Consider the following 67,648-nt stretch of genomic DNA (forward strand, 5'->3'; position numbering starts at 1 on the left):
TGAGGGGGGGGGGGGTTCCTTGCCTTGTGCTGTGAAAAACAGCTGAGATTTTCTGGCCGGAGTTAAATGACTCAGCCTTGGTTGACTCTTCCCCTCCGTTCGCAGCCAAAAAAAAAACCTGCAAACTTCAAAGAAGGCTCTTACCGACTGGGTCTCTCTCTGCTTTTTTCTTGCCTGAAGAAAGAGATATCTACTGGATATTAAGTAGATAACGAACCAGAAATCTGGGGGCAGCTCAATTAAGCTGCCGGCAACGGCAGTCCCTCCCCGGAAGTCTACCTTTCTCAATTTTAAAAGATTCTGTTAAACTCCCATTGACTATAATTTGTGCTGTTTGTTCCTGATATATTACGTTGATTGATTATAGAAAATACTCTCCAATTTGCATCTTTTGCATTGTTTTCATTAAAAATTGCCAATTAACTCAATCAAATGCTTTCTCTGCGTCTAGAAATATAAGCGCTGTGGGGACTTGGTTATTCTTTCCCAACTACACCAATATATTAACAATTTGTCTTACATTACTTCTCATTTGTCTCCTTTGTATAAAGTCAGTTTGATCATTGTGAATCAGTTGCTGAGTAACCAAAATCAACCTATTTACTATTATTTTAGCAAAAAATTTATAATCTGTGTTGAGTAATGATTTCCTGAAGGCCTTCCCTTGTGAAAGCTAGCCTGCCGCCGCTGCCCACCAGCTTTCGGCCATGTGGGCAGCGGTGGTGGCAGGCTAGCTTTCATGGCTTTTGCTAGGCCTGAAGGCCTTCCCTCACGAAAACCATGAGCTGGCATATGCCATGTGGCCAAAAGCCCCTGTCCCCCCTCTCCAGCCTCACCTGGCTGGCTAAGCCTGCTAGGCGGTGTGCCTAGCTAACCAACAACCCTTGTCCTTCCAGTCCAGTAAGTTTACCATCCTGCTGCCTCGTTTCCTGCCTCCTCCCTCCTACATCCATCACATTGGAGAGTTGCTGATTCTGCCTGCTGGTAAGTGACCCAGTTTTTTTCTTTTATTTTTTAATGTTTTTTTAAATAATATTTTATTTATTGTGCATAGAATATTTTCAATCATTTTAATTAAAAGTTTTGAATATAGAATATTTTTAAATGATTTACTTCAATTTATTTTGTGTGGATTCTTTTTTAAATTGTCTTAGACCATTTAAAAAAAGATTCTATCGAAAATAAATTAAAATAAACCATTTTTAAAAATTCTATACTCAATACTTTAAAATGTAATGTGTATACAATTTTTTAAAATCATTTTATTTAAAAATATTGAGTATAGAATATTTTTAAATGGTTTACTTCAATTTATTGTGGATAGAATACCTTGCAATGGTTATAGTATAAATTATTGCTGGTACAATATCTTGCAATGGTTACAGTATAAATTATTGCTGGTACAATATCTTGCAATGGTTACAGTATTGCTGGTACAATACCTTGAAATGGTTACAGTATAGATTATTGCTGATGAAATACTTTGAAATGGTTACAGTATAAATTATGGTGTGTGGAATACTTAACAATGGTTTTTAAGGATTTTTTATTTATATGATATCTTTTTAAAATTATTTTTAGGGGAGTTTTATTTTTTAATTGTTTATAAAATATATTTACTACAAGAAATGTTATTCCTTTTTGCAAATGTTTTGTTTGTGATGCAATTAGTTGCTTTTAAGTGTTCAGACCAGGTTTATCTGTCTCAAAGTGGCTATTTTTCTATGGGCAGGGCAGGTTGGTGCAAGGCAGTTTTGCCAGATTTAGTGTGTTTCACCCTCTTGGTTAGGTAATTCTGAGGTGTTTTATGGTTCTGTGAGCTTCCTGGCACTGTTGTTTATAATTTCCCACAATGCCTTGATGGTTTTTATTCCAACGGCTTTGTCTTTCCTGTCCTTAGGGTTAGGGAAGAAAAACTGGTTTCATTTGTAGTCTTGGGGAAGGGATTCTTATTTTTTGGTGTTTTCCTGGTACTGTCATAGTTTGTGGGTGTGTGGGTGTGTAATGTCCCACAGTTATCTACGCATTAGTAATGATCTAATAATATTTCCTTATACATTTTAGTGACATTTCCTTTCATAATTGGAGTTTTCTTTCATACTTTTGGCTTTCTAATTTCTGTTTCTGTTAGTTAGCAATTGCCAAAACAAATCCCACGTGAAAAAGTATCCAAAGCCTTCTTGATTTTAATTGTCAATTTATTTATTCCTGCACATAGTAATATTTATTCATTTTCATATCTCTGTCTTTCCACTGTTGTGCAAACACAATTCCAGCAGCTGCTAACATCTGTAAAATTAAATATATATTGTACTCCCTTTCAAATAGCCAACAAAATATTTCTGGGTTTAACTCCACATCTTGCTTTACCATTGCTTCTAACCACTAACTTCTGAATAGCTAATTGGACCAACCTAAGTACTGAACCTAATTCATATATTCCTGTTTTTTTGGAATTGAGAACTACATTTCAGAAAAGGGAATCTGTATTGCTCTGGGAATCCACCTATCACATTCATTCTTGAACTAACTTCTTGGATGAAAGACTATATCTTTCCTGTTTGTTTATATCTTTCCCATTTCTCATCCTTCCTGAAAACACTGTACATTGTTGCTTGAAAGCAGAGATCCATTCTGTTACCTGTAGTCCTCAGCTTATAACCATAATTGAGTCCAATATTGTTTTATTTCTTTGGCAGTTTGCATTATTTAACATAATAAATAACAAAGTTACATGACTGCCAAGCCACTCCCATCTGGTCACATGGTTGGCAAGCCACTCCCACCCAGTCACATGGCCAGCAAGCCACTCCCACCCAGTCACATGGCCGGCAAGCCGCTTCCACAAAGCAGGCCACACCGACAGAGTAGGTTCCAACCCACCACTGATCTGGATGTATAAATTCATTTAGCAATCTCTTCAGTCTTTCACCTCACGTGCCCTGACAAATGGCTCCACGTGCCATCTCTGGCACACGTGCCATAGGTTCTCCATCCCGGGTATATACTGTAAGAGTTGGATTGTCTTTGCAATAGAGCCTCTCTATTATATAGCTTCTGTGTTTCTGTCTTTTGAGTTCAGGTCCCGGCTTCTGTTTCATGGATATTATATACATGTATCATGCCTTGTATTATTGCATATAAATAAGTTTCTTATATAAATGAATCCTGTTGAATTATTTACTTGTATGCTGGATGGATTGCTGCAAACGCTAACACACTTATTAGTAGAAAACGACTTCAAATATACTAATACTATAACTTTTATTTGGGCTGATTAGTGCCTTGCAGTGGCATTGCAGAAGCTCATTATATTTCAAAGAATTGGTGATATATGTGTATTTCTGTCAGAACCTCTCCATTAGGTAATTAGGAAAGAAGACCACGAGACTCCATGAATAGAAATCAAGTGTACTTTTACTAATTATAAATGATTAAAGGCATAGCGAAGCAAAGTCTGATTATTTAGGCACGAAAGCGATTGATATATAGAATAGCCCATTCCCCACCCCTTGGCATCACAGTTAAAGTCCAATCATAATTCACCCAAGTGTCAGGTGTGAGATAACTTCAAAAGGCATCACGAAGATGGAATGTCGGTGCCGTTAGTCCTGGCGGGAACCTCCTACGCATGCGTAGTCCGACAGGCAGCTGAGCTCCAGAAACTTCCTCCAGCACAATTAGTAACCCCTCCCAAATACCATGCCCTCCCACCCCGTTTCATGGCAGTCGACACAACAGCAAAGCAGAGGCTGACAATTTCACTTTCATATTCAAAAAAGTCTAGAAGCTTATACCTCATTTTAAACCTGCTAATCTCTTTCATTCTTGTATTTTAAAAAAGAGGAGGGATGTTCAGACAACTGTGGAGAGCCCTGCTTAATCATACTTTTATTCCCAATCCAAAGTAATCTGATCTGCAATCTTGTGACCAGAGAAATAAGGACAAGAGATACTGGTGTCAGATAAAAGTCCTGAATATTGCTTATTAACTAAAAGTTAAAATGGATTTTTTAAAAACTTACCAAGGAAAATGTAGGAATGTTGGGGGTGGGCAGAAAAGGATTCACCACTAGGTTTTGAATTCAGAAATCTTAGAGCCATTGTGCTACTAATATATTAATGGTAAGAATAGCTCTAAAATAGATTTAAAACCATGATAAGCACTACCTTAGTTGAAGGCGTAATGTACTGCTGAGATTAGCCTACAACAAACTAATGTTATTTGAAATGTACAACCCTATAAATGATATAACATAGAAAGGTTTCTTCAAAAATAAAGCATAAAACGCATCCTAACCTCACTTTCATGGAGAGTGGATTATTCATACAAAGTGATATTTTCTGCTCATATCCTAAAGAAATAAATATTGGTCATTTTGGTTATGGAACAACTGGATAATGAAGATAAACCTATTGGTTTTTGTATTATTCATAAGGATGTTATACATGTAAATCATGTTTGGTTTCTGATGTTGTCCAATAGAAACTTTATAGAAATAATTCAAATTCATAATTCTCACAAGTAATCTGTGATGCTAAATACAGAATACATCAATCAACTCAACTCTTCTGGGTATATCTCCCTGGAATATTTGTATAGATTGAAGATTATAACTTGGGTTATGTTGAAGGGAGACAGAAGCTAAAGAAATGCTCAGTTTGTCACAGACAATTTTTCTTTTCCAGGACAAGACTCTACAATGGAGCAACTCCAAGCAGGTAAAAATTAAAATAAGAAAATTGGAGGCAAAACAGATCATAGATGAATGATAGCTGAATGGATGGATGATTGGATGAATGTGGATGGACCAACCAGAGCGACAGGGAAGCAGGCAGGCAGGCAGGCAGACAGACAGACAGACAGACAGACAGACAGACAGATGGACAGAGAGAGTTAATAATTTGAAATCATGATAATTTGCACTCCTGGAATATAATATAATTTTGTAATATAATTATACAACTGTTTTGATTAAATTTGTCACACTTTTTCACTTTTCCAGGGAATGCAAAGAAAAGCAGCCAAATGAATATAGGTATATTTCAAATATGATTCTTTCTGATAGCTATGTTGTTCACGTTGATAGATGGATGGATGGATGGATGGATGGATGGATGGATGGATGGATGAATAGATGGATGGATGGATGGATGGATGGCAACATTATGGAACTGTCACATAACATGCTCTTAAAATTGAAAATGTGTTCACCAGTTCAAAAGTGAGGGCAAAGTACTGTAGCATGACAGGGAAGAACTTCAGATTAAGAAATATGATAGTATTTATTCTATTTTGTGTACTATTTGATTCTCTATAGGTCCCTGAAACTTTCAAAGGAAGAAATGTTCAATACAAGCACAGTGACTGAATTCCAGCTTCTAGGTTTTTCCGAGATCCAGGAACTTCAAACTGTATATTTTGTTATATTCTTGGCAATTTACCTGGTAGCCCTGATGGGTAATTTTCTAATTATCACTGTCATAGTCCTTAATCCCCACCTTCATACTCCTATGTACTTCTTCTTAGTAAACCTCTCTGTTGCTGACCTTGGTGCCATTTCTGTCACTATTCCCAAATCCATGACTCACACCAGAAAAATTTCCTATACTGGATGTGCTGCTCAAGTGTTTTTTCTCATCTTTTTTATGGCTGTAGATGTCTCTCTCCTCACAGTTATGGCATATGATCGATTTGTTGCTATTTGTGATCCATTACACTACACAATCATGCTGAGCAGGGAATCCTGTGTGAAAATGACAATAATTGCATGGGTCAGTGGTTTTCTCTATGGATTAGTCCATGTTGGTGGCACCTTCTCTATCACCTTTTGCTCCAATGTCATCAACCAGTTCTTTTGTGAGATCCCACAGATACTAAGGCTCTCCTGCTCTGAACTGTATCTCATAGAAATTGGGATTCTAGTTTTCAGTGCCTTTCTGGTTTTCAGTTGTTTTATATTCATAATAATTTCTTATGTGCAAATCTTCAGAGCTGTAATGAAAATACCCTCCATGAAGGGAAGACAGAAAGCATTCTCTACCTGCTTGCCTCATCTAATTGTTGTCTCCTTATTTATCTGCATCTGTGCCTTTGCCTATTTGAAGCCAATCTCAAAATGTCCATCTGACTTTGACCTGGTAGCTACTGTGATTTACTGTTCTGTGCCATTTATGATGAATCCAATTATTTATAGTATAAGGAATAAAGATATCCAAACTGCTCTAGGGAAGTTCTTTAACCATCTCACCCACTGGGTGGTTTAATGTTTTCCTTCATTCACTTTCCTCAGATGTATGAGGAAGAGAGAGAATTGAGTGTAACATTGTATGTAGTGGTGGAAAGCAGGATATTAACTGAACAAACACACACACACAAACACACACACACACACACACACACACACACACACACACACACACACAGTTTATTTCAGTTCAACATTCTACAGTATGTTTTCTCCAGCGTATCTATGGGTAGGCTTTGTCTCATTTTGTGTTAAACTGGTTCAATTTCTGCTGGGTGCTTCTTATACAGAAAGATTCCTGTTCAGGCTATTCCCCTACTGACCACATCTTAATACAGGCATGTTTCTATTAAATATGAACTTAAATGTCTTTCCAGAGAACTTCTATCTATATGTTTTAAATTCTACTCTCTACAAAACACAGTAAGTCTATGTGATGTTAATTTAACCTTTATATGTCATTTTTAGACTAAACATAATTTCAATTTCCTCTGATTGTATCTTTGTACTTTAATATAAATATCACGGAATATTTTTCCTTGTATTTATTTATTAGTTTATAATATGTAATACAAAAATACGAAAGAAAATAATAAAAAAAAATAGGAGAGGGAAAAGGGAAGGGAAAAATGTGAGGCAAGGGGCAGAAGGAAAAGGCACTGACTTTCAACTCCCTTTGGTGCAGTAGAATAAGATAATAACATCAAAAATCAACTTTTTACTTTTACATAATAATATAAACTAGCCATTTCTATAACAACAAACCGAACAAAATGATTATTAAAATCAACATTTACTTTAACATTTACTTTAACATTTATTTTAACATTTATTTTAACATTTACATTAACATTTACAACATTTACTTTAACCTTGTCATACCATAAATATCTTGTGCCAGCCAAATCTTAATTCATGGCCAATCAAGTAACCTCTTATTCTAAAGATTAACCCACTCTTTTAGCCATACCAAACAGCAAGCATCAAAATACAATTTCTCTCTGCCTTCAAATCTTGTAAACTTAAACCTCCTTTTCCTTAGCATCTTGCCATAATGTGTAAAATGTACTGAGCATCTGAGATAAGAAGCAGACTCGGAGTTAAGGCAACTGATTTATTACCAATTAAGTAACAAGTACAAGACAATGTTTTGCGATCTGACAGCTCTTTTAGGCTCCCAGCTGTCAGTGTGTTAACCAATGACAACCCTTCAATTTCCTGCCTGAATACCAAACAAACCTAGTCCAATCATCTTGCGACATGCTTGATTGACAGGCTAGAGTGGGACACATAGGGATGTAACACTCCTTCCACCCAGTTAGTGCAGATATAGTCTTTCAAGTAGGTGGATCTATGATGGCTCCTTCCAGAATGGCTTGGTTCTGCTGCAGCGGCCGGAGACAGTTGTCACTCAGGAACCTCCCCAGGTAGATGGAATTGATGAGTCAAGGCTTCCGGAAGATTCTGCACTTCTCATGCATCTGGAACTTGCAGATGAACTATCCGCCGAGAATGAGGCGGTTGTTGACAGAAGAGTAGTTAGGTCCGGGGTGCATTCTGGTCAGTATGTAGCAGGACAGCTAACAGAGGGATTTGATGGATTCCTTAGCATGACAGGAGGATACAAGTTTGTTAAGTGTTGCCCCAGCTGGTCTACATGGCGCCACCACTGACACTCATCCTTCAACTGGACCCTATAAGAACATGGTCCAGTTACCTCTATAATCTGGCCTGGAACCCATTTAGGATCCCCAATACAGTTCCTTGCAAATACCCCTTTCCCCCAGTTTAAAAATTCATGTACCACCGGAAAGGAGGATTAGAAAATTTTGGTATTAAATATTATAGATGTTTAGCTAGAATAGGATATGAGGATTTAATGTTAATGGGAGATTTTATAAATAAGTAAAAGAAATGCCAGTTTATGGTTATGTATTAAATCTTGGTATATTTTATGATGAAGGTTGTTTAAATAATCATAGTCAAATGAAAGTGGAGGTATGATGATGGTAATATAATAAATATCCGACTTAAGATATTAGAGTTAATATGAATTATATTTGATGACGGTGGAAGAGATGCACAAAAGCCTTTTGTAACCAACTGATACACTTTCTACAGTATGTAAAGAAGGAGGATTTGTATGTTTTGAAAATAAAAATAAATTTTAAAAAAAGTTCGTGTACCACTAAATTGTGGTGGTGTGTCAGATTGGTAGGTGGTATGCAAACGGTCAAGTATGATATGCAGACACTGACCCATAAGAAATTCAAGTGGACTTTTCCCTGAAATAGGGCAAGGTGTGGTATGTTGCAAGAACAAGTATGTATTCAAGTTTTGTTCCCATGGTCCCCCTCCCATATGGCCTAATGCTTCTTTGGCAGATCGTACAGCTCATTCAGCCCAGCCTTTGCTAGCCAGATGATAGGAGGCCAGTAGTGCATGCCTAATACCTAAACTAGCTAGAAAAGATTAGAAAGTAGCAGAGGTCAGCTGTGGGCCATTATCGTGTCTAGTATGCCGTGTGTTGTAAATAAATGTTGCAATGCCCAGATTGTGGATTCTGCTGTGGTGTACTGCATAGAACAGAGTTCAACCCAATTAGCAAAGGCATCAACCACTACTAGAAAAGAGTGGCCCTGGAATGGGCCCGCAAAATCTAAATGGATACAGGTCCAAGGTCCTCTTGGCATGTCTCAGTCCTTTGAAGGAGCTGTCAGTGGAGCTTGCAAGGAAGGCAAACCAGAACTCAGGTTGAGATGTTGGTATCTAATTTGGGCCACCACACATATCCCCAAGCTAAATCATTCATTCTGGCGATGCCAGGGTGACTTAAGTGTAGATGGTGCAATATTGAAGTGCATAATGGAGGTGGTACCACTACTCTAGTACCCCCTAATAAACAGTCTTTAAGTTCAGATAGTTCCATCCATCTTCTAAAATAAGGTAGGAACTCTTAGGGCAGTTGGTCAATGGGCCAACCTGGGTGAATCCATTCTAATACTTTCGATAGAATGGGGTCTTTTTTTGAATGTGCTGCAATGTCAGTTGCAGGCAGAGGCAGCTCCAGGTCATCAATAAATAGTATGGTGCTTGCAGGAGCGGGGCCTTTGGGCAGAACAGGAAGCGGACAACAGCTTAATGTATCCGCATAACCCAATTGCTTTCCAGGTCTGTATTCCACACGGTATGACTATGCCGCAAGGAATTCAATTCACTGCAACATTTATGATGATAGTATAGCAGGTGTAGGTTGGTCATCGACTAAAATACTTAGAAGGGGTTTATGGTCCATTTGTAGAAGGAATAAATGGCCATATAAATAGTGGTGGAATTGTTTGATGGAGGCTAAGATGAATGGCAGGGATTCATTATATTGCATTAGAATGGCAGAAGATGTCAAAAGGGATATGACAGCCATGAACGCATGTTCCTCGCAGCTGTCCCACCTCCATGACGTAAAGCTGTCAAGCAGTCTGTGATGGAAGCTTTATGGGGTAAAAAATAGGATAAAAATTGAGCAAGCCCAGGAACGTTTGTAGTTCAGATCTATTAGTGGGAGCTGGTGCATTCTTTATGCTTTTAATTTAGATTGGGATGGATGAATTCCATGAGCATCAATATGGAAGCCCAGGAATTCCATGGAGATTACTCCAAAATGACATTTAGATTTTTTTTTCTTTAAACCCTTCTCTTTAAAACGCTGAAGAACAGATCTTAACTTATGTAGCAGTTCTTTCTTATTATTATTAGCAGCTTTAAGTACATCATCAAAGTAGGATAAGACCCCAGGAATCCCATGCAGCGTTCTTTCCATAATACTTTGAAAAATTCTGGGCGCAACACAGACTCCAAACTGGAGTCTGCAGCACCAGAATGCCCCACGATGGGTGACGATCATCTGAGCATCAGCCATTGCATCATCCACTGTTTATTACTGATAAGCTTGAGCTAAGTCAAGCTTAGCAAAAAAAATTCCTTGGCCCAGCAATTGCAGCATATGCTGCACCACGGGAACCGGATAAGGGTGTGCTTGCAAGGCTTTATTTATCATCGCCTTATAGTCAGCGCAGATCCTAATGGATCCTTCCAACTTCATTGGTATCACTATAGAGGTTTCCCACCTTGAATAATCTATGGGCTCTAATATCCCTTGTTTTAACAATTTATCAAACTGCATCTATTTTAGCTTGCAAGGCAAAAAGAATTCTTCTCACTTTAAGGCGGATTGGCATGATGCTAGGATCTAAGTCAAAAGAAATAGGAGACCCGTTATATTTACCTAAGGAATCATTAAACACCTCACAGAATTCTTTGGTGAGGTCATTGAATTCTCCTGTATCCAATATTGAGTGAAATCCCGTTATCTCTAACTGCAAAGCCTCGAACAAATCTAACCCTAGTAGAGTGGCTAAGGGGTTTGCCATCATGACCATAGGCAAATTGCCTTTAAATTGGCCATTCTCTACCAAAAATTTACCGCTTCCTTTAAGAGGAATTGGGTTATTTTGGTAATCTTTTAAAATGCAAGGGCATTTCTCCAGGCGCTTTTCTGGGAACGTTGGTACCAGCCACTTGAGGGTGTCTCATGCAATAATGGATTTCACATAACCGGTGTCAATCTTCATTTCACAAGCCCCCCCCCTCAATTCAGACGGTGATGTACTTCTTTCTGCTGCCCATAGTGGCAGACGCAGTGTTGATGGCTTCATCTTCCTCCACAACTGGGTCAATGGCATAGCAGTCATCAGTGGTTCTAGATGCCCGGCGATTAACAGGCTTGCCACCAGCATGGTTAAATTGTTTAACAGCAATATCTGATGGAGGCAGGGTGCCCTACACACATAGTCAAGGTGCATCGTTTTATTGCAGTATCGACAAACCGCTGTCTTGAACTGGCAGGATGACCGTAAGTGGTTTCCTCTGCAACTGAGGCAGCCTGCCTGAAGTAAATTAGCCAGGAGTCTCCTTCTACTTGTGGTACTTAGGTTCAGCTGGCTCACCTCTTCAGGTAGCCAGAAATCTTCATTCCCATCCACCTCTTGTTGATTCACCATAGGAGGTGGAACAGGTGGATTATGGAAAGATTGATATTTCTTAATCTCGGCAGCTGATTGACCAGATTGTTTGGCTGCTCGTGCTTCAGCCATGGCTATGAATAAATGTTTCAATGGGCTAGTAACCGGCATTGTAAAGGAGGGTCTTTCACTCTGCATCCAGATCAGGGAATTCACAGTGAATGGTGGCATTTCTTAAAATTGCCACATATTGGCCCACAGTTTCAGTCTCCCATTGAATACACTGGCAGAAAGCATACCGCCTGGCAAAACGGGAAGGTTTTGGAGTGTAGTGCCCTTTTAGTTTTGCTAATAATGTGTCCCAAGGCACTGTAAAAACTTTAGCTGGGGCGGCTAAAGCTCGGGCTGTAGCAAACATCTCTGGCCTGCATAAGTTAAGAAAGTACCCCCTTTTTCTTCCATCTGAAATATCTTTAAAGTCGTTTGTGAATAGGAAGCATTCGAATCATTCAATAAACGATTCCCAAGATTCTCTCTCAGGCATGAAAGCAGACAACGGGGTTGTAGCTGCCATAGTACTTCAATCAGATATTTAGACTGCTTCTTGAAGTAACACTCTTATTTGAGAGGGACCTTTTCCTCAGGATCCCACCTTCGTCGCCAAGTAAAATGTACTGAGCGTCTGAGATAAGAAGCAGACTTGGGGTTAATGCAACCAATTTATTACCAACTAAGTAACAAGAACAAGACAATGTTTTGCAATCTGTCAGCTCTTTTATATTCCCAGCTATCAGTGCGTTAACCAATTTCCCGCCTGAATGCAAAATGCACCCAGTCCAATCATCTTGCCACATGCTTGATTGACAGGCTAGGGCTGGACATGTAGGGACGTAACAATTTGTATCTGATTCTTGATTTTTTTCTCCCTTGCCATATAAACTTGGAGATATCCATCTGCCATGGATATCAGTTTAAATGGAGTATCAATTCTTCTTCAGTTATTTAATAACATAATGAATGATATATAGCAAGGGAGAGGGATACCTCCAACTTGGAAAGAAGCTAATATCATGTTATTACCAAATACCAGAAAGGACAGTTTCAAGAAGGCTCCATATCCTTTTGCATTATTGAGGTGACCTTGAGGACACAGATAAACCTCCAACTGGTCTTAACAACTCTATAAAAGAATGCAAATGACCAGCTATCTGTAAGAAGTATAAATCCTTCCATTCCCTACCATCTAATAAGAGCTGAAGAAGCTTCTTTTTTAAAGAAAAAACTTTTTTATTTTCCATTTTCACAACATATAATCACATGTATACTATTACATAGCCAATGTCATATTGTACTAATTATTAATTACATCAGTTCATCTTGCCATCAACTCCGGGGGGGGGGGCAAAGAAAAAAAAGGGAAATAAAAAAAATGAAAACCAATTATTGGCTTTTCTGCTCTCCATACACCCTGTTTGTGCCTTATCCACCCCTTTCTTCTGCCTGTCTCCTCTCCCTCCCTACTTCCTTTCTTCCCTCCATCATCCTTTTCTACTCTACTTCCCCTTCCTTTCCCCTCTCTCCTCTCTCCTCTCTCCTCTTTCCACTCCTCATTATTCTCTTCATCTCCCCCCCTTTCCCTCTCTCCTATCCCTCTCTTCCTATCTTTCTTCTCTCCTCTGCTTCCCATTCTTCCTCTCATTCAGTTGGTGTATTTCAGCTTCTGAGCAAACTCCATTCTGTGTTGATGGTATTTATACTTCCATTTCAATATACATGACATATCTTGGTTTTAAAGAGAAAATAAGAGAAAACAGTATACCTGTACAATCATATTATTTTAAAACCTAACACCCCTCCTCAAGCCTTATATGCTTCCCTCCCTCCCACCCTGCCCCCAGCCTCTCCCAACCTTCCCTCCCCTGACTTCCCAGAACCAATAAACGGTATAATTCTTTAACAAAAACAGTTTAAAATATGTTTCAAAAAAGAATAAGAAATTAATAACATCTTTAAATTGAACAGCTTCCCCTTGCTAGGCTAACACTAAACAATTTATATCCTTCCTAATCTTAATCATACGCTATCTGGAATTTCTTAGTCCCATATTTATTTTGAGTATAATCAATCCATTTTTTCCAGTCTCGTTTATATCTCTCGTTTGAGTAGTCCTTAAGAAATGCAGATATTTTAGCCATCTCGGCTAAATTTGTTACTTTCAATGTCCATTCTTGAATAGTAGGCAAATCTTCCTTCTTCCAGTATTGCGCCACCAACAATCTAGCTGCAGTTATTAAGTGCAAAATCAAGTTAATCTCTACAGCTGTACAATCAGTAATTATACCTAACAAAAATAACTGGGGGGTAAACTTTATCCTTTTTTTAAGAACATTTTGTATAATCCACCATATTTTTATCCAAAATGCCTTAACCTTTTTGCAGGTCCACCATATATGAAAATATGTAGTGTCCTTAGAGTCACATCTCCAACACTTAGGTTGTAAATTCAGATACATAGAAGCCAACTTTTTAGGATCTAAATGCCATCTATAAAACATCTTGTAAAAAGTTTTCTCTCAAGTTTTGGGCTTGTGTAAATTTTATGTTTCTTACCCAAATCCTTTCCCATGTATCCAGCATTATTGGTTCTTCAATATTTTGAGCTCACTTTATCATACAGTCTTTAACTAATTCTGTTTCAGAGTCCATCTGTATTAATACATTATATAGTCTTTTTATATCACCGAAATGTTTTATACTGAACTTCATCCTTAACAGTGTTATAATCCTTATAGCTTCTTCCTCAGTTTTAGTGATTAATCCTATGTCATCAGCGAACAATAGCAACAATGAAATCACACCATCACTTTCTTTTTTAAACAAACATGGATCAGCCATTCCAGTTTTGAAACCTATCTTCGTTAACTCTCTAACTATACATTGATTCCATTCATATCCTATTTGCTTCAAGCCATACAGACTCTTTTTCAACCTCCAGCAAACCATTTTTCCAGTGTTTAACCCTAAAGGCTTCTTTAAATATAAAGTATGTTGCAACGGTGCATGGAGATATGTCGTCTCAACATCTAAATGATTCACTACATATCCATTCTTAGCTGCCCAAACTAATGATGCATGTAATGTTATAGCCTTTAAACTAGGTGCAAATACCTCATCATAGTCATTGGCTAACTGATCAAACCCTTGTGCAACTAACCTGGCTTTTTGGGTAACAGTCCCCTCTACATTTATTTTAATCTTGTAGATCCATTTACATCCTATGGCATGTTTACCTGGGGGTAACCTTACATTTTCATATACCTCTAACTTTTGTAAGGATTTCAGTTCCTTTTCCATTGCTGTTTTCCAAACTATCTGTTCCTCCTTAGGATACAGGGTTAATTCATGATAAGTAGCAGGAACTTTATCTACGATATGCAATGGTAGCTTGGTATCTGTCAGGTGGTTGTGTTACACGGGTTGAATGTCTAGGCAACTCAGGGCTCACCAGTGGACTCTCCTATTTCACCTGCTCCCATTCTTCTAGTTCCTCCTGTACCTGTACTTCCTCTTTAATTTCTGGTTTTACTATTTCATCACTAGGGACTACCTGGGTGTTGATAATTACATCATCAGTTGGTTCTAATTTATTCCACCCCACGTGTTCTATAAACTTAACACTAGCACTACAGTGAAACTTAGTTATGCCTTTCTCCCAAAATCTAAACCTTCTATGGTTGGCATCGTAACCTACGAAAAATAACTATGCTAAGCTCTATGTTGCCCTTTCAGTCTCCCTTGTGATGGAATATGTACCTATGCTGGGGCTCCAAATGTATGTAGGTAATTCAAATCTAATTTTCTGCCATGCCACCTGAATGGCAATTCACCGGTTGTTGTATTCACCACATTATTTAAAACATGGTTACTACACATCATAGCTTCACCCCACAGTGTTTCCGGCAAACCTGAATCAGCTATCATAGTTCAAGTCATGGCCTGTAATGTTTGCCCCCTTCATTCTACAAACGAGTTATGTTGTCGCCTTTACGGAGTAGAACGTTTGTGCTCGATTCCAGCTGTTCTTAACATTGTTTGGAATTTATAATTGGTAAACTCCATCCCATTATTAGTAACTACAGTAATAACCTTGGCTTTCATCTTTCTCTCCCCAAACCTCAGTCAATTAAAGAAATGCTGAAATGTTTCTATTTTGTTTTTCATTAAATAACAGAAACTGTATTGGGAATAATGATCCATGATACTCAAAACATAACAGGCACCTCCCAAACTGGGTTTTAAAGGTCCTATTATATCAGCAAAAACAACCTCCAGAGGTTCTTTGTTTTAAAACCATTCAGTCTGTTTGCTGGAGTAACTTTGCTCTTCTCTTGATTGCAAACATTGCAGTTTAAATATTTATTGCATGGTTTTAGTTTTACTCCCTCTGCCAACTTAACAGTTTGTTGCAGCATCTTGAAATTAATGTGCCCCATGCGTCTATGTAGTAAATGTATGCATTCATCATGGGGTTTAACAGTATGATAAGCTGTGTTAGCCATTGGGCCATCCAGTATAACATACCAACCATTTTTTAAAGTAGCAGTAATCCTGTTACCCTCCTTTTCAATGATGTCTTCCCTAAAGGTTACCACATAGCCAATGTTAATCAGAGCCCTAACCGATAGTAAGTTGAATTTCATGTTAGATACATATAACATTGGTAACTGCTCATTTAGGAATGAGCAACATGCATTACCTTCACCAGATGCCTTCACCTTCCATCCATTTGCCAAACATACATGTTCCTTGTTCGTGGTCATTTTTACAAACCTTTTTCTATCTCTAGCAATGCACTGTGATGCTCCACTATCAACAACCCACAAATCATGGTTTATTGGTGCATTGCTAGACATAGCCAAAGTAGACATAGCTGACATTAGCATTTTTTCTAGCTCTCCCGGGATTCTGTTGTTTTGCCTTTTTACAGAATCTATCTATATGTCCCTTAGCCCCACAAGAAAAACATTTCTGAACAGTATAGGCAGTATGTGACTCCTCATGTTGTGATGGTTTCTCTCTCAGTTGTTCCCTCTCCATTCTTCTTCTTGACTCTTCCAACAGTCGTGCAGTAATGTCAGTCAATGTTAGTTCATTCCAGGTTAGGACTTCAAGAGATGACACCAAAACATCACAACTCTCATCCAGTGAGGAGAGTATGATATAAACTTGATGTAGCTCAGAAAAGATTAATTCTTTTTCATGTAGCTCCTGAAAAACCCCTTTCATAAAGTTTAAATGAGCTAACATATCTCCACCTTTCAGAAGATGTGCCCTAAACAGTTTGCGTGTGAGATGTATATGTGCACCTACAGTGTCACGTACATAAATTCTCTACAAATTCTCCCAACATCTTGCAGCAGAATTTTCTCCATGAATGTGTACTAATTGTTGGTCATTCAGTGTTCGACCAATAATACACAACACCCATTCATTGCTTCACTGAAAATCTGCTATCTTCTGGGCATCATTATCGTTATCTAGATTCCAAGCAGTTACATCCAGTGGATTCCGTACAGCACCCATAAACCTTCCATACGCAGGGGTAGATTGCATTTCATAGACCAGGAAACATAGTTTGTTCCATCCAATGGGGTTATCATCGATAGGCTTGTTGATAGATCACTCACCTTCTTCTCCAGGATAGTAACAATCACTACAATAAATAGCTGTCTGTATGCAGTATTGTGTATCAACACCAAATCTCCTTTAGCTACATCTGGTACCACTCTGGGCCCATAATCAGTATTAGGTAAGCTCCCGGTTGGGAGAGTGAGTACGTTCAGCAAAGCATTGTGAGAGTTGTGTTGGAGAACACACAAACCAGCATACAGAGACACTGCAGTTTAAATGGCTTTTACTTTCATGGAAATAGAGGTATCAGAGTCCATCAAACAGTTGAAGTCATACACGGATAAGATAGTCATCAATGTCTTTCAGTTAAGGGATAATCCAAATAACATAGTCCAGTATCATATAAACAGTCCGGTACACAAAGTTTGCTAACAGTTGCAAAACTTATAATAGCTCACGGCACTCAGATCAGATCAGCCCAGTATCTAACAAACAGAGAACTAACAGTGATTCTGGCTCCCTCCTATGGCTGATTGAGGAAAACAGCAACCAATCACATTTTACAGTATGATTTAAAGAAACAGGCATAGCATTGTTACATGATTTATATATTGCCAACCCAACCATTAGATTACATCCCTAAACTATTCCTTTGGCAAGGTGGAGTCTAGAAAACTGTTAACCCTGAATACTTAACTTGTTGAGAAGAAACTACCAGTATCTGAAGAAGAAGGCATTACAAAATACAAAGAGAAACTTGAAGAGTGGAAGAAAGAACAAATGATGTTGATTGAAAGGGAGCAATACACTTGGCAGTAAACAGAGTCTCATTCCATCTTATAACTTATACAGATATGGCCTATCCACAGATTATTTTTTTTGACCAAATGAATTCTGGTTTGGTCAGAACGTCGTTTTGAGTGCTCCGGAGGCTTCAGGGAAGCTCATGAAGCCTTCGGAAGGCCTCCAGGGGGGCGGGGAAGGCTCTTTTCGCTCTCCCCAGGCTTCTATAAAGCCTTTGGAGCCTTGAGAGGGCAGAAAGAGCATTAAAAAATGGGGGCAGCACCTGTAGGGTGTGCATGTGCACTGGGGGGGTCACACATTGCAACCTGCGCTACCCCCACTTATGGCACACGAGCCAAAAAAGGTTCACCATCTCTGGTATATACAAATCAGCCAAGCTAAGCCATGCTGGAGCCTGGGGAAAGTGAAAAATAGCTTCAAAAAATGGCGAATTCAGCTGGCCAGCGCGCGCATGCGCGGTAACCAGCTGACAGGGCAGCGCCTCGCGTGTCCTGACAAATGGCTCCCACGTGCCACCTGTGGCACACATTCCATAGGTTCTCCATCCCGGGTATATACTGTAAGAGTTGTTTTGTCTTTGCAATAGAGCCTTTGTATTATATAGCTTCTGTGTTTCTGTCTTTTGAGTTCAGATCCCGGCTTCTGCTACATGGGTATTATATATATGCATCATGCTTTGTATTATTGCATATAAATAAGTTTCTTATATAAATGAATCCAGCTGAATTATTTACTTGTGTGCTGGATGGATTGCTGCAAACGCTAACACACTTATTAGTAGAAAAAGACTTCAAATATACTAATGCTATAACTTTTATTTGGGCTGGTTAGTGCCTTGCAGTGGCATTGCAGAAGCTCATTATATTTCAAAGAATTGGTGATATATGTGTATTTCTCTTTCATATTCAGAAAAGTCTAGAAGCTTATACCTCATTTTAAACCTGCTAATCTCTTTCATTCTTGTATTTTAAAAAAGAGGAGGGATGTTCAGACAACTGTGGAGAGCCCTGCTTTATCATACTTTTATTCCCAATCCAAAATAATCTGATTTGCAATCTTGTGACCAGAGAAATAAGGACAAGAGATACTGGTGTCAGATAAAAGTCCTGAATATTGCTTATTAACTAAGAGTTAAAATGGATTTTTAAAAAACTTACCAAAGAAAATGTAGGAATATTTGGGGGGGGGGGAGAAAAGGATTTACCACAAGGTTTTGAATTCAGAAATCTTAGAGCCATTGTGCTACTAATATATTAATGGTAAGAATAGCTCTAAAATACATTTCAAAACATGATAAGCAGTGTCTTAGTTAAAGGCATAATGGACTGCTGAGATTAGCCTACAACAAACTAATGTTATTTGAGATATAACATAGAAATGTTTCTTCAAAAATAAAGCATAAAACACATCACTTTCATGGAGTGTGGATTATTCATACAAAGTGATATTTTCTGCTCCCATCCTAAAGAAATAAATATTGGTCATTTTCGTTATGGAACAACTGGATAATGAAGATAAACCTGTTGGTTTTTTATTCTTCATAAGGATGTTATACATGTAAATCATGTTTGGTTTCTGATGTTGTCCAATAGAAACTTTAGAGAAATAATTCCAATTCATAATTCTCACAAGTAATCTGTGATGCTAAATACAGATTACATCAATCAACTCAACTCTTCTGGGTATATCTCCCTGGAATATTTGTATAGATTGAAGATTATAACTTGGATTATGTTGAAGGGAGACAGAAGCTAAAGAAATGCTCAGTTTGTCACAGACAATTTTTCTTTTCCAGGACAAGACTCTACAATGGAGCAACTCCAAGCAGGTAAAAATTAAAATAAAAAAATTGGAGGCAAAACAGATCATAGATGAATGATAGTTAGCTGAATGGATGGATGATTGGATGAATGTGGATGGACCAACCAGAGCGACAGGGAAGCAGGCAGGCAGGCAGACAGACAGACAGACAGATGGACAGACACACAGAGAGAGTTAATAATTTGAAATCATGATAATTTGCACTCCTGGAATATAATATAATTTTGTAATATAATTATACAACTGTTTTGATTAAATTTGTCACACTTTTTCACTTTTCCAGGGAATGCAAAGAAAAGCAGCCAAATGAATATAGGTATATTTCAAATATGATTCTTTCTGATAGCTATGTTGTTCACGTTGATAGATGGATGGATGGATGGATGGATGGATGGATGGATGGATGGATGGATGGATGAATAGATGGATGGATGGATGGATGGATGGATGGATGGCAACATTATGGAACTGTCACATAACATGCTCTTAAAATTGAAAATGTGTTCACCAGTTCAAAAGTGAGGGCAAAGTACTGTAGCATGACAGGGAAGAACTTCAGATTGAGAAATATGATAGTATTTATTCTATTTTGTATACTATTTGATTCTCTATAGGTCCCTGAAACTTTCAAAGGAAGAAATGTTCAATACAAGCACAGTGACTGAATTCCAGCTTCTAGGTTTTTCCGAGATCCAGGAACTTCAAACTGTATATTTTGTTATATTCTTGGCAATTTACCTGGTAGCCCTGATGGGTAATTTTCTAATTATCACTGTCATAGTCCTTAATCCCCACCTTCATACTCCTATGTACTTCTTCTTAGTAAACCTCTCTGTTGCTGACCTTGGTGCCATTTCTGTCACTATTCCCAAATCCATGACTCACACCAGAAAAATTTCCTATACTGGATGTGCTGCTCAAGTGTTTTTTCTCATCTTTTTTATGGCTGTAGATGTCTCTCTCCTCACAGTTATGGCATATGATCGATTTGTTGCTATTTGTGATCCATTACACTACACAATCATGCTGAGCAGGGAATCCTGTGTGAAAATGACAATAATTGCATGGGTCAGTGGTTTTCTCTATGGATTAGTCCATGTTGGTGGCACCTTCTCTATCACCTTTTGCTCCAATGTCATCAACCAGTTCTTTTGTGAGATCCCACAGATACTAAGGCTCTCCTGCTCTGAACTGTATCTCATAGAAATTGGGATTCTAGTTTTCAGGACAGCTAACAGAGGGATTTGATGGACTCCTTAGCACAAAAGGAGGATACAAGTTAATTTCGTGTTGCCGCAGCTGGTCTACATGGCGCCGCCACTGATGGCCATCCTCCAACTGAACCCTATAAGAACATGTTCCGGTTACCTGTATAATCTGGCCTGGAACCCATTTAGGATCTCCAATACAGTTCCTTGCAAATACCCCTTCCCCCATTTTAAAAGTTCGTGTACCAACGGAAAGAAGGATTAGAAAATGTTGGTATTAAACATTATGGATGTTTAGCTAGAATGTATGAGGATTTAATGTTAATGGAGAATTTTATAAATAAGTAAATGAAATGCCAGTATGTGGCTATGTTTTAAATCTTGGTAAATTTTATGATGGACATTTAAATAATCATAGTCAAATAAAAGTGGGGGTATGATGATGGTAATATAATATATATCCGAGTGAAGATATTAGTGTTAATATGAATTAAATTTGATGACGGTGGAAGAGATGCACAAAAGCCTTTTTTAATCAACTGATAAACTTTCTACAATATGTAAAGAAGGAGGATTTGTATGTTTGTTTTGAAAATAAAAATATATTTAAAACAAAGTTTGTGTACCACTAAATTGTGGTGGTGTGTCAGATTGGTAGGTGGGATGCAAACGGTCAAGTACAGTGTGCAGACACTGACCCATAAGAAATTCAGGTAGACTTTTCCCCGAAATAGGGCAAGATGTGGTATGTTGCGATAACAAGTATGTATTCAATTTTTGTTCCCATGGTCCCCCTCCCATGTGGCCTAATGTTCTTTGGCAGATCGTACAGCTTGTTCAGCCCAGCCTTTGCTAGCCAGATGATAGGAGGCCAGTAGTGCATACCTAATACCTAAACTAGCTAGAAAAGATTAGAAAGTAGCAGAGGTCAGCTGTGGGCCATTATCGTGTCTAGTATGCCGTGTGTTGTAAATAAATGTGGATTCTGCTGTGGTGTACTGCATAGAACAGAGTTCAACCCAATTAGCAAAGGCATCAACCACTACTAGAAAAGAGTGGCCCTGGAATGGGCCCGCAAAATCTAAATGGATACAGGTCCAAGGTCCTCTTGGCATGTCTCAGTCCTTTGAAGGAGCTGTCAGTGGAGCTTGCCTAGGGGTTTGGCAAGGAAGGCAAGCAAGAACTCAGATTGAGATGTTGGTATCTAATTTGGGCCACCACACATACCCCCGTGCTAAAGCCTTCATTCTGGCGATGCCAGGGTGACTTAAGTGTAAATGGTGCAATATTGAAGTGCATAATGGAGGTGGTACCACTACTCTTGTACCCCATAATAAACAGTCTTTAAGTTCAGATAGTTCCATCCATCTTCTAAAATAAGGTAGGAACTCTTAGGGCAGTTGGTCAATGGGCCAACCTGGGTGAATCCATTCTAATACTTTCGATAGAATAGGGTCTTTTTTTGAATGTGCTGCAATGTCAGTTGCAGGCAGAGGCAGCTCCAGTTCATAAATAAGTAGTATGGTGCTTGCAGGAGTGGGGCCTTGGGTCAGAACAGGAAGCGGACAATGGCTTAATGCATCCGCATAACCCAATTGCTTCCCAGGTCTGTATTCCACATGGTATGAGTATGCCACAAGGAATTCAATTCACTGCAACATTTATAGTGATAGTATAGCAGGTGTTGGTTGGTCATCAGCTAAAATACTTAGAAGGGGTTTATAGTCCATTTGTAGGAGGAATGAATAGTGTGATATAATGAATACAAATAGTGGTGGAATTGTTTGATTCCTGCCATGGCCGCCAAAGCCTCCTTGTCCAATTGGCTATAATTTCTTTCTGCTTTGGACAAGGAGCAGAAAAATTAGCAATAGGAGCTTCACTGCCATTTGGGCATCTGTGGCTCAAAACTGCCCCATATCATAAGGAGAAGCATCGGAAGCTAAGATGAATGGCAGGGATTCATTATATTGCATTGGAATGGCAGAAGATGTCAAAAGGGATTTGACAGCTATGAATGCATGTTCTTCACAGCTGTCCCACCTCCATGACATAAAGCTGTCAAGCAGTCTGTGATGGAAGCTTTATGGGGTAAAAAATAGGATAAAAATTGAGCAAGCCCAGGAAGGTTTGTAGTTCAGATCTATTAGTGGGAGCTGGTGCATTCTTTATGCTTTTAATTTGGACTGGGATGGATGAATGCCATGAGCATCAATATGAAAGGCCAGGAATTCCACGGACGTTACTCCAAAATGACATTTAGATTTTTTTTCTTTAAACCCTTCTCTTTAAAACACTGAAGAACAGATCTTAAATGTAGCAGTTCTTTCTTATTATTAGCAGCTTTAAGTACATCATCAAAGTAGGATAAGACCCCAGGAATCCCATGCAGTGTTCTTTCCATAATACTTAGAAAAATTCTGGGCGCAACACAGACTCCAAACTGGAGTCTGCAGCACCGGAATGCCCCATGATGGGTGATGATCACCTGAGCATCAGCCGTCGCATCATCCACTGTTTATTACTGATAAGCTTGAGCTAAGTCAAGCTTAGCAAAAAAATTTCCTTGGCCCAGCGATTGCAGCTATGCTGCACCACGGGAACCGGATAAGGGTGTGCTTGCAAGGCTTTATTTATCATCGCCCTATAGTCAGCGCAGATCCTAATGGATCCTTCCAACTTCATTGGTATCACTATAGGGGTTTCCCACCTTGAATAATCTATGGGCTCTAATATCCCTTGTTTTAACAATTTATCAAACTGCATCTATTTTAGCTTGCAAGGCAAAAAGAATTCTTCTCACTTTAAGGCGGATTGGCAAGACGCTAGGATCTAAATCAAAAGAAATAGGAGACCCGTTATATTTACCTAAGGAATCATTAAACACCTCACAGAATTCTTTGGTGAGGTCATTGAATTCTCCTGTATCCAATATTGAGTGAAATCCCGTTATCTCTAACTGCAAAGCCTCAAACAAATCTAGCCCTAGTAGAGTGGCTAAGGGGTTTGCCATCATGACCATAGGCAAATTGCCTTTAAATTGGCCATGCTCTACCAAAAATTTACCGCTTCCTTTAAGAGGAATTGGGTTATTTTGATAATCTTTTAAAATGCAAGGGCATTTCTCCAGGCGCTTTTCTGGGAACGTTGGTACCAGCCGCTTCAGGGTGTCTCGTACAATAATGGATTTCACTGACATGGTGTCAATCTTCATATCACAAGCCCCCCCCTCAATTCGGACGGTGATGTACTTCTTTCTGCTGTCCGTAGTGGCGGACACGGTGTTGATGGCTTCATCTTCCTCCACAACTGGGTCAATGGCATAGCAGTCATCAGTGGTTCTGGATGCCCAGTGATTAACAGGCCTGCCACCAGCATGGTTAAATGGTTTAACAGCAATATCTGATGGAGGCAGGGTGGCCCTACACACATAGTCAAGGTGCACCATTTTATTGCAGTATCGACAAACCGCTGTCTTGACCTGGCAGGATGACTGTAAGTGGTTTCCTCCGCAACTGAGGCAGCCTGCCTGAGGTAAATTAGCCAGGAGTCTCCTTCTACTTGCAGGTTCAGCTGGCTCACCTCTTCATGGAAATCTTTATTCCCATCCACCTCTTGTTGATTCACTGTAGGAGGTAGAACAGGTGGATTATGGAAAGATTGATATTTTTTAATCTTGGCAGCTGATTGACCAGATTGTTTGGCTGCTCGTGCTTCAGCCATGGCTATGGATAAATGTAAGTCTGAATGGACTAGTAACCGGCATTGTAAATGAGGGTCTTTCACTCTGCAAATTAATTGCTCTAATAGCGCATCATCCAGATCAGGGGATTCACAGTGAATGGCGGAGTTTCTTAAAGCTGCCACATATTGGCTCACAGTTTCAGTCTCCCCTTGAATATACTGGTGGAAAGCATACCGCCTGGCAAAATGGGAAGGTTTTTGGAGCATAGTGCCCTTTTAGTTTTGCTAATAATGTGTCCCAAGGCACTGTAAAAACTTGAGTTGGGATGGCTAAAGCTCAGGCTGTAGCAAACATCTCCGGCCTGCATGAGTTAAGAAAGTACCCCGTTCTTCTTTCGTCTGAAATATCTTTAAAGTCATTTGCGAATAGGAAGCATTGAAATCATTGAATAAATGATTCCCAAAATTCTCTTTCAGGCATGAAAGCAGAAAATGGGGTTGTAGCTGCCATCGTACTTCGATCAGATATTTAGACTGCTTCTTGAAATAACGCTCTTATTTGGGAGGGACCTTTTCCTCAGGATCCCACCTTTGTCACCAAGTAAAATGTACTGAGCATCTGAGGTAAGAAGCAGACTCGGAGTTAATGCAACCGTTTTATTACCAACTAAGCAAAAAGAACAAGACAAGGTTCTGCGATCTGACAGCTCTTTTATACTTCCAGCTGTCAGTGTGTTAACCAATGACAACCCTCAAATTTCCCGCCTAAATGCAAAACGTGCCTAGTCCAATCATCTTGCGACATTCTTGATTGACAGGTTAGGGCAGGACACATAGGGATGTAACAATTTGTATCTAATTCTTGATTTTTTTTCTCCCTTGCCATATAAACTTGGAGATATCCATCTGCCATGGATATCAGTTTAAATGGAGTATCAGTTCTTCTTCAGTCATTTAAGAACATAATGAATGATGTATAACAAGGGAGAGAGATACCTCAAACTTGGAAAGAAGCTAATATCATGTTATTACCAAATACCAGAAAGGATAGTTTCACGAAGGCTCACATCCATTTGCATTGTTCAGGTGACCTTGAGGACACAGATAAACCTCCAACTGGTTCTAACAACTCTATAAAAGAATGCAAATGATCAGCTATCTGCAAGAAGTATAAATCCTTCCATTCCCTACCATCTAATCAGAGCTGAAGAAGCTTCTTGGATGAGAAATGAAATGTCTTCAAAGAAAAGCAAAAAAACTCCCGTTGCCTCCTGAAAAAGCACTTTGGGACAACCATGACCTGGATGACTGAGAATCTCTATAAACGTTCAGCATTTGGAATATTTGACTTTCAAGCTGATAGAAAAGAATTCCTTTACCATATTTGCTCTGTTGTTTCACAGAGTACCATTCTGAATTTTTTATAAAAATAATGTTTTATAAAAAAATGTCTGCAATAAAATATGGTCATAATTAAAATTATAATTAAAAAGGTTGGATTAGTTTAGATTAGTTTAGATTAATTTAGTTTATCTTGGTTTAAATTAGTTTACATTTTTGAATTTTGCATTGATTCTAACTCAAAATAGAAAAGTATAAAGGAAGATGACGATATCTGCTCATAACATAAACAAAGGCTGTATTATGTTTGTAATTAGAACTCCCTTTCTACCATTTCCACTTGAGACCATATTAATAAGTAGTGAGGATTTAATGATCCCCAGAAATATCCCAAGTTCTTGCTTATATTAATCATCAAGCAGAAAAATAAGAGGATTGCAAATCAAAAGCCACCAAAAATGAAAGGTTGATAAATTCATGACTTCAAAATTGTGACCTTCTATTATTCTAGAAATTAAACTTCTGCCCTTTCAGGTATTAATTATATCAAATTTGTTGAGAAAGATTCAAATCGGCTGTAATTGTATTAGGGTTGACCCTGGGATTTCTGATATAAAACATTTGGGTACAGCAAAGGTCATTCTGTTGTTGTTGCTTACCATCATGTTATTGACTTATTCTGAAAATTGAGTCGTGTTTTTGGCCTAACATAACATCAGTTTATCTAGAATCCAAGCAAAGTTTGGTATTATGCATGGCTTGTTCTTGTATTGGTGATTCAACCCTTTCCTATTATTGGCTACAACTAATTCTGGCTTAGCATCTTCTCTGACCCACCTCAGGTAAGGAAAGCATATTTTATAAATTATTCCAAATTGTTGCAACAATGAATGGGATTATTTTCCTTTGTTCATATAAACATTTCTCATTTAACCTACTCATCATCTTTCTAGACAATTTTCTAATGTATGTTTAAAAAATTAATTTTATATTCTGTTAAATAAATTGCATACTTTAAATTCTTGCCTCACTCATGTGTTCCTCCAAGTTCAAGTAAGCCATTACTCTTCTCCTTCCCTCTCCATGCACACATTAATGTAAAGGTTTCTGTATCATAATCTACCATCTCAATAAGAGTTATTTGAAAAACTTCATGATTGAAAGAAGAACATTGTGGTGCCCTTCTAAAAATAGAAGAAATGCCAGCTTTGTTGGAGAGTGTTTCTCTGCCTTAGATACAAAACTTCTCATATTATTTGCTTAAATATACATAACATAAACTTTAGATATAGCTGTATGATTCTTATTCTTCTCCTTCTTCTTCTTCTTCTTCTTCTTCTTCTTCTTCTTCTTCTTCTTCTTCTTCTTCTTCTTCTTCTCCTTCTTCTTCCTCCTTCTCCTCCTCTTCTTCTTCTTCCTCCTCCTTCCTTGATTCATGGTATTTTTCATAAGTTTTTATTGTTTAAAGTTTAAAGGGTTATTGTAGATCAATGTCAGAATGTTCAGTGAAGTACTGTGGGAGTAGAAATGAGGGAATGTTGAATGCCTGAAAAAACTCCAGCATATATGGAAATGTTATGCTACCTTCTTTCTTTCCATTTTTTCCTCTTCTCATTTTGTTTCTCTCTTGATATTTCATTGTCTCTTGACTTTCTTGTTTTTCTTTGAAGACATTTCACTTCTCATCCAAGAAGCTTCTTCAGCTGTGACTAGATAGAATGAAATGGTCTCTTAAACAATTTAAGTCTTCACATGAATCAATTTAAGTAGTCCTTGAGGAATTCCTGTTGTCCTTTCACATAGGTAGAGTTTGATATAACTGTGGCTATATTCTTATTCCTTGCTAAGAGTAATTAATTTCTAAAGCCCCAGCTAAAGCTGTTCAAATGTATTCTATGTGTGTTCTTTGAAAAGAGCTAGCATAAAAAGAACTAAAAATGAATTTTATTTTTTAAAATGCCCATAAAAACTTGTATTTTAATACGAATGAAAATAAATGAGATATTAAATTGTGTTCATTATTATCCCTTGTGTATTTATATTAGCACAGAAGGAAGTTAAATTTGTAATTGTACAATGAGGATGGGTGGGTGGATCAATAGTGTCTGTCTATTTGTCTATCTAAAAACATAGTAACTTACCACTTGATTTTCAGTTGCTCAAAAAATTCAAAGAAATATACAAAGTTGCTAGACAAATCTTAAGAAGTCATAGACAAATTCCTTAGATGAAAAATTAATCCTACCTGATCAGATGCTCAACATTAAATAAATTTATTGGTAGATTTACTACTCTTAATGGCAATCCTAGTAAAGTGCAGATCTATGTTATTCAATAGTTTCTCAACATGTTGTCCAAAATTTAAATCCAACTTGATGGCCATAAATATTTAATAATTTTACTATGTTTTTGTTTCTCCCTGATTATAAAATCTTCCTAAGGAATCCTGTCATATTCATTGGAAATAAATCGGTAGAAAAATGGAAACAAAGAATCATACTAATCTTAAAGAATTCATTCTTTTGGGGATAACAGATGACCCTAATCTTCAAATCATGTTCTTTGCTGCTGGACTATTGATCTACATTGTCACTTTAACAGGGAATATGATCATAATTATTTTGATAAAAATTGACAAGCACCTCCATATTCCCATGTACTTCTTACTGAGCAATCTGTCATGTACAGAGATCTGTTATATCACCACTACCATGCCTAAGATGTTGTGGGATCTGCTCTCAGAAACTAAGTCCATTTCCTTTACTGGATGCTTTCTCCAAATGTACTTCTTTCTGACTACTGCTGCCACAGAAGGTGCCCTCCTTTCTGTCATGGCATATGATCGTTATGCAGCTATCTGCCAGCCATTACGCTACACTTTACTTATGAGTCAGCCTCTCTGCTATTGTCTGGTGGCATGCTCATGGGCCATTGGAAATCTTAATGCCATTACCAATACTGCCTTTGTTTTCTCCCTCAACTTTTGTAGTTCCAATAAAATAGTGCATTTCTTTTGTGACATTCCACCACTTTTGGGTTTATCCTGTTCTGACATTTCCCTTGCTGAGCTGGTGACATTCATTGTCTCAGGAAGCATTATGGTAACCACTGTCTCCTTCATTGTCCTCTCCTACTTTTTTATAGTATCTGCAGTGCTGAAAATCCAGACAACTCAGGGCAAAATCAAAACATTCTCCACTTGTGGATCCCACCTTACCGTCGTTAGCATCTTCTACAGCAGTGCTATCTTTACTTACATGCATCCATCCTCTAGTCGCTCAATGGAACAAGACTGTTTAATCTCTCTGATCTATACAGTACTCACTCCTTTGCTAAATCCTCTGATCTACAGTTTCAAAAATAAGGAAATGCAAGCAGCATTTTTGAATGTGCTTGGAAAGAAACAAAATTTTCAACTCTAAAAATTCTTGCAGCAATCAAAGGAATTGATGTAATCCATTGTAAAATGTCCATGAATAACAGAGAGTTTGACTGCTTGTTTTCTTTTCACCTATATCTTTCTAAATCAGTACTTGAGAGTAAAAAAAATAGTGTTTTGGTATACGTTAATAGATACAATAGGAAAAGAAGGAAAGGAAATTGGTTTGTCAGTAAGTATATTCCTATAAAATTCATAATTACTTCAACTCCTATTTCTTAATGAACTATCTGCTGAACTGTAGTGTATGAATGATGCAAGGGAAATAAAATTTGAATGAAAAAATATATTTTCAAAAGTGAAACTTTTAGTTTGTGTGTGCATGTGTGTGTGTGTTTGTGTGTATGTGTGTCTCAGCCTTAGGCCTAGGCTTAAATATAAAACTTCCAGAAACAGTTTAACTTCTGGAAGCATGCAAGAATATAATGCCTACCTTTATTAGTAATACATTAGCATATTGACAGCTCACCAAGATTATGCTTTTTGGTGCAGAAATTTATCTTGATTGCACCAGAATCATAATTCTAATTCAGTAGTATCCACAGGGGAAAACCATTATGATAGAAAAAGCATGAAATTAGTAGTGATTAATGCTTCAGGTAACTCTGAAATAAGAATGAAATAAAATTATTAATAGTCAATGTATTCTGTGAAATAGCATATTTTACAGGCTATCTGTAGTAGAGTTGGGATATGTTTTTGGTGTTTGATGAATAATAAATAAGAAATTGGTTTTAGGCTGGGAGAGATTCTAGAGGAAAGAAAAGAAGCCATAATTGGTTCTGAAGCAGCATGACATAGGAAACTGAACATTTTGTTTGGTTTTTGATTGTTTAGATTTTGAAGGCCAAATATGCTATCTCTATTCTAACTTGAGATGAAAGCATGATCTAGAGCTTAGAGTCTGATTATACTTTTTATCTGGTGTTTAGAGAATTATCATTGTGTCAGACTGATGGTATGCACCGAACAAGAAAGAACAGCACTGTGAATTATGATTAGTGTGTATATTCTGATACCTCTGTTTGGATATGAGAACCTGGACCATGCATAAATAAATTGGAGAGGAAAGACCAGCTGCATGCTCATATGGTCTGCAATGAATCTTACTGATCTGTATGTTGTCACCATAATTCCATCTGATGAAGGAAAAACTGATCAATGTGACTTCCCCTAAAATCTAGACCGTGAACAGCTAACTCAACTAACTTACATGTAATATCTAATTGGCACATCCTTACAGAGATTGAGTGGGTTTATGAGTGCATTGGCTCATTTATGATTTTTGAAAGTGACTGGAAATGTGAAATAATTTTTACCCATTTAGAAATAATGTGTTCTGCCTATTTATTAAATATACACATATAAATATTTATTATAGGTACCACAATGCTGAAAAACATCTTCATATAACATCCTTTTTGATTCAAATCTTAATTTTAGTCTTCTATTGAAAGCAGATGCTAAGATTAAAATTTAACTATCTGTCTTTGAAATATAATATGGTATATAATGATGTATTTTATCTCCTGCCTCCTATTTTTCCCACAAACCAGTGGAATATAATCCTAGTTCACTTCAATTCTTGGTCATAGAATTCAGAGGTAATACAATATAAACTTTGACTGTAATTAATTATGGAGAAGATAAATCCTGTTTCTACTTTTTTTAAAAAATCAAAAGACAAAATAACTGAAAACGTATCTAGATTTAACTCAAACTCTGTAATTGCATCAAAGCAGTAATTGTAACACAAGAATGTAATGTTTTGTAAAACTGATAAATCTGCGTCATCTTTTAAAGTTTGATTACTATAATATTGGAACTGAATAAAATATAAAACTTCAGAAAACAGATCTGGAAACCATTACATAATCTGAGACCCTACCAGCATTCTTGATCATTCTGTCTGATCTACTTTCTTTAAAACCACATAACCATAAATTAAGTCTTCAACTGAGTTGAATTAATGACTTGCTAGTTCAGCTTGGTTTGTAATGAAGCCATATGCAGGGAGACAACAGATTTCCCTTTATGATGCCATGCTGATGTTATCTATCTTAGTATGAGTTGTACAGCTAATACTGGTAAGTCTAAAAACTTTGTAAATGCAAATGCTCTCAAAGTTTTGAATATACACTAGTGAGTTATTTATTTACACTCCTTGTTTTTATTAAGAAACAAGGATAATAAGAATGGCTTTTTAAAATGTTAATTACTTAATGTAGCTCCAGGGAAATTGACACTGAAAAACAACTACAGCATAATTATAGATATAAAAGAAATACAGTAGAAAGGCAAACAAAAAAAAATCTAAGTGAGGCGTGAAGGATAGTGTGAAATAAAGGAAAGCCGAGTACATTTTATAAGTCTTGACATCTCTACTTAAAAATGAGTCACACTGAAGTCAATGGGATTTAACGCAAGGTAATATACAATATGATTTTAACTTTACTCATAATTCTTATTACAAAGTATAAATGCAGTAAGAAATAACTATCTCAGTAAATTGAATGTAAAAAGGTTGACTGCTTTCAGTTTCTATGATCAATCTACTTTCTTTCAGAGGAAATAAAACAAAAGTGTGCAGTGTAAAATACAGAAAATAAAGTATTCCCAAATGTATTTTTGATTTAGAGAAACCTGTACAGGTTACAGTCATTAAGTAAAGATGGCATAGCACAATAGGTTTCAACCTTTTGATCTTGAACTGATATTTAATACAAGTATGAATCTGAGAACCTACTTCTTAATATTTGATACATCAGTATGAGGGTCAAATGTCTTTATTGTAATACGTATTAGATAAGGTTCAGATCACAACAGTAATGTGCTGTCAAACCATGAGTTGTAAACTAATATATCAATGATGGCCACTGACAAGTAGTAAGGATGTTGTAATATACTAAGTAGAATTCCATTTATGGAAAATGGATCAGAAAGGAAAATCTAAGTGCAGCTGGACAGTCATTTGAAAAAAGCTGATAACCAATTAGCAGTATTATTCTGCTTCTTCCATTTTTAGGGCTACCAGCAGGCAAAGCCATAGTGAGGGAAACAGCATCAAGCAAATTTGCATAGAAGCACTTGAGGAAGAGTTTCAAGTATTACTTAATCACAACAAACCAATAATTCAACCCTGAGCTACCTACATTCTCCACTATTATGTTTAAGAATTCTTTAATTAAGATGCTGGATCCGCAAAAGAAATTCAAATCTTGGAATCAACAGAAACTGTTCACATACTTTGTTCATTTGTGTGCCTTTCTAATGCAAAATGCCTGCATTATAGATACTTCTTTTATTAAGGGAAACATTGGGGTTCTTGTTCTGGATGGTAACTTCTTCCTTTTCTACATCTCCCATTCAATGGGAATTCCGTGGAACAATTCCCACTGCAGCTCTCTATGGCTCTGATGCCAATTTTCATTATGTATAACAATCATTCTAGCCATTGCCAATACTGAAAATGATTTTTGTCTGTCATATTATTTCTTGTTATATTTATTTATTGTTGTTTTTAAAAGAAATCTAACATTTTCATACATCTTTTATCTTTGTAATTACATTATAAGGTAGCCTATAGTTTGATCCTGGCCTCCCTTACTGAAAGCATTACAGCTAGCTCCTCTTAAAGCCTTATCTTCTGTCCCAGAACTGCTTCAAAAAATAACCTGGGAATTATAATGTTTAATGCAGTGTTTCTCAACCTTGGTCACTTGAAGAGCTCCGGACTTCAACTCCCAGAATTCCCCAGCCAGCCATGCTTCATTCTTCAAGTGGCCAAGGTTGAGAAACACTGGTTTAATGGAACAGAAGTAGACCATAATGAAATGCCGCTGGAATTGTTGTATTTTATCTCTATCTGATATAATTCTTTTCAGAATAGACTTGGTTTTTCAAGCCCTGGGACCTGGATCTTAAGGAGTGGTGGACCCCATTTACCTATTCCAAACATTTATCATCATAACTTTTCATAATAAAATTATAAGATTGCCCAAAGCACCTGGAGCCAGGACAAGAAGCAATGGATGGAAACTAATGAAAGAGAAAACCAACCTAGAATTTAAAGAGAAAATTCCTGACAGTTAGAAGAATTAGTCAGTTGAACAATTGGCCTTCAGAAGTTGTGAGTGCTCCAATATTGGAGATTTTTAAGAAGAAACTGGACAACCATTTGCCTTAAATGAATATTGGATATTCCGCTTGAGCAGGGGTTGGGCTGGAAGATCTCGGAGGTCCCTCATAACTCTGTTATTCTGTTATACTTCTACAATAAATCAAAAGAGGGGAAATGGATCTAGCTCTGTTTACTGTTTCTGAGACTTTTTAGAATTACTGTATGACACTAAGATGCTGTGTTTATACAATTAAAGATTAAATATTCCATATCCTCCTGCCCAACATTTAGGTTCTGGAGGAATCTGCCAGCAGTTTCTCACTTTTAAGAGGTAAGAAGTTTATGAGCACTGTTTTTCTGTCTCTGTCTCTCTCTTTGGAATATCCTTCTCCGGATAGTCAATTACGCCCCCCCCCCATTAGCTTTCTAGACATTATCATAAATAGAGTTATCTAGGAAAGCTTTTGAATGTGTATGTCTTGCAAATTTACCAATAAAGAAAACACAGATAAGTATTAATTTGTAATGTAGAATAAAACTCTCAAATTCATTGAATCAGTTGCAACATATCCCCAAAAATGACAAATTGAAAGAAAATGACAAATTGAAAGAAATTGAAATGAATAGGTTTTCTAACATTACTTCATATTGTTTAGGGTTTACTGGTTTCTGTTAGTAGCTGTGACTCATTCATCAAGAACAGGAACAATTTTCTTGATCAGTTTAACCTCTTGGCAAGAAATCTGCAAAGCAGGGGGTTGCAATGTTTAAGTGTTAATTGGCCAGTGGCCTGCCAGCTCACTACAGCTGACTTTTTATCCTGATCTAGATCTGCTGCTTACATGTGAAGCTGCTCTGAGGATAAGAAGCAATGCACAAAACTGATTTATAAATTAATTATTATTCAACACAGTCTTTTTTGCCACTGTCACTTTTGGGGGAGTACCAGCATTGGTTGGTAAAACATCTGAGAACTCTTCAAGTCCAAAAAAGCTGAAATAACCTGATAAAAGATGGACATCAGATTGACAGAAAATCAGAACCAGACAAGTGTCACAGAGTTTCTTTTAATGGGTTTCTCTATGGACCCAAACAACCAGACTCTTCTCTTTGTCATAGGTCTGATTCTATATTTGTTTACTTTAACTGGGAATCTAATCATCATTACATTGATTAGGATAGATCAACAACTCCAAAGTCCAATGTACTTTCTCCTTGGAAATCTCTCTTTTGTTGAGATCTGCTACATTTCCACTACTCTTCCTAAAATGCTGTGGGATCTCTTGTTAGGGGACAAAACCATCTCCTACATAGGTTGTGCACTACAATTGTATTTCTTTGGTGCTTTAGGGGCTACAGAATGTGTCCTTCTCTCAGCCATGGCATATGATCGTTATGTAGCTATCTGCCAACCCTTGCACTACACTATTCTAGTCAACCAAACAATACGTCTACGTTTGCTGGCAGCCTCTTGGAGTATTGGTCTCTTGAATTCCACTATTACTACAGCCATGGTCTTTTCCCTACATTTCTGTCATTCCAATAAAATCAAACACTTTTTCTGTGACATTCCTCCCTTACTGCGCTTATCTTGCTCTGACATCTTCATCAGCCAGATGGTGACTTTCACCTTGTCTGGTGGCATTATGATTGTGTCAGTCAGCCTGATCCTTCTTTCCTATACATTCATTGTCTTCTCTGTCCTCAAAATTCGCACTGCTCATGGTAGGATGAAATCCTTTTCCACCTGTGGATCACATATCACTGTGGTGAGCATATTTTATGGCACCATCATCTACACTTATATACGTCCTTCATCTGCTCACTCTACAGAAGAAGATCCCCTTGTTTCAGTACTATATGCCATCATTACACCACTGCTTAATCCCCTGATCTATAGCTTACGAAACAAGGAAGTACAGGGGGCTCTTTGGAAAGCTCTTGGAAAGAGCAAATTATAGTTGGAAGTAATTACAGGTGAATCAAGATCCATACAAAATCATTGAAATAATTGATGTAAAAAAAATCATGCTTTACCTTTAATTGTTTTGTAATAATGCAGTTTAAATAATAAAAGAAACTAACTTCACAATAGATTACATATGGTATTTATTGTTACAGCCAATGATTTGGTTTGGTTTGGTTTATTGGATTTATATGCCGCCCTTCTCCCAAGGACTCAGGGTGGTGTACAACATTAAAAAAACACATATTACAAAAGTTAAAAAAAATTAGAGTATCCAAAAACAAACCCAATTAAGATTAACAATAACATTTAAAAAAAATCGATTAAAATTAACAATAATCAATCATTTATTTTATTTTGTTCAGGCCAGGCCAGCTTGCTGGAAAAGCTAACTTTTTAGGGCACCTCGGAAGGACCAGAGGTTGGGGATTATACGAAGCTTCAGGGGCAGCTCATTCCAAAGGGAAGGAGCTCCCACAGAGAAGGTTCTCCCCCTGGGGGTCGCTAGCCAACACTGCCTGGCCGACAGCACCCTGAGAAGGCCAACTCTGTGGGATCGCACTGGACGGTGGGAATCTACCAGTGGCAGTAGGTGGTCTCGCAGGTATCATGGGCCTAAGCCAAGGAACACTTTAAAGGTCATAATTAGTACCTTGAATCACATCCAGAAGACAACCGGCAATCAGTGCAGACCGCCTAAAAGAGGCGAAACATGGGAGCACCTAGGTGCCCCCATGATAACTGGTGCAGCCGCATTCTGGACCCGTTGACACCTCAGGATGCTCTTCAAGGGCAACCCCATGTAGAGAGCATTACAGTAGTCCAGGAGAGAAAGGACGAGGGCATGAGTGACTGTGCACAGAGCATCCCAATCCAGGAAGGGGCACAACTGACATACCAGGCGAACCTAGTAAAAGGCCCCTCTGGTCACAGCCGTCAGGTGTTCTTCTAAATTAAGCCATGTATCCAGGAGGACTCCCAGGTTGTGGGCCCTCTCTGAGGGGGCTAAAATTTCTCCCCCTATCATCAAAGATGGAACAAGATGCACAAATTGGGATGATGGAAACCACAGCCACTCAGTCTTGGAGGGATTGAGCTTGAGCCTGTTTGTCTCCATCCAGATCCGCACAGCCTCTAGGCATCGGGGCGTCACATTGAGGGCATCGTTTGGGTGGTTTGGGGTAGAGATGGAAAGTTGGGTATCATCAGCATATTGATGATACCGCACCCCAAAACCATGGATGATCTTGCCCAGAGGTTTCATATAGATGTTGAACAGGGGGGTGAGAGAACCGACACCAGGGGCACCCCACAAGTGACACATCTCGGGGTCGATCCATGTCCTCCCGTCAACATGAACTGTGACTGATCCAATAGGTAGGAGGAGAACCACCACAAAATGGTGCCCTCCACTCCCAACCCCCAAGTCGTCGCAATAGGATATCATGGTCGATGGTATCGAAAGCCACTGAGAGGTCTAATAGGACCAGGACAGAGGAGTAGCCCCTGTCCCGGTCCTGCCAGAGATCATTGACCAACATGACCAATGCCGTCTCTGTGCTGCATCCGGACCTGAAACCTGACTGAAACGGATCCAGGTAGATAGCTTCATCCAGGTACTGGGGAAGCTGACGTGCTACCGCACTCTTAACAACCTTCGCTACAAAGTGAAGGTTAGAGACCGGACGATAGTTGGCTAAAGAAGCTGGGTCCAGGGAAGGCTTCTTAAGGAAGGGCCTCACCACTGTCTCCTTCAAGGTGGTGGGAAAGAACCCCTCTCTCAATGAAGTTTTGGTAATCTCCTGGAGCCAGCCTCGTGTCACCTCCTGGGAAGCCAAGACTAACCAAGAGGGACATGGGTCCATGCCCTCAGGGGTCACAGGGTCAAGCTCATCCCAGATGGTCTCCACAAGATTCATTCCCGTCGACTCACCCAAATCTACCCAGTCAGAATCCAGCCTGTCCGGATCTGAGCAATTTTATCCTGCAGATACTGAACAATTTCTTCAGCCCTATCCTGCAAGGGGTCTTTCCCAGTTCCTTGGTTAAGTAAGGAGCAGGTCACCCTAAACAGGACAGCTACGCAGTTATCTATGGATGTGATAAGAGCAGAAAAATGTTGCCATTTTGCCGCTTTTATCACCACTAAGTAGGATTTAATATGAATTCTGACTAGTGTTTGATCAGATTCAGACAGCTGGCCCTCCAACCACTCCCTAGGCTTCTTTTCTGTCGTTTCATCTCCAGGAGCTCCTCAGTAAACCAGGGAGCTACCCAGGATTGACACTGGGTCAGAGGCCACAGAGGCACAACATGATCCAAGGCCCCAGTGGCCTCCCTATCCCAGGCTTCCACTAGGGCTTCAGTCGAGTTGTGAGCAAGGGATTCAGGAAAAGTCCCAAGCTCCATCAGGAACATTTCAGGGTCCATCAAGCGCCTGGGGCAGAACCATCTGGTTGGTTCTGCCTCCCTGCGGTGAGGGGTAGCAGTATGGAAGTCAAGCCTGATGAGGAAATGATCTGACCATGACAAGGGTTGGAGAGAAATATCCCCTAAATCTAAATAATTCATCCACTGCCCAGAGACAAAAATCAGGTCGAGCGTGTGTCCCTCATTATGGGTGGGGTCTTGAATTAACTGAGTTAGGTCCATAGCCGTCATGGAAGCCATGAACTCCCAAGCTGACACAGATGTCTCGCCAATGGAAGGGAGATTGAAATCCCCCAGGATCATAAGCCTGGGGAAATCAACCGCCAATCCAGGCAACAAATGCAACAGCTCTGGCAGGGCCGATGAAACATAAAAGGGAGACAGGTACGTAACACCTGAACTCCAAGGCCCCATTTCACAAACATGGACTCACACCCACCTATCTGAGGCACAGTGACCTCCTGATATACTGTAATAGGTGTAACATTTGCCTTTTCCAAATATTTCCATCTTTTTCACAGATTCGCCCATGCATGTGTGTGTGTGTGTGTCTGTGTGCATGCATGTGTGTGTGTGTGTGTGTGTTTATGTATATATTGCTGAGTGAACATCAAGAACCCAACTAATGAATGTAATATTTTATACTTTTTTGAGAGAGAAAATGTGTCATCGCTTTGGGAGTGCACTGCTAAATTCCCAAGATTTGACATTGTTTTCTATTTATTAGAATATTTTATGTCCTCCTAATACAGACCATACAAACCATTTCCAATGGTTTGACAAAACAGTTGTTCAATAACAACACAGTGAAATTTGATTCTTTTTTCCTTATTCTGACACATAAACAAATAATTTAAAAGTGTCCCAATGTGAGTGAATATTGGTTATTTGCCTCAATCCAGAAAAACGCTACAACAATACTTTACTGGAAATTAATACAATTTCAGTAGAAATAAAAAGATCTTTCCTTATATATGTGTGTTGTGTCATATATATGTATTGTTTCCAAGTTGGCTGCTAATGTACTGATATGAGTTAGCAAATAAAATGAAAAGAAAATGTAGAGAATAGGTTCAGGCATGGGCTTTTGATCTAGGTGTGATCTCAGTAGACAGATGTGACAAGGGAGGAGAGATGATCTGGCAACTAGCAAGGACTGTTGTGGAAGAAAATAGAGATAGCATTTTGACTGGTCAAACCTTGCATGCATGGGCTTGGGCTTAAAGGCCTGAGAGAAAACTCCTTTCCTCAGTTGCTGTGGGACATGCTGCTGGTTTAAGCTGAAAAAACAGAAAGAAATAGATTAAAGACAAAGAGAGATTGCCTAATTTTATTCCAAGCTGTTTTGAGACATCAAGTAAATGTCTTTGGACTGATTGTGGCAATTTTGTGGTTGGAAAGAGACGTCACTATGGATATGCTGGCAATTGGCATTTGGACATGCACATTCCTGATGCCAGTGGGAGAAGAGGATGACGACATCAGCTGCAGGCTTTTCCAGGAGAAGATGAATGAAAACCTAGAAATAGGGGCATGTTTCACACAAACCCAAAGAATAAACACATAGAGGGAGCCAATTCCCTGCAGACTGGGGCATGAGGCCTTCAGGGAAGACATACACTGGGTAATACTAAGCAAGAGACACACAGGAAGATACATCACACCACATCTGCCCAGAGGGGCAGCTGAGGGTTAGGTCTAAAAAGAGTTAAAGATAGGTTTTTGGCACATAAAAAGAAACCTTAGTGAATGCCTTCCTATCACTCTCTCAGTAAAAAGAAGAGATGGAAAAAAGAGGGGAAAGAGAGACTAGCAGGTAGTTGCCAACAAATAGCTCTGAGAAAGATTGAAAGTTAGACAGGAAAGTTGAACATTTTGCTGTAAGCAGTTCTGCTTTTTCATCAATTTCCATAAATGTAGCTGTGCATAGTAGAATGAAAGGGAGTGATTCTACTATCTCATTCAAGCAATTATTCTATAATACTTAACATATGCATGTATCACAGCTATAAAAGACAAATATCTATGACATTTATCTATTTTGGAAAGAAAGACAACATTTAAAACTATTTGAAAAAAGCCTCAGCTTTTGGACTGAGTGTTAGGTTTTCATACTAGCAATATTATAGTATGGATGTGGATGCCACTACTGTGGCAAATCTGCCTGTATGGGTAATAAATAAAAACAATGGCAGATATCTTTCTAATTTTGAAGTGTTCAGTAATGACAAAATCATTACTTTGATTCAGCATTGATCTCAGGGAGTGGTTTAAAAAAAAGCAAGATTGCAGAAATGATGTGATGCAAGCCACAATTTGCATTGCAAGGCAATTTCTTGCTTGTTGACATCTCATCATATGCCACAGAAGCAGCTATCCTGATATGGGAAACTAATATTTTTAGAAGGGCACAAATTTGCAAAAATATTCCTTAGAAAAAAGCAATAAGAAGAAAGCCCATCTTTGATGTCAAGAGCTGAAATCGTTTAGGAGACCTGTATATATTGGTAGCCATTCCTGATATTCCTGATTATGTACTCATACTCAAAGAAACAAACATATATCTTTGCCAATCTTTGGTTGTCAGAAATCTTTTCCACATCACTAGCCTTAAATATCTTTTGCACACAATTATCCCATAAAGTAACTAATTCTTTTTTTTATTGCCCCACATCACATTTATTTAAATTATTATAAAATTTATTGAACACCCATTTTACCATAGGGTAACTCTGGACATCTTACCGTTACATATACAGTTAAAACATAAAAAGTTAAAATCAGACTTTAAAACCAAAGATGTAATGTTTGATTTAAAACACATTTCCCTTAAACATTAATTAGTTGCATTAATTTGTTCCTGATTACAATTTTATATTTCCAAAATTTATTTAGGAAGTCAATTGTGAAACTATAACCAATTAAAATAATTTATTGAAATATATCTTCATGATCCCAATAGAATTGATTTTGTGGGAGGCTCAATATTGTAAAACATTTATTTTGGCAGATACAACAGATCATAATTTATAATACATCAAATGAACCAAAAATATACATTCAACAGGAAATGCCTAATCAGTTAACATAAGCTGAACTTCAAAATTAACATGACAAACAAATGAGAATTAACATTGTTTGCAAAATAATCTCCAACCAAGGAATTTCAAAAAGGCAGCTTTCACGTCTTTGTTCCTCATGCTGTAGATTATTGGATTCATCAGTGAAGGCACCATAGTATATAGTGTGGTAAATACTTGGTCCAGTCTGGATGGAGATTTAGCAGGTAATATCAGGTGAGCCAAGAGACTACTACCAATGAATAGGGAAACGACAATGAGGTGTGGGATACAAGTGGAGAAGGCCTTTTCTTTTTTCTCAACTGATGGCATACTCATCACTGTAGTAAAGATTTGCACATAGGTCAACAAAATGAATGAGAGGCAGCCAACCCCTAAGCATGAACTAAAGACAAGAACCCAGGTTTCACTGAGATAAGAATCAGAACAAAAGAGCTTGATTAACTGTGGAACTTCACAGAAGAACTGGTTGATAATATTGGAGCAGAAAGGCATTGAAAAAATATTCCCTGTATGTAAAGCTGAATGCAGAAATCCAACCACCCAGGCCCCTCCTGCCATTTGGAAGCAAGTGGACCACTTCATTATGGATGCAAAGTGTAATGGGTGACAGATAGCAATGTATCTGTCATAAGCCATGATAGTGAGAAAGAATAAATTTGATGATAGGAAAGAAACATAAAAAAACACTTGTGCCATACATTCAAAATACAAAATCAGTTTGGAATTCATGAAAGCATTAACTATAGATTTGGGCATAATGGCAGAGGTGACACCGAGATCACCAATAGCTAAATTGATTAAAAAGAAATACATTGGGGTATGCAGGTAGCGATTGAACAGTATCAAAATAATAATCAGAAAATTTCCCGCCAGGACAAAGAGATATGTTATCAAGAAGACAGTGCTGTATAAAATTTGAACCTCTTGATTTCCAGAAAATCCAGCAAGTACAAAATTTGGTATGCTTGTAGTGTTAGTCATGATATTATGCCACCCCTGTAGAAAGATGAAAACTAAATTATATATCATTTCTTTCACATTGGAAAGACTAACTCCACCTAAAAGAAACGATAAGAGCTTTTTATTCTCTATTTACTTTTTTCTAATATGCTTAAAGTACAGTATATGTTTTGAGAAGATATAACTATAAAAATGGCTTACACCATATTAAAATCAATGTTTTTAAAATGTTTTTTTAAAATTCAGTATAACTCCATAAACCCACATTTGCCTTACCTTTTCTTTTACTCGATTATATGTGATAATTCTTTTTTCACTGACCTCCCAAATTTTCATCTGATCTGTTATATTTTCTTTCCCAGGTAGACAAGGAGAGCATATCATGTAAATGTTATAAGTGTTCAGTGTTTAATTGCACATCACTGCAAGTGCCATCTTCACAGGAATTTTAACAACACAAATTTAAGCAGATCTCTAATCTCCCCGAGGTGGGTGGGAAACTGTTTTTCTCAGACTTTTGTAAACAACTACCATCAGGAGAACTGGCAAAACAAATTCAATAGTCTAATACAAGTAATTTTAAAAATAGCAGAGGACTGTTTTAAAATCATATGTATCAAGAAATATACGCTGGTGGAAAAAAAATGATACTTTTAAAAATATTCAAACCAATAGAATGAAGGATTAGAAAGTTTTTAAAAGAAAAACAGAATTTTAGCTGTAGCTTGAATAGTTATATTTTTTTCTTCCCTAAACTGAATCAAATTAATGCATACAAAATGGTAGATTTACTTCTAGATTTTTTTGCATGCTCCATATTTCCTTACATGCTCCCTTTCAGCCTTCACTCCACAAAGTATAAACAACACATTTTTTTATTGTGGATTCAATGTGATTCCATACCTGTACACTTGGGAAAGCCAGTTTTGAGCAGCAGTGAATGATAGACATATGATGGCTAACGTGGTGACCTTAACATCCAGATATTTTTTCTCATTTCTCCAAGTACCCCCCACACACACACACAAACTAATAGACCATAGTTAAAACCAAAAGTGAGCAAAAGAGTTGTGTTTTCTAACTGTAACACACAATTTTCAGAATATGTACTCTAAGGTTACCTTTGATGTCTATATCAGAGTTGGTTAGATGGAGCAACATATGAATCCAAATAAATACATACAGAACTTTTGTCTATGTCATCATGTTGCAAATTTCATGAGACCACATAGAATAACCTCAACATTTTAAAATAACTCCCACATGGAATAATGAGGCAATGCTAATGGCATCTGTGCAGAAGGGAATGATTACACAAAGAAGTTTGGGTGAGGGTGATGTAATTCTTCAACAATTGTCAAGGGTGTTGTATTTGCCAAAACTGTAAGGAAATACATAGATGCACAGAAGTTCATTGACTATTATTATTATACAATTGTATCACAGCGGCCAGTTGTTTCGCCGGATTTGGCATTGGTTACTAGTCGGGCCCCACCCAGGGGCCTAGGACGTCGTAACGTATTTTCATAATATGCGTGCAGATCCAAGCAGTGCAGCTTTTTGCATTTGACTGATGGTGATTTTGTCCATTTTTAACTGTTTTAAATGTAATTCCAGTGCTTTTGGAATAGCACCCAGTGTGCCAATTACCACTGGAATTACCACTGCTGGTTTGTGCCATAGTCGTTGAATTTCAATTTTTAAGTCCTGGTATTTTGCAATTTTTTCATGTTCCTTCTCAGCTACCCTGCTATCACCTGGTATTGCAATGTCTATGATTGTGACCTTATTTTTCTCAACCAGTGTGATGTCTGGTGTATTATGCACCAGTATTTTGTCGGTTTGTATGCGAAAATCCCACAACATCTTGACCATCTGATTTTCGGTGACTTTTTCAGGCTGATGTTCCCACCAGTTTGTTGCTGTTTTAATATTATAATTTTTGCACAAATTCCAATGGATCATTTGTGCTACTGAATTGTGCCGCAATTTATAATCAGTCTGCGTGATTTTTTTACAGCAGCTGAGCATGTGATCAACAGTTTCATCAGCTTCTTTGCAAAGTCTTCATTTGGCATCATCAGAGGATTTTTCGATTTTGGCCTTAATGGCATTTGTGCGGATAGCTTGTTCTTGCGCAGCCAGGATTAGTGACTCTGTTTCTTTCTTTAATGTACCTGTTTTTAACCATAACCAAGTTTGTTCACTGTCCACTTTATCTTTTATTTTTTCCAGAAATTGACCATGCAGTGCTTTGTTCTGCCAACTCTCCATTCTTGATTTTATCACATCTTTTCTGTATTCTTGTTTTGTCTGTTGGGCCTTCAGTACATTTTTGTTCTTTACTTCGATTAATAGATGTTCTTGACTTTCTATTAAATAATCAACCAGTGCATGTTTTTCTTCTTCAACTGTTTGCTTCACTTGTAATAATCCTCTGCCACCTGATTTTCGGGGCAGGTAGAGTCTATCAGTATCACCACGTGGATGTAAACTGTAGTGCATTGTCATTAGTTTCCTGGTTTTTCGGTCCAAAAGGTCCAAATCAGCTTGTGTCCAGTTAACTATGCCAGCTGTGTATCTTATAACTGGTATTGCCCAGGTATTTATGGCCTTGATTGGATTTCCACCATTCAATTTAGATTTCAAAATTTTCCTAACTCTGTTGGTGTACTCTCGCCTGACAATAGTTTTTACTTCTCCATGCTTGATGTTATCCAACTGCAGAATGCCTAAGTATTTGTAGGCTTCATTTTCTTTGCATTTAATTAGTTGGCCATTGGGCATTTCAATTCCCTCACATGCAGTGATTTTGCCCCTTTTTATGGATACAGTGGCACATTTTTCCATGCCAAACTGCATTGAAATATCGGTGCTGAATACTCGGACTGTATTTGTCAATGATTGGATTTCTATTTCTGACTTTCCATAGAGTTTCAAATCATCCATATATAGTAAATGGGAAATTTTTTCAGCTTTTTTGGCTGTTTGGTAGCCTAATTTCATTTTTTTTAAGATTACTGATAGTGGGATCATTGCGATGATGAAGAGAAGAGGTGAAAGTGAATCACCCTGGAAAATTCCTCGCTTGATATTAACCATTCCGTAGCTCTCATTCCCTATTGCCAACTCAGTTCTCCATTGTTTCATTGCCTTTTCAGTAAAGGATGTAATATTTTTGCTAATGCCAGTTGTTTCTAAGCATTTTATGATCCAACTATGTGGCAGTGAGTCAAATGCCTTTTTGTAATCAATCCAGACCATATTCAAGTTCGTTTTTCTGTTCTTACAATTTTCTAATATCATTTTATCAATTAGAAGCTGATCTTTTGTGCCCCTGCTCCTTCTTTTGTTGCCTTTTTGCTCTACTGGCAAGATGTTGTTTGTTTCCAAATAATCCATCATGTTATCTGCAATAATGCCTGTGAGTAATTTGAAGGTTGTTGGTAAGCATGTTATTGGTCTATAGTTTTCAGGTGTTGTTCCTTTAGTTGGATCTTTCTGAATCAAGTATGTTTTTCCAGTTGTCAACCATTCATCAATTTGGCCCTTTTGTAAAATTTCATTCAGTTGCCTGGCCAATATTGCATGTAAACTGGTCAGATATTTGAGCCAGAAACCATGTAATTGGTCCTTTCCAGGTGATGTCCAATTCTTTACCTTTTTAACTCGATTTTTGATCATCTCAGTTGTTATTTCTAATACTTGCATTTGTTTGTTGCCAATGCTTTTCTCAAAGTCATGTATCCACTTTGCTTCCTTGTTGTAGTCCTTTGCATTTTCCCACAATTCTTTCCAGAATTCAACTGTGGCCTGCTTTTCTGGTTTTTCACTTTTGGTGTCACCATTCACATTAACACTTTGATAAAAACGCCGTTGGTCTCATCGAAATTGCTGATTTTGTTTATATTGGATGATTCGTGCCTCATATCTTTCAATTTTTCTAGCTGTTGCTGTTATCTGCTGTTTTACAATCTCTACAGCTTCATTGATGTTTCTTGTATCCAATCTATATCTTCTGATTAGCCGATCTATGATTTTGTTGTTTTTAAGCCGTTGCTCATGCATGTTCTTTAAGTTACTAGCATCTGCCCTTAATTTTTTGATTTTTTGTTCTAGACGGATTTTCCACTTTGGCTTTGATGCTTTTTCTGTTGTGTGACTAGGTACTTTAATTTTAATGCCTAGTTCATTAGTGACTATTACAGCTGCGCTGTACATTAACTGGTTCGTTTCCAAGATGGATCCCGGTTCAATTGTTGAAAACACTGCATTAACCATTTTCATGATAGGGGCCAAAATTTTCTTAGGCACAGTTTTTAGTGATGGTAAACGTTGCCTTTCCTCATTAAGCAGAAAATGCCCCATGATCTTATCCTTCAATTCTTTTTGTTTTTGAGTTAGTTTATCAGTTGGTTCAGTGATAACTGGTTCTAGTGGTGGTGATGTTATTTCCTCCCTGAGAGCTTCTTCTGGGAGTTCTACTATAGTGTCTTTAGTTGTGTCTTGAATATCAGTTATTTCCGCTTGTGATATTGTTTTTTGGGTTTTGCAATTTGCCTGAATTTCCTCATGTTCAACTTCACTAAACACTTTATTCCGTATAATAAATCGCCTTTGAACTGCTAGTCGTTGTTCACTAACATTTGAATCTGGATATTGTTGTTTCCATAATTCATACATTCGCTTTAAATATCCTCTTTTTTCTGGCTCTGAGTTGTAGTAACAGGCCATTATGGCACGGTTTTCATCTGCACTATATTTTTGTCGTTTTGTTGGCTGGTCCACTTGTAGCCCACTTGTCGACGGATGTCCAGGGACCCCAACATCCGCCGCGGCCCTTGTTAACCCGTGCGATGACCGATGCGGTATGGAATTCTTATTCGTTTTTTTCACCATATTGTATGGGTTGGCGGGGTTTTTTTTTACGGGACCAGATGCCAACCTGATCCCAACCTTCCTCCTTTCTCATCCGGGCTTGGGACCGGCAACGGCGGAGTTGTTGTTATTATTATTATTATTATTATTATTATTATTATTATTATTATTATTATTAATGATTGAATAAATGTCTGTATTTTCAATGTCAATTAGTTTAATCATTCCAGGATTAAATTTATTAGTTTGTATCTATTAAAATGAATAAAAGTTTGTTATCCTAAATGTTTAATGGCCAAATTTGACAATAACCCAGATTGATTTCAATTCAACTAAGCTTCATCATGAATAAAGTCCCATTGATTTCAATAAGATACTATGAAGTAGAATTAGCTTTCATTGTTTAATCCTATTTTTTCCACTTTTGGTTAGGCAATTCCACTGTAAAATGTTCAAAAGGGATAAAAAATAATATGACTGTATAATTATGCAGAAGATAATTATGGAGATGATAAGTCCTGCTTTTCCTTTTCTTTCTCTTAATAGTTAATGTCTTTTAACCATTGAAAGCTTCTCTACATTCAATGCAAGCCCTATAATAAAATTTTAATTTAATTGCAGAAGTTGAGCTGGATCAACACAAATGCAAACAATTATAATATAAGAATGTAAATATATTTATTTACAAACTCAGTATCACTTTTAGATTCTGTTTTCTAAATTGCAAAAACTAATAAAGTATAAAAAAATTCAGAGATCTGAAAAGAGATTTGTAAACTAGTAACATAATCTAAAATCCTACTCGCATTTCTTGTTCCTTGTCTTCAATCTCCAACTAAAAAAGTATAAGCCCTGACTTATTCAGATGGGTTTCTGAACTGCTGGTTCAACTTACCTTGTGATGAAACTTTGCATAGAAATAAAAACTATCCTTTGTGATGCCCTGATGATGCTGCCTGCTTGAGTATGAGAAATATCTGCTGACACTTTATCCCCATGTCAGTTACCTGAAGATAGAATGAACCATGGTCACCTCAGGTTTATTCTGCATAACTGAAGAAGAAAGGCTTTGCAGTATAAGGTCATAAATTTCATCCTCACTTTTAAACTTTAAACATTCTTAGTTTTTATTTATTTATTCTTTTAGTAAGCTTATAAGAATTCGATGTATATTTATGGCTTTATGTAAGCTGTAGTTTATTTATTATCTGTGACTAATTTATTATGTTTACAGTTGATAAATCTCTTAACCTTGTCAAAGTATTTGCTCTCAAAGTCATAAATATCAATGATTACTTATTTTCATTCACTGTTTTCACCAAGGAAACACTAGTGATAACAACCCCAATTGTTTCCTTCTCTAAAATAGGATTTTTTTCCATGTAACCCCAGGGAATATTGAGTTTGCAAAACAACTATACCTATCTAGATATAATAGAAATTCAGGAAGAGTGCAGGTTTTCTGCAATATATGAAAGATATTATAAAAAAAAACACGAATGTGCAGAACTCATTTAAATTTAAGCAAGCCAACATCATGAATAGTGTTATAGTATAAGATAAATTATAGAATAGTCCTGATATGTTTCTTTGTTTGTTAAGTAGCTGTCACTACATTTGATGGGTTACTGCCAAGTAAGCGACTATAGGATTTTAACTTTAGTATTACTTAATTCTTACTGAAGATCTGTTTTCCAAAGTACTATATAATACAACTTAATAAGCCTGGGAGTTTCATGTTTGAAGAGACTTTTAAAAGAGGATCTTTATTTTTCAGTTTTAATTCTTTTTCCAAATATTTAATGCAACTTCAATGGAGAAGAGTTTAAAACAAGAATGTTTTCATTTCAAAAGCTTACTCTGAGCTAGCCTTTATGTGTTCTTTAAATGGAAGGACAGACAGAAATATTATTTCAGAGAATTAAAAGTACCCTGTTTCTTTGAATATAAGCCCTACCCTGAAAATAAGCCCTAACATGTTTTACATGTGTGCCTAATATAAGTCCTATCCCAAAATAAACCCTAAAGAGCCTGAACAGCTGGCCACCCACCCATTCTGTCTGGTTGCCCGTGGTGCCACGACCTCAAAGGAAGGCAGAGTGGTGGTGGGGCTGCCCCATTTTCCTTGCATCAGCTTATCTCAGAGACCTCACATCCAGGCCATCCACATCCCAAAATCTGTCTCATGGTGGCAGCACTGGCAAGCAACCATGTGCAACAGGAGCCCACATAGCCACTTTCCCATTTCTTCTGCTTGCTCACAGCCACAATGGAGCAGGAGGCTGAGCAGTGTGCCAGGGGTGGGTGGGTGGGTGTATATACTCCGTGTGTTTGTGTGTGTGTGGGTGTGTGGGTGTGTATACATACACATATAAATTTAATTGATCACTTTTCTTTGTTTTGTGTATATTTTTTGTTGTTGCTGTTGTTTTAAGATTGAAAGTATGCTTTTGTTTTGTTTCATTTTGTTTCCTTATTTTACTCTTTTGTATTTTATTTTTTTATTGATTGATTTAAATAAATCAATAAATGAAAAAAATTCATCTGTGGGCAGTTTGTATTATTAACATAAATTTGTTTTTCTTTTATTAATATAAATTTGCTCTGTTGAAAGTACCATGCTTTCAATAGAAAACTAATTGATGGGTTTGGTTTAAAAATAATGGTGTGTCTATATGCTACAAAGAACAATTGCAATAATAAAACTTATTCAGATATACAATACATGCATTTCAGAATTATGCATATATTTTAATTAAAAGGGAAGACAAACTACATCTAAATGGGAAAAAATTATTCACATCAGAAGTCAATTTCTTAAATTATAGATGAAGTAATTCATGCAATCTCTTAATCAGACTCTGAAAAATCTTGATTATGATGATTTTTATATTAGGTGCAAGAAGTATGTAAAACTATTCCTTTCCATTTGTAAAGTACATTGTAAATCTGATCTTCATGTAGAGGATGTTTCCTAATCTAGTCTACCTCAAAAGACTGACAAGGATGGAATATCTTAAAAGAAAACTGTAAAATAGAACCCTAGACAATGAGACATACTGTAGAACATATCTCATACAGAACTTCTCACCATTCATATTGGAACATGGATAACAGAAGCTGCTAATTACTAATTAAATTAGCAAGATGTTTGTTAATATTTTGTATAATTTTGATTGTGTGCTCTTATTCTGTGTAATGAAGTCCTGAGGGAAACAATAAAATGATCAATAAGCTTGCTAAATATACATTTGATCTTTCCTACTGATGATATATCAGTACATCTGTGACCAACAAACATTGGACATTTCTTATCCAATACTGAAGAATTTACTTCACAATCTAAAAAGTGTTCATCAAAGCTGAACATTCTATGAAGAAACATAGTAAGTGATTTTTATACTGAACATTTAATAGAAAAGACATATCCTGCTTCCAGGAGCAAATTGTCATTTACTTAAATATTTCTGACTTGACTATTTGTTAACTCAATTCGATAATGTTAACATTGGGAAGAGAATTTTAAAAAAAGAATAACATAACCTACTGATTTAATATGTTATGTGTGATTTTATATGCTTCCTAAGCAATAAAACTAAAGTATATTTTAAATGATAATATATCTCTCTTATGCTGATATCTAAAAATAAATACATTTGTAGGATGTAGAAATGTAGAAACTATTGGAAAATCTGATCCCTAATAGCTAAGTTAATATCTCTGACTTTATTTTTAGGTCTATTTAGATTTAAGGGACAACATATGGTGGTATTTCTTCATTTATATACTATTAAAATTCTTATTCCCATAACCTCTATTTGGCCAAAACTGTACACTGTAAGCAAAACAGTTTCAACTAAGGTATCTCAAATGGGCTAACTTACAGAATGTATCCAAAAATCATTCAGTTCCCATGGAACGGAAATTTGGCAAATTTTATAAAAATAATTATTTTAAAATGTGACATTTTTATAAAACACTTTCTGACATAATACAAAATGTCATAAACCATCCTGAACTTTCACTAATCAATTCAACATGGACTATTTTCTGCTCTTTTCATTAGAAAATGTAACCAAAAAACCTTGAATTTTTAATAAGTTTACCAGTGAAGGCAGTACATTAAAAGCTCTGCCATTTTTGAATATATCAAGGAATTCAATAAGAAAAGTACCTTTCCTCCAACAAAGTCCCAGGCAATTCCATTGGTCAGTCAAAAGGGAGGAGGTGGCTTCGCTGGGACACTCCTGATAGACACAAGGTGTGCAGAGCTAGTGGAAGCCTACATTGTAAATGTAAAGAAAAATGACCCATTGTTTGTCTAGTTGTTGACAAATGATTGAGTAACATTCAAAAGAATACTGATCTTTAAAAAGTTATGGTTGTAGCAGGGTATGTGAAATTAATTTTTAGCTAAAAATTATGGGCCAAAAACTTCATTATTTTATTATATTTGATGGGAGGGTTGTAATTTTTTTTTAGAGAAATAGAAAATCAGAATTATATAGTGCCTGTGGGGAAAAAAATCAAGAAATCATACCTCTAGTTCAACACTTACCAATGAATGATTTGGCAAGGAATTATCTTTAAAATACACCATTAAGGCTGCACATTATTATACTGCAATAAAATACCCTAAGTAATAAACAGAATCACTGAGAAATGTATGAATGGCAATCACAAATTGAAAAACCATATCCAAGAACAGGGGTAGTGATTTATACTATTGAATTCAATTCCCTGATCCCTGCGCAGTTCCCAATTAAAGTATCTTTCACAAACTCTCTGTCTGAAGATCAATCATTATATTCCTTAATTTTTGGTCCAAATAAACAAGTTCTTTTGTCATTACATTTTTTTCATAGGTCAAACTTTAGTAGTTAAATAGAAAGTTAAATAGAACCATTGTAATAAAGAAATGACAATAGGTAATCGGATCTTAGAGTCTTCACTTAATGCTTGGAAAGCTGGCAGGTAGAAATAGGAGAAAGCCAACTTCAACCTAATCTTACTCTTTCCTAAAAGTAAAGATGCTTGCAAGTGAGGATTTTTTAATATTTAATTTTTATTCCTCATATCACCTGCTACATACATACTTTAAAGACAAAATGTCAGCCATATAAAAACATGAATAAATGAAGTAAACTGGGAGGAAAAAAATGCAAATTGTTTAACAGATTTCTTTACAAATAAACCTCTTATCTTTCCCAAAAACTATACTGCTACTCTCTGTCTGCCTCTGTCACTGTATCTCTTTATGAGTGAATGAGTGAGTGCAGGTGCATCTTATGTATATATTTTAGAAATATATTGTCTTTTTCGATCAAGGGACATTCAAAATATACATGCATAGTGTTTCTCTAATAATATTTCTTATTTATGCTTTCTTGCAGTTATGTTGTAAGTTAAAAATATGAAGAATCAAACCACTGTTCCTTACTTTCTGCTACTGGAATTCTCACAAAATCGGCATTTACAGCTTCTATATTTCTTCTTATTCTTCATATTATATCTGGCAACAGCAACAACAAATCTTCTCATCATTTTTGTAGTAGTTTTTGACCATTGCCTACACAATCCCATGTATTTCTTTCTAATGAATTTGGCTGTGCAAGACCTGGGCAGTGTTTCAGCCATTGTCCCCAAATCCATGATAAATTATCTGATTGACAGAAGACACATTTCTTACCTTGGTTGTGTTGCTCAACTTTTCCTCTTTGTCACCTTTACAGTTTCTGATTTCTTTCTTCTAACAGTCATGGCATATGATCGGTATGTTGCCATTTGCCACCCACTGCACTATGAGATGGTGATGAATTGGAGAGCCTGCACCAAAATAATGATTTTGGTGGGAGTTACCAGTGTACTCTATGGAATGTTGCACACCACTGGCACCTTTTCCATTCCTTTCTGTTCTAATGTTGTCAACCAGTTTTTCTGTGAAATTCCACACTTGCTAAAGCTATCTTGCTCTGGATTCAATCTGGTTGAGGATGGAGTTCTTGTGGCTAGTTTCATTGGAGCATTAGGTTGTTTTATTTTGATCACTGTTTCTTATATCATGATCTTCAAGGCAGTGTTGAGAATCCCTTCTGTGAAAGGAAGGCAGAAAGCCTTTTCCACTTGTCTTCCACACCTAATAATCTTTTGTATTCTTTTGGTAACTTCATGCTTGGCCTACCTGAGACCCCACTCTAGCACCCCAACTTACTTAGATTTATTATTTACTATCCTATATTCCCTTCTTCCACCCCTGTTCAATCCAATCATCTATAGCATGAGAAATAAGAATATCAAGCTTGCCCTTTCTAAACTATGGAAATTCTGACATTTTTCTTCATCTACTTTTTTTAAAATTGATTATTTGGCATTGAACATTCTTTGTCTTTGGCTTCAGTTTTTACTAGTTTTCCAGTTTAATTCTGATATAGCTGTTTTTAAAAAAATCTATAGAACTTAAAGAATGTTATCTAGATTGTTTTTGTGTCTGCAGTTCATTCTACTTAGGATGTGGTATTTGTTCTCTCTGGTCCTGATATCATTGCTTTCTTACATTCTCCAATACTATGTAGGATCTAAGCCAAGGGAGTCAAACTCAAGGCCCAGGACCTGCATCCAGCCCATGGGGTATTTACATTGGACTAGCAGGGCCGCCCTGGAAACAGCAAAGAACTGGCCCACAGTGCCTCCACCAGCAGCCAAAAATATTTGCCATCAAAGCCCAAACAGAGCTCGTGAGGGCTGCAGGTGGCTCTCCAAAGCTCCATTTTTACTAGCAGAGGGTTGCAGGAGGCTGTCCCAGCCAAAGTTGGAGCCCATTTTCACTGGCAGAGTACTCGGACCTCCACAGGCGCCCCTGACATGAGTGACATTGAGGTGGTCATGCCCATCCCATTCCCACATTTCTACTCTACTCCTTTGATGATAGAAACAAAAGTAGTCACTGTAAGTTTTCTAAAATGATGTCTATTGTAGCTGAGTGCCACTGAATGATTATTTTGCCTTGTCAATAATGGAGAAGTTGTGAAACAACATAGTGTAGAGGTGGTCATTTGGAAAATCTGTGCATAATAATAGTTGAATGTCCTGGCCCTCTGGAATGGAGAACAAAACACAGGTTCTGCTGGGTTATTGGCCTAGCAACAGAATAAACATTCCTGTTAATGACAATTGGTTGCAACAACATTCCAAAGAATGATAGCTGGCTGCAGCCTATATATAAAAGACTTGGTTACTGCTCTTCTTTTGGCTAGAAACAAGTTCAGATTGTTGCCTTAAATTTTAGCCTTCATTCTTAGCATTTTAAAAAGGGACATTAGCATTTTTAATATGGCAGACAAACTCTTTTTTTAACTGTAGGAAAGTATATTTTTCTCTTCTTAACCAAGCCAATTTCTTTGCTATGTGAGAATTTGCTATTTCAGCAACTACACAATACAGAGCATATTCTGAAAGCCCTTGAATGCAGACATTTTTGGGAAAAACTAATGTAACCTATCAATTTGCTACTTAAGGAAGCTTCTCTAGAATCAATGTTTTCTCTTCAATTCTCACAGTAACCAGTGTCTTTTATTGTATGATCACTTGTTTTCAGATGTACCACATACAACAAATTATATGTGTCATTTATTTCAGTATCCTATTAGGTCCCCTTTCCTTTAATAAAGACTTTTTCCTCTTCCTGAATTGGTAATTTGTACTTTAAGGTTGCCGAAATACCCCTTTTCATAGATAAAAATATCTCCAATTCAGGGATCTGATTCTTAGCAGCCTGAGTAAGGTATGATTCATGCCTATGAATCTCATTCTTGAACCTTAGATCAACTGGTTCTTTACAAAAGACAAAATATGTAACTTCCACCTTTAGCCTATTTGTTGTTTGAAATAGGAACATGGTGGAAGCTGCAATATCCCTGTGTCAGCTGTAAAGGAAGGCAGATTGTGATCAGGAAAGACCAAATTGGGATCAAGGGAACATGAAGGAGAACTGCAGTTGTCATAACTTTTAGTAAGGTAATAAGTCCTTTCATTCATGCTATTATAATTTTGAATGGGCACTAAATGAATGGTCATAAGTTGAGGACTACCTGTAGGTAAAGTAATTAGAAAGATATATAGAGGTATGTAGATCTTGACTGAACAGCAGCAGAAAAAAAAAACAGATTTCCCACCAGGATAAAACTTATAGATTTCCAGAAAATCCAACAAATACAAAATCTGTTGCACATGTTGTATTAGACATGACATTGCACTGCAGCAGTCACCAACTGGTGGTCCATAAGAAAATTTTGGAGGTCTGAAGAAAAATTATTTGCATTTTATATTGCACTAAATACTATTTAGCTTTTTAAAAAATTCATATTAATGGTCCACGGGATTTAAAATTATGAATTTAGTGGTCCCTGAAGTCCGAAAGGTTGGTGACCCCTGTTCTACTATCTCCTGTTGAAAAATCAAATGTAATTGAAGTCAAGCGCCATTTTCACAAAAAAATAACAATACAAACCTAACCATTCTTCTGATCATCCCAAGAAAGAATACATTTTTTGTGGGATCTAGTATTACTACTACCTTGCAAACTTGCAAATGAAATAATGGTAAAAATCAAAATTACTTGCCAAGCAGTACTTCAAATGCAGATTTAAAGATTTTTGTTTTAAGTTGCCCGATAGTAGGTATGAAAAAATGATGGACAAAATAGATAGCTTAAAAACAGTATAAGAATAAAGAAATCTTAAGAGAGAAAAATAAAGTTTGAGTCTGTAAATAAAGGATTTATATATTATTTATTACTAAATCAAATTGATGTAAATTACAATTTTCTACTTTTCTTGAATGCTTTACCGTCAACTTTTAATCAATGGAGTATAAGCAAATATCATTCATATCTTCCATTTACCTTACTTGCCTTCAAACTTTATTATGAAGGGGGAAATTATTAGGACTGAACCTGAAAAATTACATCAACATTCAAAACTTACTATTGTGCAATGAGTCCCTTGTGCATAGGTGACTTTAGAAAAACCATATAAGAATAATTTGGAAATTTTGCAGCATAATAAGTACAGGCAATAAATGTAGTGATTAAAGATCATCCTGTAATTTAATTGCTGAATATGCTGCATTGTAATTAAAAATTTCATTATCTCTCATTTTAACTGTGACTTATTAGTGCTGAGGTTTTGGAGAAATGAAAGAAAATCTCTGAACACCAAGTTCATTGTGAGAGGATGTGTTAAATGTGTAAGAAATAGAAATAATTTCAAAAGAGAAAAAGGCAATGGAAGACATGAGGTAAAATTTTATTTGTTACATTTGAAGACCAAATGAGATAATATGAAATATTTAAACTGTGGCATTTAACTAAGTATGATTTAACCTAGATAATAATTTTATCTGTATCTTCAAAATTTATATTTCCCTGCTGCTTCTCTGTTTAACTGTTTAAATTTTTCTATTGACATTTTCCATTTTAAAAAAACCCTAAGTAATAATTTCAATAACACTGTATATTATTATAGGTATCATTGTTACATTATTTTCAATCAGTGGTCCCCAAATATTGGCATTTCTACTTAATTCCTTCTGTTGCCATGTTAATTACAGTATGTTTAGTTAAAGCCAACTTAAAACATGACACCCTAGAGATACATTTAATGCATTGACATTTTATTAAATTCATATTTGTAGTTTCATGACCTTATTATGGTTTACTACCATATATTTTCCCCAAAAAATTGGAAATGCTTTAAAATGCTTAATTCTGCATTTTAAAGAAATTCTTGTTTAAAAGATATAATTTTGGATGTGACTTTAACACCCAGTTTTTCCTATCTATAAAACATCTACAATATTGGATTGAAGGAACACACTGTAAATTGAAAAATATAGCGAATGAATATTTCTATATTTTCTTAACAAGGGACGATTGTATCTCCACTATCATTTTTAAAGCATTTTGAATACTAATGTAGAGCAAAATAAAATAACCACAGTTGAACAGGAGATCTTGGCAGACGAATCCATCTTGGAAAAGGCAAGGTGAGAACTGAGAAAAGAACCTGATAGATCAGTGAAAAGAAAGAGAACTGACATGTAGTAGAGGTGTGAAAAGATTGAATTACTACTAGTATAAAGATATATTTAAAATATAGATGAGAGTGTAATGAGTGGCAAGGGAAACAGGATGAACTCAGAGATAAAGAATTTACTTAACTTACAGAAGATCCCACAGTTTCTCCAGATAGAGTTTGGAAATGTTTAAGCTGCCGAGAGTCACATCCAAGAGATGGGTAACCATATAGTTAGTTTTGATAAACACATAAGTACATAAACATTTAATTATAAAATTTATATTGTTTTGTAAAAGATATTATCGTATGTATGTATGCATGCATGCATATATGTATATAATATCAAAATGACACATCACGCTGTCTCAAACGTAGTTAAACTATTGATGATCATAAAATATCTTACATGATCAATATTATATGGTATACTACGCAGTGTTTTTCAACCTTTTTTGTGCAAAGGTACACTTTTTTCATGAAAAAAATCACGAGGCACACCACCATTAGAAAATGTTAAAAAAAATTAACTCTGTGCCTATATTGAGTGTATATTGGGTGTTTTTCCCACGGCACACCTTACACTATGTCACGGCACACTAGTGTGCCGCGGCACAGTGGTTGAAAAACACTGTACTACAGTATAGTACATAAATACTACACTACATAATTACATTATATTATGAGCACATACATTTTGTTTTCATACAGGAAAGAATACAAAGTCCTATCTAATACAACAAGTATAACACATTTTGTACTTCTTGGAATCTCTGGAAGTCAGAACATTCAGATTTTATGCATCATACTTTTCCTGATTATGTATCTTTTTATTTTGATGGGAAATTTTCTGATTATTCTTTTAGTAGCAATCAATAGTTATCTGCACACCCCTATGTATTTTTTTCTGATCAATTTATCCATTGGTGATCTTGGTTGTTCATCAATCATAATTCCAAAAACAGTACTTAACACATTTATGAACTCCACGTGGATATCATACTCTGAATGTGGGACGCAAATGTTTTTCATTCTTTTTTTCCTTACAACCAACGTCTTCCTTCTCACTATCATGGCCTATGATAGATACATTGCCATCTGTCACCCACTGCACTTTGCATCCATAATGAAGTGGTCCACTTGCTTACAAATGGCTGGAGGGGCCTGGGTAGTTGGATTTCTACATACTTTGCTACACATAGGGAATATTTTTTCAATGCCTTTCTGCTCTAACATCATCAATCATTTGTACTGTGAAGTTCCACAATTAATCAAACTTATTTGTTCTGATTTTTATCTCAGAGAAACCTGGGCACTTGTCTTTGCTTCATGTTTAGCAATTGGCTGCCTTGCATTCATTATCTTCAGCTATGTGAAGATCTTTTCCACTGTGCTGAGAATGCCCTCAGTTGAGAGAAGGGAAAAGGCCTTTTCAACATGCATCCCCCACCTCATTGTGGTTTTCCTATTTCTTGGAAATAGCTTCTTAGCTCACTTTGCTTACCTGATGCCAAACTTTCTGCCCAGTTTGCAGGAATCTTTTTCTGTGCTATATACTATAATTCCTTCACTAATGAATCCAGTAATCTACAGCATGAAGAACAAAGATGTCAAAGCTGCTTTTTGTAAATTCCTTGGTTGGGGACAAGGAATTACAAGAAGTAATGCAAAGCGCCCTGAATGTATTCCTTCCTCTAATTATGATATTAAGCAGAATGATGCGTAATATATGTAAATAGATGAAGTTTCCTAGTGTGGGGTTTCTCTGTGTAACTTGCTTATTTATATGATTTATTTATTTATTAAATTTCACAAATCATCCATGTGGGCAGCTTGTTTTATTAGCATGTTATCAAATGGATAGTTTAATTATTATTCTTGCATCTTGCTTTTTATAGAGGACAAACTGATGATTGTAATTAGAAATAATGACGTACCCATATGCTATAACAAGTATTGCAATAATAAAGCTTCTTCAGAGATGTAACATACACATTTCAGATTTATGCATATATTTTTATTAAAAGGTGCATATATTTTTATTAAAAGGGGAAACCAGCTATTTCTAAGTGGCAAATAATTATTGATACTGGAAGTCAATTTCCAACATTATAGATGAACTAATTCACACAATCTATTAATCACTAGCTGGAAAAGTTTCAATTAAGATCATTTATATATTAAATACAAGATATAAGTAGGAGTTATCTCTTTTACTTTGATTTTAAGAGCTGACATATTAGTTTTTTTCCCTTGAATTATCAAAATTTTGATGATAGATCGATCAGTTTTATTGTAAGCAGCATGAACATTAAATTGATCTTCTTGAATCAGATCAGCCTGTGGATATATTGTCATATCTAACTAAAAGCTGTCAATAAAATTGGTGTGTCCAGTTCTCCTTTTCAGAGAGAAGATTTACAATGCTAACATTTCTTGTTGAGTCCATACCATTAGTCTAACTCAGTTTCAGTTCTCTCTTCAGTTAGGCAGCAACTCAAAACTATTATTTCTACATTATTGTTCCTCCTTCTCACCATTTGGTGAGAAAGGAAAGGAGAGGAGAGACGGTTCAGAAGATTTACATTACTACCATGACAATAAGCATATTACGTTGATGTACCACAAAAATCATACCCTACACTAATTATTCAAAGGATATTATTGAATATAAAGTTTTCATGGCTCATAATCATGTCTGAATATCTAAGCATATATTAATATGCAGTCTGCATGTTACCTGAAGAATTGATGTGTGTAGATAACATTCAATATCAACATATTTAGTTTATTATTTTAGAATGATGATATTTAGGTTATACTCAGGTATTCATAAAATTAAATTGGAAGGAAATAAGAGAATTCTGATTCAGACCTATGGGATGTTTGTTGTACTTTGTATACTTGTATTTGATTGGACAATAAAAATACATAAACTTTGTCAACTCAAATTTTCTTACTGCCATAGTAAGAACATATTCCTTTGACTGAAATATGAAGGTGTTTTATTATTCTTAAAATTAATACTCTCATAATATTGCTCTTTTGTCAATCTTAGTAAAATATTTAAAATGTTCAAAACTGGAGCTGGCTGCTTGTTGTGTCTCTTTGTCAGAGCTCACCATGGTGGTCTAACTACTTCCCAAAAGGGGAGACTTGCAGCAAGGATGGTAAATCCAAAAGTACTGGGTCAGAGAGATACTTTTATGAGGAATGAGCACATTATTGGTTCCTTCAAAGCCAAGGACATAACCCTCTCACTCATTGTATGAATTCAACTATCAGTAACCATCTGGGGAGTCTTAAGAGTGAGATTTTAGAAAAGCTGAATGACTGTTGTGAGGAAACCCTCAAACAATTTAAATAAATTGATGCTTTATTAACTAAAGGCTTAACTACAGAAACTCAGTTTGTTGTAATAATTAGGTGCTGCCTAATTTAAAGTCAGCCTTATATAGAGATAAAAATATAATCACAATAATTATATTATGAATAATGGCACAACAGAGTCATCAAAATGATTCACTAGAACAGGACCGTCAAACTCAAGGCCCATGTGCTGGATCCATCCCATGGGGTGTTTAGATCTGCCCTGCAGACAGCAAAGGACTGGCCCACAGTGCCTCTGCCAGTGAAAACAGAGCTCAGGGGAGCTGCATGGAAGCCCCCCCCAAAAAAGAAGGTTGTAGGAGGCCATTGCAGCTGGCAGAGCACTCGGGTCAACGGCGGCACCTCAGGCATGAGTGGAATTGAGTTAGCCATGACCATTCCTGGTTTAGTGAAGGGGGGAAAGTCCCAATATGTCACATGATGCTGCCCTGAACAACATGAGTTTGACACCCTTGGGCTACAAGAATGGAATTACTTAAATGGTAAAATAAAAATAAGGTAGGTCACACTTGCCTTCTCACTTAATCCATATCTGAACATGAATAGCAGAAGTTGCTAATTGCTAATTGTATTCAATTTCAAACAAATGTAACAGTCAAAGGTGTATAGCAGAAGACACAAATTCCATGAAGAAAAAATAGTAAGTGATTTCTAGATTGAACATTTAACAGAAAAGCCATATCTGTTTTCTGGGACAAATTGGTATTTAGTTAAATATCTCTGATTCAACTGCCATGTTTTCCTAAAAATAAGACAGGATCCTATTTTCTTTTGACCCCCAAAATAAGTGCTTGGACTTATTTTCAGGGAGGTCTTATTATTTTTGAAGTGCAGGAGGTGACAAGCATGGTCATTTCATGGCTGCTGCTGTGTTGCAATATTTTCGGGGAGAGATTATTTTCAGGGAAACAGGGTATTCAGTTCAATTCGCTAATAGTGACATTTGAAAGAGGATGTAAAGAACATAACCTATGCTTTCTCCAATATAAAGTATTATGTAAGGCATAAAGAAAAGGTTTTTTTTAGTAAATGTAGATTTTCTAGCTTTGTATCATGTTTTTTTCAAGATCAAGACACCATACATGGCATAAGTTCATGCCTCTCTTCCAACGTGCTTCCCTGTGCTTCCTTGGAGTATGTCGTAAGTTAAACTTGGAGAATTAAACTACAGTTCCTTATTTTCTGCTCTTGGAATCTTCAAAAAGTCAGCAACTGCATCAACAGCAACAGCAAATCTTCTCATCATCTCTGTAATAGTTTTTGACCATCAACTGAACAGCTCCATGTATTTCTTTCTTATGAATTTGTCTGTGCATAACCTGGGCATTCTTTCAGTTATTGTCCCAAAATCCATGGTAAAGTCTCCCATTAATAATCAACAAATGTTTTATTTTGGTTATGTTGCTCAACTCTTTCTCTTTACTGATGCTTTTGAATTTTCTCTCTTGACAATCATGGCAATTGAGTGGTTGCCGTTGCCATTTGCCATTGTTGCTGTTTGCTCCCTGCTCAGTGGTGGGTTCCTATTACCATCGCTACTAGTATATGGTTAACGGGGCCATGTGTCCTGTTCATGCACATGTGCTGCACACGCATGTGCAATTCACTGACCCTGCAACACCCAGCTGCTTGTTGGGGCTCACACAGGCGCTGCATGCTGTGCACACTTACGCAATTGGCTGGTTGCTTTAAAAACAGGTATAGAACATGGGTGGGCAGCCAAACAAGCCACTGTACTGGTACGTTATCAACTGCTCTAAGCTACTACCGGTATGGCCGTACCATACCTGCAGGAACCCACCACTGTACCTGCTGCTCTATGACATAGTGATGAATTGGAAAGCCTGCACCAAAATAGCAATTTTCTATAGAATGTTGCACACCATAGGCATCTTTTCCATCCCTTTCTGTTTTAATATTGTCAACCAGGTGTTTTTTTTGTGAAATTCCACATTTGCTAAAACTATCTTGCTCTGGATTCAATCTAGTTGAGGTTGGAGTTCTTGTGTCCAGTTTCACTGGGGGATTAGGTTATTTTATTTTTAATACTATTTTTTAAGTCTTGAGGTAATAACTGAGGAGACCGGTTAACAGTAACTAGAATGGTTTATTAGAATAGAACTTGTAACAGGCAGAAGACACCACCACCCCCGTCTGACAGCTATTTATACCAGAAGCTGTCAGACGGGGAACCAATGAGAGAGCAGGGTTTCTCCCGCCAAATGGCAGGTGCGTCCTGGCCAATTAGAAGTGCCTTGCACAGCGCCATCTGCTGGTCAGGACACAACACCCCTTTCCCCTGGATTGAGTAAGCGTATTCGTGGAAGTAATCGGGGCATCTGTGCATGTGCTGCGAGCGTCTCAATACGGGTGTGGCCACCGCCAAAGAAGGAGGAGTGCGAGTGTGTCTGGTTCACTGGATTGGCTGCATGAACAATGCTGGAAGGCCCACCCTGGCCATGGCGTCAGTTTGCAATGGTAAGTGTCCTGACGAGAACTTTGCGGGCTGCGCAGAGTCAGAGCTAGTTGTGTTGTGTTGGTCGGGCCAGCAGGCGGCATTGTTAGGGCTGGTTGTTTCTGGCATGGCTGGATGGTCCATGGGCCCCTCCACAACTTGCCAGCGTAGCTGGTCTACATGCCTCCGCCAATGTCTCCTGTCTCCAAGGAGGACCCTGTAGGAACAGGGCCCAGTTACGTCTGAGATGATTCCAGGGAGCCACTTTGGGTCGCCCGCAAAATTCCAGGTGAACACCCCTTCACCCACCAGAAAAGCCCGGGGGGGGGGGAGGTTGGAAAACAGAGGAAGAGGTATAGTGAAGGTGCAGATGGTCCAAGGTAGTGCGGAGTTTGCATCCCATAATGAATTCGGCAGGGGATTTACCGGACAAGGGGCAAGGAGTGGTGTGTTGGGAACATAGATAGGTGGAGAGCCTGGTAGACCAGGGCAGTGGAGCCATACGATGGAAGGCCTCCACCAAACCATTCCCTGCAGGGTGGAAGGGGGCCACAGGAGCATGGCGAATGCCGAGATTAGAAAGGTAAAGTTGGACTTTGTAGGAGGAGAACTGGGGGCCTTTATCCGAGACCAACACAGTGGGAAGGCCATGGGTGGTAAACAGGGAGTCAAGGGCATGGATAGTGGCCTAAAGGTTGTGCTCTTCATGGGGAAGAGCTTAACCCACTTGGACCATGCATCCACGACAATAAAGAGGGTGAGACTCTCAAAAGGACCCAGGAAGTCAACATGCAGTCGGCTCCATGGTGCATGGGGAAGATCCCAGTCCTGGTGTCGAGTGGTGGGAGGTGCTGGCCGCACCTGCTGACAATCCAGGCAAGCCTGCACCGAAGCCGTGATGTCCGCATCCATGGCGGGCCACTAGACATAGCTCCACCCGAGACTTTTCATGTGGAAAATGCCGGGGTGCCCTTCATGGAATCAGGTGAGGACAGCTCGGAGCAGGGAGGTAGGGATGACCACACAGGTGCCCCAAAGGAGGCAGTCCTAGAGAACGGAGAGTTCCGTGCAGCGCCGGAAGAAGGGAAGGAGGGAAGAATCCACAGAGCTGGCAGGCTAGCTCCAGTGGACAGCATCAATGACATCCAGGAGCACAGGGTTGGAGAGGGAGGCCTGTGCGATGTCAGAGGATGACATCAGCAGGTGAAGATCCTCAATCAAATAAATGGCATTAGTCAGGGCAGGGTCATCAAGCAAGGTGGGCAAGGGGCAGCGGCTCAGTGTGTCCGCGTGACCCATATGGCAGCCGGGCTTGTGGACAAGGGAGTAGGAATAGGAGGCTAAGAACTCAGCCCACCTGAACATGCAGGGGGAAATTATAGGGGGAGTAGGCTGGTCGCCAGCAAGAATCTCCAGCAAGGATTTGTGGTCAGTGAGGATAGTGAAGGGGCGGCCATAGAGATAGTAGTGAAACCTCTTTACTCCCACAATGGTGGCCAGTGCCTCCTTATCCAACTGGCTATAATTTTGTTTTGGATAAGGTGCAGGAGTAAAAGGCAAGGGGAGCCTCTGACCCGTCAGGGTAGGTGTGGCTCAGCACATCCCCGACCCCAAAGGGGGAGGCATCACAGGTGAGGACCAATGGCAGGTGCTCATCAAATTAAGCCAAAACAGGCGGGGAGGTTAAAGTGTGTTTGACAGCCACAAGCGCATGTGCCTCGCGGTTGGTCCAAACCCAGGGAACGGAGCTGTCCAGCAGCCGGTGGAGAGGCTCCGCAAGAGAAGCCTTATGGGGGATGAAAGCAGAGTAAAAGTTGAGGAGGCCCAAGAAGGTCTGCAACTCAACTTTGTTAGTGGGGGTATGAGCAGCTAGAATGGCCTCAACTTTGGAGGGGGGCAGATGAATGCCAGCCTGGTCAATCCAATAGCCAAGGAAGGGAACAGCAGGCACCCCCAGTTGGCACTTGGAGGCCTTTAAATGGAGGCCAGCGGCACGGAAATGTCGCAAGACCGTCCGCAGTATTTCGATGACCCCTGGTCTGTCCTCAGCAGCAATCAGGACATCGTTGAAATACGGAGTGACCCCAGGGATGCCATGGAGCAAATGGTCCATGAGGTCCTGGAAAATGCCAGGGGCCACGCTAATGCCAAACTGTAGGCGCAGGCATTTGAAAGCCCCACGGTGCATGACAATTGTCTTTGCAGCCGCGGAGGCGGCATCAACAGGCAGCTATTGATGCACCTGCACCAAATCAAGTTTAGCAAAAAATTTACCTTTGCCCAGGGTATTCAGGACATGTTGAACAACAGGCACCGGATAGGGGTGCGATGTCAAAGCCTTATTGACGGTGGATTTAAAATCACTGCAGATCCGAATGGATCTGTCGCCTTTCAAGGGGACCACAATTGGGGTTTCCCAGGGGGCAAAATCCACCGGCTTCAAAACACCCTGTGCCAGGAGCTTATCAAGCTCAGCGTCCACCTTAGCTTTCAAAGCCAGGGGAAGGCGCCGTGACTTCAAGTGGGTGGGAGCAACTGCGGGGTCGAGACTGAGGGAAATAGGGGTGCCAGTATAGCAATAGCAGTAGACTTATATACCGCTTCATAGGGCTTTCAGCCCTCTCTAAGCGGTTTACAGAGAGTCAGCATATTGCCCCCAACAATCTGGGTCCTCATTTTACCCACCTCTGAAGGATGGAAGGCTGAGTCAACCCTGAGCTGGTGAGATTTGAACCGCTGAACTGCTGATCTAGCAGTAGCCTGCAGTGCTGCATTTAACCACTGCGCCACCTTGGCAGCCCAAGGTGGGGGCGAACACGTCTGCAAATTTGGAAAGGAGGGAGGAGAGATCATCCCCTAGAGGTGGGGAGGGGGAAATAGAGTGGACCTCAGCAATAGATAGCTCCAGAGCCTGAAACCAATCCAACCCCAGAAGGGAGGCTAAAGGACGGGCGTGAAAATTGCCATAAGAAACCCTGAAATGGCTGCAGCCCAACAGGGAGATAGAGTTGCCCTGGTAATTGCATAAACGGCAGCAGGCGGGCACAAACTGGCTCTTCTTGTAATGGGGCAAGAGTGCATGAAGAGACTCCCATGACATAATGGATCTAGCAGAGCCAGTATTCAATTCCATAGAGCAGAGCCGGCCGTCCAGTAGGATGTGGAGATGTAGCTTATCCTGAGCCCCCAGGGAGGAGGAAGAGGCTGAATCAACCAGCCACTTGGGATATGTGTCGGCCGCATCCCCAATGGAGAGGCAGTTTGGATGGTGGGCAGCAGGAGGGGAAAGAGAGTGGTAGGCAGAAGCAAGCAGGCTTGACTGGCATTGGTCCAACAAGGCGGACTTGCAAACGGATGCCAAATGTCCCTTCTTGCCACACTTGCGGCAGACAGCGGTGCAGAACCAGCAAATAGATCAGGCATGCCAGCCGCCCAGCTGAGGCAGGAACGGCCATCCTTAAGCACAAGAGACTGCAGACAGTCAATAGCCAGATCGAGCTTGGACCGGAAAATGTCAGAGGCTTGCTGGCGGTAGACAGGGTTGGCAGGGACCTGAGGTGAAGTACCTGGAGGGAAATGGCGGAGATCAGGAGTGGACTGATCAGCCATTTCATAGGGACAGGCATAATCAACAGCAATTTTAAGAGTCAGTTCAGAGTGAGAGAGGATGCGGCGGTGGAGATGGACGTCCCTGAGGCCATAAATAAATTATTCCAAAAGGGCCTCGTCAAGTTCAGAAAATTAGCAGTTTATAGCTATAGCCCGCAGGGTGGCCACGTATTGGCTTATGGACTGCCCTTCTTTTTGCACACAGCAGCAGAAGAACTGGTGCCTCGAAAAAAGGGAGGGCTCGGGCTTGTAGTGGGTCTTTAGCCAAGATAGGAGCAGGTCCCAAGAAACAGAATAGACCAGGGAGAGAGCAGAGAGACCTCAAGCCATAGCGAACATCTCTGGCCCACAGTAGTGAAGGAAGATGCCATGTTTTCTGTCAATTGACAGGTCAGTGAGGTCACGGGCGAGGAGAAAACATTCAAAGCGTTCCATGAATGCATCCCATGCCTCAGACTCCAGCCGGAACGGCAAAAAAACAGTAGCGGCAGCCATGGGAGGCATGCAGTAGGAATCCAGTTCTCCAGTCCTCATCACCAGTTTTAAATCTTGAGGTAATAACTGAGGAGACCGGTTAACAGTAACTAGAATTGTTTATTAGAACAGAACTTGTAACAGGCAAAAGACACACAAACCCCGTCTGACAGCTATTTATACCAGGAGTTGTCAGACAGGGAACCAATGAGAGAACAGGGTTTCTCCCACCGAACGGCAGGCGCATCCTGGCCAATCAGAGGCACCTTGCATAGCACCATCTGCTGGTCAGGACACAACACTATTTATTATGCCATAATCTTCAAGGCAGTGTTGAGAATCCCCTCTGTAAAAGGAAAGCAGAAGGCCTTTTCCTCTTGTCTTCCCCACCTTATTGAATCCTGTTGCATTGAATTATTTGATTTCACTTTTCACTGGAAGGGAAATCATTTGCAAAGTGAAACATAGCTGCATATATATGTGGGGGGGTGTACACTGTATACACACACACACACACACACACACAGAGAGAGAGAGAGAGAGAGAGAGAGAGAGAGAGAGAGAGAGAGAGAGAGAGATTGGAAGACTGTTTTAAAGTAAAAATGGGATTAATTTCTTTGATCATAAATAAAGCATTATTTTGCATTTAAAATAATTTAGTTCATCTAAACAGTGATTACTGCCTCAATGTTGGATGAAAAGATGATGTATACCTGTTTCTTGGGAAGCCATTCTTGGATCCAATTGTCCATATTTGCCTGGTCTCCAACTATTTTAAGAAAAAGTTAATGGGTGGGTGGGTGGGTGGTGCTAGTTTCAGAGAGTTTTGAATAAAGCAGGTATTTGGATTCATTTCAATAAATTTCAGGTGACAGAACTAAGAAAAATTAAATAAGTTAATCTTTGACTTCTGGTTACCCTTTTTGGACTTTCATCAGCCCAACACTGTTACTATACATGTATCTCAAATTTCCACACACGAATACATGAGGAGATTCTTTTCTATCCAAATGCTACAG

General features: G+C 38.0%; 6 protein-coding genes across 6 annotated transcripts; 5 read left to right on the forward strand and 1 right to left on the reverse strand.

The window, feature by feature from the left end:
• Positions 1–5,346: 5,346 nt before the first annotated feature.
• On the forward strand, positions 5,347–6,267 carry LOC106544422 (olfactory receptor 14A16-like). Its single transcript, XM_014060680.2, has one exon. It carries the CDS (start codon positions 5,347–5,349, stop codon positions 6,265–6,267), a length of 921 nt encoding a protein of 306 aa, XP_013916155.2.
• Positions 6,268–28,235: 21,968 nt separating this feature from the next.
• LOC106544423 (olfactory receptor 5F1-like) lies at positions 28,236–29,177 on the forward strand. Its single transcript, XM_014060681.2, has one exon. It carries the CDS (start codon positions 28,236–28,238, stop codon positions 29,175–29,177), a length of 942 nt encoding a protein of 313 aa, XP_013916156.2.
• A 2,886-nt stretch (positions 29,178–32,063) lies between these two features.
• On the forward strand, positions 32,064–35,275 carry LOC106544424 (olfactory receptor 5F1-like). Its single transcript, XM_014060682.2, has 2 exons — positions 32,064–32,077; positions 34,339–35,275. The coding sequence occupies exons 1-2, from the start codon at positions 32,064–32,066 to the stop codon at positions 35,273–35,275; spliced, it is 951 nt and encodes a 316-aa protein (XP_013916157.2).
• A 5,563-nt stretch (positions 35,276–40,838) lies between these two features.
• Positions 40,839–41,606, reverse strand: LOC148046207 (olfactory receptor 14I1-like). Its single transcript, XM_087714580.1, has one exon. It carries the CDS (start codon positions 41,604–41,606, stop codon positions 40,839–40,841), a length of 768 nt encoding a protein of 255 aa, XP_087570706.1.
• Positions 41,607–52,029: 10,423 nt separating this feature from the next.
• LOC148046208 (olfactory receptor 14A16-like) lies at positions 52,030–55,190 on the forward strand. Its single transcript, XM_087711948.1, has 2 exons — positions 52,030–52,957; positions 55,159–55,190. The coding sequence occupies exons 1-2, from the start codon at positions 52,045–52,047 to the stop codon at positions 55,188–55,190; spliced, it is 945 nt and encodes a 314-aa protein (XP_087568074.1). The 5' UTR covers positions 52,030–52,044.
• A 2,406-nt stretch (positions 55,191–57,596) lies between these two features.
• Positions 57,597–58,427, forward strand: LOC148046209 (olfactory receptor 14C36-like). The gene has a single exon (XM_087714581.1). It carries the CDS (start codon positions 57,597–57,599, stop codon positions 58,425–58,427), a length of 831 nt encoding a protein of 276 aa, XP_087570707.1.
• The last annotated feature ends 9,221 nt before the right edge of the window (positions 58,428–67,648 follow it).

This window comes from Thamnophis sirtalis, unplaced genomic scaffold, assembly GCF_051295495.1.
Source record: "Thamnophis sirtalis isolate CommonGarterSnake01/CBP01778 unplaced genomic scaffold, rThaSir2_p1.2 scaffold_4, whole genome shotgun sequence".
Classification (NCBI taxonomy): Eukaryota; Metazoa; Chordata; class Lepidosauria; order Squamata; family Natricidae; genus Thamnophis; species Thamnophis sirtalis.

What these genes read in the sequence shown, in the direction of transcription:
- LOC106544422 (XM_014060680.2), top strand. Translation starts at nt 5,347, where the DNA reads ATGTTCAATACAAGCACAGTGACTGAATTCCAGCTTCTAGGTTTTTCC.
- LOC106544423 (XM_014060681.2), top strand. Translation starts at nt 28,236, where the DNA reads ATGGAAACAAAGAATCATACTAATCTTAAAGAATTCATTCTTTTGGGG.
- LOC148046207 (XM_087714580.1), bottom strand. Translation starts at nt 41,606, where the DNA reads ATGTATTTCTTTTTAATCAATTTAGCTATTGGTGATCTCGGTGTCACC.
- LOC148046208 (XM_087711948.1), top strand. Translation starts at nt 52,045, where the DNA reads ATGAAGAATCAAACCACTGTTCCTTACTTTCTGCTACTGGAATTCTCA. An exon ending in TTCTAAACTATGGAAATTCT is followed by an intron (nt 52,958 to 55,158) that starts GACATTTTTCTT and finishes CTTCTGATCATC; the next exon opens with CCAAGAAAGAATACATTTTT.
- LOC148046209 (XM_087714581.1), top strand. Translation starts at nt 57,597, where the DNA reads ATGTATTTTTTTCTGATCAATTTATCCATTGGTGATCTTGGTTGTTCA.